Source organism: Sinocyclocheilus grahami, unplaced genomic scaffold (genome assembly GCF_001515645.1).
Source record: "Sinocyclocheilus grahami isolate Dianchi unplaced genomic scaffold, SAMN03320097.WGS_v1.1 scaffold824.1, whole genome shotgun sequence".
Classification (NCBI taxonomy): domain Eukaryota; kingdom Metazoa; phylum Chordata; class Actinopteri; order Cypriniformes; family Cyprinidae; genus Sinocyclocheilus; species Sinocyclocheilus grahami.
The window spans coordinates 136,455-199,605 of record NW_015506003.1 but is presented as its reverse complement, the minus strand read 5'-3'; the positions used below and the strand labels follow the sequence as shown (position 1 = coordinate 199,605).

The 63,151-nt window shown below is 37.9% G+C and overlaps 2 protein-coding genes across 2 annotated transcripts in view; both read right to left on the bottom strand.

Annotated features, from left to right (window-relative positions):
- Positions 1-14,394: 14,394 nt before the first annotated feature.
- LOC107562465 (brefeldin A-inhibited guanine nucleotide-exchange protein 2-like) lies at positions 14,395-46,220 on the bottom strand. The gene is given in 39 exon segments (XM_016247100.1): positions 14,395-16,028; positions 17,955-18,117; positions 18,119-18,191; positions 18,295-18,460; positions 18,612-18,751; positions 19,291-19,405; positions 19,612-19,669; positions 20,018-20,156; positions 20,394-20,529; positions 21,275-21,404; positions 21,503-21,633; positions 21,716-21,876; positions 21,973-22,145; positions 23,710-23,861; positions 24,097-24,266; positions 27,045-27,085; positions 27,175-27,271; positions 27,404-27,551; positions 27,902-28,060; positions 28,154-28,282; positions 28,538-28,689; positions 28,787-28,958; positions 29,185-29,269; positions 29,356-29,561; positions 29,650-29,761; positions 29,848-30,037; positions 30,112-30,220; positions 30,794-30,933; positions 31,052-31,151; positions 31,379-31,613; positions 32,275-32,408; positions 32,794-32,912; positions 33,217-33,372; positions 33,516-33,831; positions 33,966-34,145; positions 38,625-38,771; positions 39,881-40,004; positions 40,341-40,371; positions 45,858-46,220. Coding segments are annotated over 39 exon segments (5,520 nt in total). The 5' UTR covers positions 46,024-46,220; the 3' UTR covers positions 14,395-15,863.
- A 2,718-nt stretch (positions 46,221-48,938) lies between these two features.
- Positions 48,939-63,151, bottom strand: part of LOC107562464 (partitioning defective 6 homolog beta-like) — an 18,901-nt gene continuing 4,688 nt past the window's right edge. Inside the window, exon 3 of the mRNA XM_016247099.1 lies at positions 48,939-50,771. Within this exon, the coding sequence (XP_016102585.1) occupies positions 49,900-50,771 (872 nt within the window). The 3' untranslated portion in view covers positions 48,939-49,899. The remainder of the gene's footprint in view (positions 50,772-63,151) is intronic.

Genomic DNA, 63,151 nt, shown 5'->3' with positions numbered 1-63,151 from the left:
ACACACACACACACACACACACACACATGTATGAATGTATATTATATATATATATATTATATACACAAAATGTATTGCCACAGCCCCATTAGTAGTACAGCGAAGGTAACATTCAAGCACTGTAACAAATATTGTAACAAGCTATTCATAGAGGAGGAAAATATTACCATGCTCAACCATCCAATACCTGACAAGCTCATTTCAGCCAACCATTGAACTCCTTCAGTGCCCCTCCCCCCCAGGCCTTCCAATAATCCCGCCCTTCCTGTGACAAGTTTGTGTGCGCAATAATGTGTTCATACGATGACCACCAGGGGGCGAGATTTACCATGCCTGTATCAAAGACTTCACTAACCTCATCTCTCAGGATTCTGATATACAGATATGTATGCGTCTCATAAACATGTATGCATTCATATCACCCTGACAATTTCTGTTTCTGACTTCGGATTCAGAGTCAATACAATTTGTTTCAATGGCACTGCATTTTTGTCAGAGGTATTAGAGCAATGCAGTGATCAAGTTGAAAATATTCAGTGCAAATAGCTGATTACAAAACACACACACAGACACACACACACACACACACCAGATGCCCACCCCTGTTTTTCACTCAAAAAGACTGATGTCATCTCCAGTCTTTCCCTTTGCCCTAGTTATCTACACAAGCTTGAAAATATGGGGAGAAGAATGTGGAGATGAAACCATCCAATGCATTCAAAACATGCACTGTCACAACACTTATCAGTCATTTATCAGTCTTTCTCTTTACAATGAAACAAAACTGGAGGAGATGTCACGGCATGTAGCAGGAATAAATGTATTTGACTAACTTGGCTTTTTTTAGAATAAAGAGGGGCAGGTGGCTGATGACTGGTATAATACTGATATATTTTTAGTCTATGTGATACTGCTATACAAATTAAAATGTGAAAATATATATAAACAATATGTTATAACACTTAAAAACAGCTTTCAGAACAAACTTTGGTGTATGGGCAAGCAGACTAAATATATTAACCAATTATCAGCTATTGCTAATTAAAAGCCATCATGAGTGCAATATAAATGATGGTGAGAAGAGGAAAAGGGATTGGGGTATAACTCAGGCTTTACTCAAACTATGCATATAAGTTTCATATGCATAGTTCAGTAAATCTGAGAATATTTGTTAACCACTAGACCACAGCTCTATTGCTTTGTGACCATATTTCTGCATATTAATGCTCATCATAATCTATGATAGCAACTCAACTCAACTAACTGTTTCATAGGATTGTGCGTGCTGAAATATTACAAATATATTTACATCATCAATGCACTAAAAATATTATGTGCAATAATACAAATTGGGAGCAGCTAGGAGATGGAAGAACAATGGACAATTTAAATACAACTGACCTATGGAAAATGGCTGCATCCCACAAGCCTTGGTTATATAATCTGGGGCGGAGCTGTCGAATGTAATGACAGGCACTTTGTTTTAACTGACAAAGAGGCTGAAAGAGTTGGATGGGGAGAAGGAAGTAAGAGACAGTCAAACAGGTGGAGTGTGTGCTGTGATATGTGACAGGTGTAGTCAAGGAGATGTCCGTCGCATAGATGTGTGCAATGAAGTAAAAAAGCAGAGTGATTTACATAGGAACAAGATGAAATTCATAGGAATTGATTTCGTAAGTGTGAGGGAGGGGTAATGGGAGTGGCGGAGGCTGATAACAGACCTGCAGTTCCAGAGCAGAGGGGTTATCACAAACAGTGACGCGGCACATGACATCACAAGTCAAGACCTCAACTCACTTTCACTTGCAGCTGACACAGACACCCAAAAACCACTCACAAAAACACCTTATATATGCACAAATCTATGATAAACAGCAGCAACAACAACAACATTGATAATAATAATTACAATTACTACAATAATAATGATTATATTGCTTGATTATTATTAATACTATAACAACTAGATATTTACAATTCTGTTTCAAAAAAAAAAAAAAAAAGCAAAGGTGATAGGCTGTTCAGTATGGTTGCTAGGCCTTTGCTTAGTGGTTGCTTACTGACCTAAGTCAAAAGATCCCACATTGTCTAGATTCTGGGGCCAGCTGCATAAAATGTTTAGACTGGTCTTACAAGTTAGTCATCTATTTTTTTCTTTAAGACTATTCATAATTTTTTTTAAAAATTCGGTTACATAAAAGCATAGATTAGTCTAAGTTCATTCCAAAAATAAGACTGATTACTTATTGGCCAACTACTAGTTGGTCAAACTCGTACTTAAGGCACGGTCTTAACAAAGGCTGTTCATGCAGCTGGTCCTTGGGTCTCACTCCTCTGTCAATACAAGTATTTTTTTTAATTCTGGTCTGATTGCTTAGAAAAATAACAGAATACAAACCACACAATTTGATGTTTGATTCATATCTGTAATATAAACGGATAGTCAAACCCCTAATCAAAGTATGAGCAACAGCAATATGACAAAGAGAGCAAAATTCCACTTAAAAAAAAAAAAAACTAATCCAACACGCTATACTGTACATCCTACAGAACCTTTACAATCCTATAAGAACAATCATGAATACAAGTAAACTACCGTGAGTCAATGTACAGTGACCTGAAGAGTAAATATAATTTCTCTCATACACTTCCTCAAGCACGCCTTTGTCAACCTTAGGTAGTTTAAACATGAACCACGGTGACCTCATCATGAATGGCGAACAGAGAGGGCGTGCTTTAGTCAAAGCAGGTAGACAGCAGTGAAATTTGCATCATGCATTAAGGTACATGAGTAACCCCTGCAGGAATGCTAACAGTATGATCTGACAGCAGAACCAAGCCTAATGCACACACGCATTAGTGAGTATCAGTATGTGCAACTGTGAGAACAATGTACACTGGTATGACAGGAATGTGACTCTTTGATTACGGGCCAAGCCATATATCTAAGACATGTTATGGCATGCTTGTTGGCAGTAAGATTATGGTGCAAAAAACAGCACACATCCTACAGTGCTTTATGTGCTATAGGCTAGGATATGTGCAATAAAGTACAGGCACAGGCAGAACATGTGATAGGTGGATCCAGGAGGGTCAGATATGGAGGTGTGGCTTAACCTTTTGAGCTGACACCTTGTATGCTGGAGTGAGTATGCAAAATATCTCTGTGTCATGCATAATATGCTTTAATGAACTAATCATCAGCTGAAACATCACAGAGCATTGTCTAAATCTCCAAGAATAAGTAATAGTGATGCTTGCCTTGAGCCCAAAATATACTTCGGCCATCCGTGTTCAGCAACAGTCTGCACACTGTCCTCGTGATGCAATTTTCATCATCAGAAGTGTCCGCGCACAACAGCGCACGTGCAAGGTGAATATTGAGACACTATAATAGCGAATCAAGTAGACGGTATGGTACTGTGCAAGTGTCAAGCTCGTCCATCCGTGCACATCCGTGGTGGAGTATACTTTGAAAGATGTGTGGATGCGGCTGTGTGCGAGATGGAACGGAACGCGGAAAGTGAAGTATACCCAGGCCTTTAGAAAACACCACTAATAAACTAGATGTGGCATGATAAAGCATCAAGCAATTAAAAGTATCTCTTTCATGTTCAATCTAAGTCCATAATCACATTCATTTTGTGGTAACTGGCAAACAGGCAACTATGATTGGTCAGTTTCTATTTCACCAGGAAGCAGGGATATTTCTTACGCTTACTATCAAAAGTGAACACTGCATATGTGTTCAGCTCTTCCCGATGCTTAATTTAATTGAAAGTCCATTAATCCAAAACTTTGACACTTTAAAAAGTTCATAAGATCATAAAAGAAATTCATATTAACTGAGTGGTTTAATCCAAGATTTCTTAAGAGATACGATGGCTTTATATGATGAACATTTAATAACAGCTTTTATATATAAACATCGATCAGTGTGTTTTGAGTTGATTAGCTGATTGGCATGTCACCATATTCTAATTTGTTGAGATAGTGAATTGGTGGGTTTTTGTTAAATGTGAGCCAAAATCATCACAATTAAAAGAACCAAAGACTTAAACTACTTCAGTCTGTGTGCATTGAATTTATTTAATACACGAGTTTCACAATTGGAGTTGAATTACTGAAATAAATTAACTTTTCCACGACATTCTAATTTATGGAGATGCACCTGTACATGGAGCATACTGAATATGGTAAACAGAGGCCCAAACATTCTTTCTTGATGTGTGATTCATACAGATATGTATTCGATTCATGTGGATTTCTTTTACAATCTTTTTATGAACTTTTTGAAGCAAGAAGGTTTCAGATCTTTAGACATTCAATGGAGTGACAATCTCTCAGGTTGTGGAATGACATGAGGATGAGTAACTGATGACAAAATTATAATTTTCGGGTGAACTAACCCTTTAACACAATGTAGGGGCTTAATAATCCCAAGCCCACCAAGCCAGGTACAGCACATGCCCTGACATGTCTCTAACAACACAGTGTAATAAGCCTGACCATCATGACAGCATTTATGACTCGTTTTTTAAACAGTTAATTAACCAGTGTGACTCTTTGTATATCTTGCAACAATACCTTAAATGATCCACTCCCAAACTCACAATGATCCACTGTAGGTGTGATGGAGTAAGAAAGCATTTGTACACAAACACAATCTGTCAAGAGAACCTGATTTTTACTGGCTCCAAACAGCGCTGAGGTTGTGTGAACGCTCCCAAGAGATACTGGCTGCTAGGCAGCGGTGACTTCCAGGAGTGTTCCATAGCCCTACCTGAACAAAGAGCACATACAAACCAGGCCCTACAGGCCCCCTGTCATCCTCATCACTATGTTGCTACAGTTACAATACAGCTACTGAGCTAATCTGTTGACATCAGTGTATTACATCAAGTCCAACCTCATCCTGTTAGAAGAGGAGAAATTTGTTCATGAAAGAGTGTGTATGTGTGTTTGGGAGATTATGAGAGTGTTGTACAGAGAGTTCAGTTGAGTCAGAGAACTGGGTTTCTCCACTGTTACACCATCCTGACCTCTTAACCATTGCCATGGCGTTTGTGAAGCCAGTCACTTGTTTTCTGGAACAGCTTGTTCTGTTTTCAGCCAGATGATTGATGATGCACACACTTAACACATTTCATTTAAAACACAGCATGGCCACTTCTGTACTGATTAGAGAACACTGGTGTGTCTGTACAGAAGTTAGTGAGGGATGGGTGGCCTTTTTTATCAATGCTTCTGTTTCAGCCTTTTCTAATAAATTCGATAAATTAATAAAAAAAACACAAACTTTTTTTAATTGAAAGCCTCTATATTGAGCATGACAATTTCTATATATCCCACTCCTGGGCTGCACATGAAATCGCATACTCTGATTAGGTATTCCTTTTGAATAAGTAGTATGTTCTGTATAGCATGAATGTAATCCGGACATAATACATTTGTATGCACACACTTAACACATTTCATTTAAAACACAGCATGGCCACTTCTGTACTGATTAGAGAACACTGGTGTGTCTGTACAGAAGTTAGTGGAGGGATGGGTGGCCTTTTTTATCAATGCTTCTGTTTCAGCCTTTTCTAATAAATTCGATAAATTAATAAAAAAACACAAACTTTTTTTAATTGAAAGCCTCTATATTGAGCATGACAATTTCTATATATCCCACTCCTGGGCTGCACATGAAATCGCATACTCTGATTAGGTATTCCTTTTGAATAAGAAGTATGTTCTATATAGCATGAATGTAATCCGGACATAATACATTTGTGATGTTATCATTGTAATGTGACCTACAGATGTCAGTTATGTTGCTTCACTGCCAATTAGGGTTGGGTATCGTTTGAATTTTATCGATTCCGATTCTTATCGATTCCTAGTTTAGATTCCAATTAGATAAAAAAAATCCAATATAAAAAGAATTAAGTAAAACATTTATTCTCTCTTTTTACAAAACATTTTGTTGCAGTTGAATAACACAAGCAAAAACAGCAGCCAACAGAACACTGCAAGAGGAATTTTGCCTATGCTTTTAAAAAAAAATACCACAGCAAAAACAACTAGATTAATATAAATTTAAAATATTAAAGTGTTAAAGACAAGTAAACAGTCAGTAATAAGATGGGAACAAACAAATCAATTAGCAATATCATAAATGAATACAACTGAACAAAATTTCAGGTACAGAAACTGTAATTAAAAGTTTAAAAACACTGCATAGCTTTCTTTTCATAAATAAAATATAGATTAATCAATTTAAGTTATTAAATATATTCAGTCAAGATCAGTGAATGATTTTCTTTTGTTCTTTGATTAACATTAATGACAGGCAGCGCGTTTCTTAGACTGCTCTCTCTTTAATACCGAACGCACGCAGATCTAAAAATACTGTACATGTGTTTTCTTTCTCATCGGTTTACATTCACGTAAGACAAAAATGGCTGTGCTTATGATGATATACTGACGTAGTTTTCTGCATTTTGGTCGACAAATCAAGTCAGTTTCGGCCCGGAACAACCTTTTCTACAGTGGAAATACACGGAACGGTTCGAGAACGGACACAAACCGGGAACCCGTACTGCGACCTCTGTGCTCGCGCTTGAGCTTCATGTGCGCTGCGCACAAACAGGGCGCAAGTTCTTTCCATTCCTGCACTTAAATCGTTTTTAATCACATTAAAATGTGAACGCAGGAATCGTTAAGCAGAATCGAAATGCACGCGTCTTATCGAATACCCGGTTCTTAGAAATTTGGAACCGGTTCTAAAATGGAACCGGTTTTCGATACCCAACCCTACTGCCATTCACATCTCCTCTCCCATGGCCTCATCGGATTTGATAAAATTTAAACGATACCCAACCCTACTGATGTCCAAAGCATAAACAATGCAGGTTGAGTTACACAGTTTAATCCTTAGGTTTATGGGTTTTTTCCAAATCCCTAACCATAAGCAATCGTAATAATGATTAAAGCACCACCACTGAAAGAGCTCATCCTGGATATCTACAGCCCGAGGCTGGCAATCAAACAAAGCAGCCAAGTTCAAATGAGGCAACAACCTGGAATGTTAAAGAGGTTTCCTAGCACAAAGCTCCGAGATACCGTTTGGCCTCTTTAAAATGCATTGAGCCTGAGTGGTGAGACAAGAGGAAACCAGTGGGATTCTTTTCTGCCATGAAGCCCACACACCAGCACTGAGCAGAACAATTACAGAGAGACCGGAAGGGCAGGATTTCCTCACGATCGCTGAGGATTACTAGACACCCTCATTCCTGTCTGGAAATCAGCTGATATGAAACATGCTTTGAGGGAGGAAAAAAATTCAATTCCAACTGTGTGGCATCAGGAAAAGGCCTTGCTGTTTCTCCCTCAATCTCTGCGGAGTCATTCAGACTTCAAGCTGAAACCAGAAATTTCCAGTCCACGATTGAAGGGATGGTGGAGAGAGTGAGAAAGTGAGAAAAAAAGAGGACTGAAGTAAAACAAACCCAGTTAAACCATCACAAGGCAGGATATGTGACAGCCATGGCCATTTGAGAATTACACAAAAGTTGCAAAACAAACAGGATGTCAATTTTTTCTGAAGGTGAAATTGCATTGTAACATTTTTAGGGTCAAAATAAACAACAACAACGTCAAAGACGTTTTCCACAGTTACTTGATCTCGGATCAAACTGATGGTCATCATCTCTTCAGTTCAGGTCAACAATGTGATCTCACTTACTCTAAAGCCCTATTCGCACGGGATTAGTACTATCTGGGGACCTTGTGTGATTTTGAAATTACCCCCCCACATCTGAATTTCATGTGGTGCAGTCGCACGGGATAAGTGAAGCCTGTGATTTTACTTGAATTCACTGACTTATCTCCTGGATACGATGTCAAGGCTTTTAGAGTCCCGTTCTATGGTCCGGTTAGATGGATTTAAAAAAAAAAAAGAAGATAACACTTTACTTGAAGGGGTGTGCATAAGACTGACATGACACCTTCATAATCATGACATGACACATGTCATGAATATGAAGGAGGTTTTATGCATTTTTATGACAACTGTCATTAAGTGTCATTCGCTCAGTTATGCCATTTTTAATGCAAATATGACATTATTTGACCTAACCCTACCCTTACCCCTAACCATAGCCCATAACAAAGACATCTCAAACAATGTCATCTTTGCATTAAAAATTACATAAGAGCGAATGACAGTTGCCATAAACATGCATAAAAAAACCTTCATATTCATGACATTTGTCATGTCATGATTATGTAGGTGTCATGTCATGATTATGAAGGTGTCATGTCAGTCTTATGCACACCCCTTCAAGTAAAGTGTAACCAAAAAGGAACTAATATAGTTTCGTGTCCTGTGTCATTTACATTTCACCAGGTTAAAATAATATCTCAAGCTTTATGCTTGATTTATTTGTAACACATTAACCTCAAAACCTTTTCAGCTTTCTTTTCTGCAAATTGTATGGTGTAGCGATATGACAGCAACCAAAATACTATCAAACACTCCAACGCAGCTCCATTCTTCACGAAAGATGGATAAAAAGGTGCGAAGGAAACAAAAACCTCGAAAAATGATATACGACCCGCTAAATGCTGGCCAAATAACAGAGATGCCGATTCGCACGGGACTAATATTATCAGAGGACCTCGGTGTTCGGCGAATTATGGTAGGTCATTTGCGTGGGAATTTTTACTTTACAAATTACAGACATGGCCGATAGGGCTTAAGAGGGTGATGATTTTTTTTGCAAAAAAAAAAAAAGGGATTTCTGATATCAGCTTGGTATTTACCATTTTAGTACATCATTCAGCATGCACCTACAGGCTCTCACTTTTTATAGAGTGCAAGTAACTCTGTCTGGTTTAGCGGTTCACAGAGTAGCGTTCTGAGTCACCTCCTTAAAGGTACAGACTAGGGGTCGACCGATTATCGGCCTGGCCGATATTAATCATTTTTATGATTATCGGTATCGGTCATTTTCAAAACCGATTCGTCGATAAAATAACTTAATTTTGAAACGCGCTATTTGGCTCTGATGCAGCCTGTCAGAACTCACCACTCTGTGGCCTAATGCAATCTCCGCCCACCGCTCATCTGATTTGTTGGGAGTCACGAGTCCGACCAATCAATGCGGAATTCACTCTCACTCCAAAAGCGCTTGCTAACTAGAGCTGCTTCAGTGATCACGCATCAGTTGTCTCTCAAAGGTAAGGCAGCAGCAGACGTTGCTTAAGTTGTAATAGATCCCAATCCACTAACGTTACACTGAAGTTGCAAAAAACCTCAATATTATCTATGATTTCCGCGATGCGGAATCCAGTCATAAAATTGAATTTACTGTATGACACGGTATGTCACGGAATTTGTCAAAGTTTGGATGAATTAATCAAAAGTAGGTCAGTACTCATTTACATAGACCTACAGAAACAAGTTCCTCATGGCAACCCGTCAAAATATAAGTTCTGGTTAGCTTAAAGAAATGATCAGAAATATATTACTGTGGTGCAGTATGATGTACATAATACTACTCAGGGATGAAAGTTTTCCGTCGCTACGACGGATTTCCGTCAAGGGAAAAAAAATGAGGGGAAAAGAAACATTTAGCACATTGTTGTAGTTCTGACGATTTGTTGGTAGCATAATCTGATAGGTAGCATTATTTGTCAGAACACCAGCACACCAAAAATCCTCCCGGCCACGGCTGCAGCTTCTCACTGACAACATAACGCCGCTAGCATCATTCACAGTCGGGTTATTAGCAGAGAACACAGAGCAGGTCTTGAATTTCAGGCGCAGGATTGCGGCTATTAATAATAATTATACTCATTCCCGCAGGTTCCGCGCTTATAACGTGATGACAGATGACGGAACTTATCTTTTGCACGTACTTTTGAGTCTTGAGAACTCTCATTTTCTGTGCGCCCACAGATCGCGATAAGGAGAGTGACAGATTTTAATAATTATTCAAGGAGTTTGCAAATGTGATATTGATTTAATATAACAGTTCTATAAACACGTACTGCCTGATTTTGCTCTATTTCATCAATGAAAATAATTCCAAATATAGTAACAGCTTAGCCGCTGTGCATCTCTAAAAGCAAACACAGCGGTGTTTCATTCATGAATGAAAGTAAAAATAAAATATATAATATTGACCATGAATCATTTAAAAAAAAAAACTTTAATTAATCAGATTTTATAATATCAAACACTTATCAAAACAGACACCAACGAAAAGGTTCTCTAACTGTTCAACATTTGTTCAGTAATCCAAATACAGGAAGCAGCGCCCTTGATGAAAACCAAACAACAGTTTCCCAAACACAGAAAGTACAGTCACCTTGAAACCACGGCAACACTGGCTTGGACAGATGATATTTCCAGCAACTCTGTTGCCTCAATCACACTAACAGCACTGTTCTCAGTTTATTAACTATTCTCCTACATCCAAATTTCCCAATTGCATCAGTCTTTGCCCTGAAACATCATAAGTGTTTAATTATGTAATTGTTTAGTGAGAGGAGAGGACACCTGAAACAAAACACGGGTCTGAAGCCCCACACCTCAAATTTAGCTGACAATTAGAGCAACAAAACAGACTCCACTAAACCCTCAGCCCAAATTAAATTTAGACCACAGAACATCCAATCAGATCACAGCAGGTAAAGTAATCTGAGCAGCACACCTCTCCGTTTTATTTTAGGTCATATATCTGGAGGATCTGTCTGTGGGAGGTGTCCTTTGCGCTTGCCTGGCAATGTGGCCATGTTTGTGCGTACCGTAAATGAATTAAAGAGAAGATTAATGAGTCAGGAGAGTGGGGCTCAGACTCCAATCTGTTATGCATCTCACCGGGGAGACATCACCATCAGCTCCCATTCTGTCAGTCAAATCCCAATGAGCTGGGACACACACACACAGACTGCATACATCCATATACATACAGACCAAAACATTCATGCATGTGCTTGGATACACATGCAGCCAGATTTACCAGCCTCTGACCTAAACCTGCTCTTACAGGCAGACATAGCCTCTGGGGATATTTGTCAAGAAACAGACTGTAAGACTTATGCATGTTGGATGGTGCTGAAGCAGAGCATGCATGTAAAAGAATGGTGTGGTGCTAAGAAACAGTCATGCTTTTCATATCACAAACGCTGCACAATTTCCTTAAAAATGCAATGACCTATGTGTTGGTCAATCCCATTTATAGGAAGATTTCCCTAAAAAAAGTAGACACTGGGGTAGCCTAACCAACTCAAAACAATTAATGTTTAACCAATTTGTCAACCACTGGCAGTCGAAGGAGAGTCCTGTTTGAAATTCCAGTTAGTTAGTGGAGCAGAAAAGACATTTCTGAGGAGGAGAACAAGGTGGAACCTAGAAAGAGACTCCTAACCATATATGACTGATCAATCAGATAGGATATCAACAATCAGAGAGGAAATCAACACACTTTATCAGTCACTTCAAATCCATGTGACTCCATCGTCATGGCCTTTATTCACGGCTGATTCTAATCCTTTCTTCTTTCAGACGAATTCAGTCGGAGTTATATTAAAAATGGTCTTTGATCTTCCAAGCTGTTAAAATGGCAGTCAGCGGGTGTTGCAGTTCATCAGTCCAAAAGAAGTGAAATAAAGCGCATCCATCCATCCATAATAAAAAGTGCCTCACAAGGCTCCTGTAACGAATCGATATGTTTTTGTAAGAAAAATAACCATATTTAAAACTTAATAATCAATTTAATCTAGCTTGCGCTTACTGTTGTACACAGAAGCAGCTCTGCCGAGCAAAGAGATTTTTAAATAACTTTATTATTAAATAAATGGATTAAGTGAGAGATTTTTGCTGATTTCGTTTTTTTGACCCCATCGCGCGTGTTGACGCGGTGCATTATCTGATCGCTCCTGGGAAAAGCGCGAGAGTTCTCAGGAAACACTGGATCAGCCAAACACGTGCTGACAACGAGGCTCACAGCACATTCCAGAAGCTGCTCTTTTTAGTCGCGGGGGAAAATTATATAAAAAATTAAATACATAATAATTCGCATATTATGCTACTTAAATGACTAATGACTCTGTCCGAATATGACGCATATTCTCTAAAATACGAGCCACATCCTTTATTTCACAGGTACTGTATGAGTAATGTTATGTCTATTACATGATGTGGTCGCACTTACTGATGTCGCTGGATTGATCAGCAGACACTTCCAAGAGCGAATTCTGTGCGGTTCTAATAAGGAGACACGCGGTGTGAATGCACTGCGCACATTCCCACAGAGTCCCCGCGTGTATGAATAACGTTATCTCCCAGACGAACACAAAGCTATTCACGGTTTTGTTAGGATTCTCAAGAAACAACATGTTTTTGTCTTAAAGGAAAGTCTACATAGAGTAGTGGCTAATATACAGATATGCAATGTAAAGATTAGAAAGCCTAATCTTTTATCGACCAACTAGTTAGCAACTAAGTTACTTAAAGTCTAACGTCAACATTTTTCTACTTTATCGCACGTTAACGTGCTTATTGACAACGTTTAAGATAATGACAACACGGAGAGTAAAAGAGCATTCAGCTTACCAAAACACAGTCTGCTTACTCCTCTCGTAGATTAAGACAACCAAGCAAACAACTCCAGTGAGTTTATGTGAATGTTAGTTATAGATTAAGCGACAATATCAAATGGAAACAGCGACAGGTCAAAAGTAATACTGTATGAGGAAAAAACGAGCCAGTGCTGGATATGTGTCTTTAAAGCAGACCTCCCCTCTCTGTGATAGGATATGATCACCAAATGACGCTCTCGCGCAGTGGCTGCCTACACAACCATTACGTAATAAAGGCTCCGTTCTCGGGCCCACAGCAGAGGCCGAGCGGAGACCACCGGTCAGATCTGTAGTGCAAGACCTATCAAACCTTCAGAGAAGCGACCACACAGAATCACTGCAGTCCGAGAAAACGGACATATAAGGACCAAACTCGTAATGATCAGCCAAACATTGCTGCTGATCACAAGCAGAGCCTGAGAGCTCTCCAAATGCCGCACTGTCTAAGCTGAGGAGAAACGCTGGATGTAGATGATTGTTGTAATCTTGTTGTAATGTTGTAATCTTTTCTCGGTCAGCATACATGATTTGCGCACGTAAGTAAAATTAAACACACCCCGTTATGTTTTATTTTCGAATGAATGCAATGCATTTCTGCACGCATATAAGTCATGAGAAAGACCATATACTAGCAAGAGAGCAAATTAATAACAAGCCCTGTATAACTGATGGTTCTCGCTGGCCAAGAATGCAATTCCTGTCAAATTCAAGCCAACGACGTCAATCTTTCCCCCTTCGGCTAGTTAGCCGTGTAGCTAAGTTACCGTCATGGAAGATGGACTGGCTGTACAGGGAAACACAAAATCATTTGGAAGCGAGTATAAAGATAAAGCTCACATTTCAGACCGAGCCGCAGACCTTTGGTACTTACTCGGATATTTGTAAAGGCAAATTCTCCCGCATGATCGATGTCGGCGTGTTTCTCCTCGACCAGAGCGCATTCGGTGTAGAGCCGCTGTCAGCCGCGCATTCAGCAGCGCTGGCTCAGTCCCGCCCCTTCAGCCCTTCAGAGCTGCTCTTTAAACTAAGGGCCTATTCATACATTACAGCAGACACATCAGATGTGGACTGAGTATGCTGGCTCACTCCAGAGTCGTTAATTAAAGCTTATTATCATTTGAAAAGCAACATTCGATTATGTTTTCAAATGTTGAGACGCGCCATTCAGTGTAACTGCTAACGTTACTAATACTAAAGACGAAATCTGAACAAACTCGCAACTTTTACACATTATGGGGTCTGATATAAATTCCTCTCAATGATTTTCTTCATATAACTACAAATATTAGGATATGCTTACTTAACTGACGTTATGAATGTACATTTTCGATAGCCGTAAACGACTCGAGCTCACTAAACAAAGAGTGGCAGAATTACTATGGTAACCTTTGTTACCCCAAAGCGCGCGTGAGGCGTCTGTTACAGCGACACCCTGAGGCGCATTTAAAGGAGTACGAATCTTCGCTTTATTCAAATGTAATTCTTCGTTTGATATGCTGGTTTTGTCATGATATAAAGCAGAGGTTTTCTATCTTTAAACACCAGGGACCCTCCACCCAGACTCTCGTTCAAACAGGAGACCCCTAGTGTAAAAGAACAAACATTACTACACTATATATGCAGTTTAGATCGTTAGACAGACAGAAATTCGGTAAGGGAAATGCCATAAAAATATAAGGAAACTCAGTTTTAGACCCCTCTTTGAAAACCTTAATATAAAAGAAACATCTACAGGAGAAAATTCAATGGTTCAGAATTTCAAACTTTATTGATTACTTCACCAAATGCTTGTAAGATTACATCACAATATGTATACAGTTTAACATTATTCTGTATATTTTACATGAAAACTTTACACATTGTATTTCTTCATATACTATATATATTTATATTTCCCAGTCTCAAGGGAAGCAAAGTAGACATCCATAGTTGCAAGGGAAGGAATGCTTTTCAGAAAATATTTAAATGCACTTCAAGAATGAAATGCATCCTTAATGAAAATGAATTGGGAGTTGAATCTACACTGGTAATACACTAATAAGTCATATGTTGCTGGGGTTTAATGAAGATATACCTGGATTATACAGTACATTTGTATTCCTGTATTTCTCCCACTTCACTAGTTTTATGGTAATGAACACTGATGCCAGTCATCATCAGTGACTGGCATCCATCCCATAAACTGATTCAGTCTGACTCCAAATCAAGAGTGAACAACACTTGAAAAATGAATTGTTTTAAAAAAAATCTATTAAGCAAACATTAGTGCACTAAAATTAAATATTCATTTGGTGTCTTAAGATTTCAATGATACATATGAACCAAAAAAAGAATAAAAAAAGAATGAATAAACCCTTAAAAAAAAAAAAAAGCAATAAATCTGAATATGATGGAAACCAAATGAGCATGATGTGTGGCATAGAAGAAATGGTAGTGTCTGTCTGGTCTGGATTAGCAAGCGTAAGCATCGACATGTAAAATAAACACTAAATGCTTTGAAAGCAACCGTTACTTAGGGCAATTTGGGGTTTAGTGTGAACACACCGAAACCAAATTTAAGTCTTTTACCCCAAACTATAAGCATTTTAAATGCAAACACCTCTGTAGGTTGCTTGAGTGAATTTAAATCAGAGATAATTGTTTAATTGTATGATGAATCAATAAAGAACATTGATAACGGGCATTTTTGGACCTTAACAAATCGTTAACAAATATGCCATTATTCAATGGCACAAGCTCATTGGGTGTCATTTACATGCTCTTAATAACGGGATGATCTCATTTCTGTATGTCTATCTTTCTTCAGCCTTTAAAACAGACAAAAATTTACAGATAGGACAAAAGCCAAAACAATGAAATCAACAGACGATCAGAAACCAGATATACAGCAGTACTGGTAATAAATTATTTTCGTAGCCATCCAGAAGAAAGTCCAAATAAAAATAAACAAATATGACTCATGACTCTTAACAACACAGACAGATGACACAGCAGAAGAGTCACCCTGCTGGGTCACAGTGCTGTTCTCTCATAGGGGAGCGACTGGCAGCAATGAGTCAGGACTGGCAGAGGAAAGTATGGGACAGTCACACGCAATCATTCTGCGTTCCTGTACGGTCCTTCAAATCACAGCAGAGGCTTATACACGCAGACCATCCATCCACTTTACAGCCCCGCTTTCTTCCCAGTTCATCTCTGATCTGTGTTCCCAGTTTTGATCCACATTATGATGATGAACGCTGAGCTTTGCCCAATTCAGGAGCGGCGATGTGGAAGACGGAGCCGATGCGAAGGAAAAATCGCCGCAAAGCAGCACGAAGCTCTGGAATGAGGTCAAACTGCATCATCTCACACAGATGGTGGTAGTAGCAGGAGGCATGAGGCTTGAACTGAAAGAGAGATGACAATGTTAGACATTCATGGGCTGATGCCATTTTATTTCATATTACTTTATTTGAAATTTAATAACATTTAATTTAAAGTGTTATAGGGGTAGTTCACCCAAAAATGAAAATTACCCCATGGTTTAGTTACCCTCAAGCCATCCTAGGTGTATATGACATTCTTCTTTCATATGAATGCAATCAGAGTTATATTAAAAAGTGTCCTGGCTCTTCAAAGCTTTATAATGGCAGTGAATGGTGGTTGAGATTTTTAAGCCCATAAAAATTGCTCCACATGGCTCAGGGGGTTAATAAAGGCCTTCTGAAGTAAAGTGATGCATTTGTGTAAGAAAAATATCCATATTTACAGCTTTACAATCCGTAATCTCTAGCTTCTGCTAACTGTGGTACGCATGTTTATGAGAGAGTGGCGTTTCAGTGGATGACGTAGGTGTAGCATAAGCTTCCGGTTTTGAATATAGATATTTTTCTTACATAAATGCATTGCTTCACTTCAGAAGGCCTTTATTAACCCCTCTGAGCCATGTGGAGCACTTTTTATGATGGATGAAAGCACATTTTTCTGGACCACCATTAATGGCAATAAATTAGACGAATTAGACATACAAATTAGAAGTACAAAACGATAAAGCTTGGAACAGCCAGGACTTGCTCCACATGGCTCAGGGGGTTAATAAAGGCCTTCTGAAGTAAAGTGATGCATTTGTGTAAGAAAAATATCCATATTTACAGCTTTACAATCCGTAATCTCTAGCTTCTGCTAACTGTGGTACGCATGTTTATGAGAGAGTGGCGTTTCAGTGGATGACGTAGGTGTAGCATAAGCTTCCGGTTTTGAATATAGATATTTTTCTTACATAAATGCATTGCTTCACTTCAGAAGGCCTTTATTAACCCCTCTGAGCCATGTGGAGCACTTTTTATGATGGATGAAAGCACATTTTTCTGGACCACCATTAATGGCAATAAATTAGACGATTTAGACATACAAATTAGAAGTACAAAACGATAAAGCTTGGAACAGCCAGGACACTCCGAGTGCATTTGTCTGAAAGAAGAAAGTCATATACACCTAGGATGGCTTGAGTAAATCAAGGGGTAATTTACATTTTTGGGTAAACTATCCTTTAAATCTTTTCAGTTAGGGGTTTCCCTTAAAGACCTTTTAGCAGAGTGTCAATCTAGAGTGGAACGCCACAGGGAAAACCTGATATTATCAGAACAGTGATGAATGGGAAAGTGTATTTTAGTTATGGACAGGGAAGATCCCCAGGGCTGCTAGTAGTTTGTCTGCGTAATAGCGCAGGTCTCTTTTACATATAAAGGTCATCACACTGACAAGCTGGCATTTCAGCAGCGTGCTTCCTGTAATAAAAGCCTTAACTCAGACCCATGAAGGATAAGAGAGATATCCAAAACAAGACTTTTCCTACAGGAAATAACACCCATTGGCTAATTATCAGACTCACCTGTATGGTTAATAAGGACACTATTTTTGCTCTTACATGGAACATGTCAATATTTTACAATATAAAACCAAGATCTAGTGGCTAACTGGATGTCTGACTCAACATGAAGGACAAAAAGTGCACCACTATCTTTAACCATCTAATCAGGAACCTTGAGTTGAATTGTAAAAAAGACATACAACCTGTTGTTATGACTCTTTTAGCTCAGTGAAAAATGTAATATCATAAACTCCATGTGGTGCCAAATATGCTGAATATTTCAAATGTAAATAGAAAAAAAATTATTATTATTATTATTCAAATAAAACAATACCCCCCTCCCCCCCCAAAAAAACCTGTTTCATAGCTGGTATGAAATATTTATTGGCTGGTGAGACAAAAAGTTAATTTTGGGCCCTGCATCTAATGTTCTGGTTCAGTGTTTGTTTATGTATGTTATTACTTTGTCATCAGGCATTCTGAGTGTCCGGGTGAGTAGCAGCAGCAGGAGGCTCGTCCAGGCTTCCCGGTGGCTCTCTGAGGTAAGACTGATGAAGTAAGCCAGGGCTTCACTACACACTCTAAATCAAACACACACACACATATCATTACTGTCCCGATACCTTCCCATACAGCATATGTACAGTGGTGTTGCTGGTCTCCTGCTTCAGAAGATTCGGTTTTGACTTCCCCTTAAAGCCTTACATGCAAGATTAATAAAAGACACGCACAATAAGAAAAGACAGTCTCCTATAAATGTCAGCATTACCACAACCCAGACGAGGAAATACAAGAGTGCGGACCTGCTCTCCAGAGCGCTGTCCTCTGCTCATTGTTGGAGTTGAAGTCCTTGGCAAACCTGTGGGACTCAAGGAGGCAGTCAAGTAGTTTGAAGAGGTGCTGTGATGACAGGTGTCTGTACATGCCCTGATCGGCCTCTGTCTCTTCTGCTTGCTCAAGTGCATCTCGCTATTGGAAAACACACAGAGACAGAACAGAAGACACTTAAGTTTAGCATGCTATAACTAAGCCATGGTATCAACACCATAAAGGACTGTTCACACGTAAAAAAAGATTTGTTTATGGAGTTTACTTTCAAACAGAGGTTATGTGAACACACCTGAGCAGCGGCCATGTTCTCAGCATCCTCCCTCTTGCTGGTAGCCGGGTAGAATACAATGTTGTCTATGGTCTGAATCAACTCCAGCTGTACGACACACTTTATAAGAAGCCCTGCAAACAGCCTGTGGTCCGAGACCCCTAGATTGGAGTAAGAGAGTAACATGTTAAAAGTCAGAGGACAGAGAACTGATGTGTAAAATGGCACGAGGGATTGGCAACAAGGTTGTCAAGTGTTGTTTTATTCACATTCAGATCAGCCTCCACTTATTTCTCAATGACCAAAATCAATTCCTGCAATATAACTTTATTCTTGTTCAATAAGCAGTTTCACTTGGATATACATCACAGTAGAGAACAGAAGTCGATTGTGATTTCAGTTTCATGCCGACTTTAAAAGAGGAAGAGGTCATATTGTTCAAAGAGAATGTGGCTGTTGGTGTGTGGCGTCGGCAGCTTATCAGACTTCTTTATATTTTGGACAAAATAGGCGAGCTGTGTGGCATAAGGTTACGTTTGAAACTCAGTACAAGAGTGAATCCTATTGAAACTTCAAAGGTGTGGAATTGAGGATTCTTTAATGTATATAAAGTTCAAAATAACAGCATTTATTTGAAGTAGACATCTTTTATGACATTATAAATTCTTCACTGTTACTTTTGCATTGCAGCTGTACGTACTGGTTTGGGATTTTCCTTTCCAGGTTTCATCACTGGCGGTGGACATCTGACTGTGTCCTCTCTCTGAAAGAGTCCTCTCAAAGCTGCTCTGCGACTGAGAATCAACCTCAACATCCTAAAAAACACACACATGCATATTAAAACCAGAGCCTTATATGTAAATGTCTACTATAAATAGCAAGCAAAGCCTGGTGGGTGTGTCTTACTGTTAGCAGAACGTAGTACACAATGTATGACAGAATAAGGGCTTATAAGTGCTTGATTGTGGTTAATTATTTGTGTGTGTATTCACAATATTTATTTATGTTACTGTGATCTCACCATGTGTTTCCCTTCTCCCACCTCCTCTTCCTGTCCAGCTGGTCGCCATGTCAGCAAGCTGTTAAGAGCAAAGTCAGAACCAAACTGAGAGAACATTTCATAAGCAGAGCTACAGGAGCCTGAACAGCCTGTTCAAACACTCTCCGATTTCAATATCAGTGGTCATGTCAAGAGTTGGAATATGTTGGTGTGTCTTGACAGAATAAAAAAATCCTTTCAGATTTAGCTAGAAAATACAAAATATTCTGAAACTTATTGAGATTAATTAGCATATCATGTAATTTATTTGATTGTTTTGGTGTATTTAATTTTTTTGAGATCGATCGACAACTCTAATCAAAACACATCCAGACGGAAGGTCGTTAAGTGTCATTGAAACAGATGGTGGTGTGCAAGAGTGTCATACGCATGAGGGCTGGTGGTCTGGAAGATATCCAGCATGCAGGCGCAGGTGACGTCCCACACCTCTGAACTGAACTTCTCCCCGTTCAGGATCACCAGGTTCTCCAGACAGTTTGTGCCTGACCGCGCCAGCTGCTCATTATCTGAGAACAGAGGCGGAGTTGCGAGTATAACACACTAACACTTTCCCTGTATTACCACACCCTGCTGATTTAAAACACTACCACCCACTGGGCCAATATGTTTCTTCAAGTGTGACATGTGTAGGCGTCACATTTGAAATGTCCATCTGGAATGAAGTACAGCAAGTAGCAGGGCAATGTCTTAAAACTCCTAAACTCTCCCTCATGATTAGCGCAACAGATTAGAGAAATCCTCACCTTGTTTCACACACCACTGCAGCTGTGCAAAAATATCCGCCAGCAGCACCTCGCTGAGAGGCTCATAGAATTGTGTGAACACATCGCAGATAGCGTAGAGGGCGTGGTTACATGTTGTTGTCATCCATTCTGTTTTCTGTAAAAGAAAAAACATCTTATTTTACCATGTGGAAGATATTTCCTATCAATATGCAAGACTTTCGATTTATCAGCCACTATAGCTAGAAGAATAACAAAGTGCCTAGCACATTCAATTTACAAATGACCGCGTCTGCTCTTAAGTTAACAATGAGGTGGATACAACTAATGGAAAAGCTAATAAAAGTTATATAAGGGGGAATATTTTTTTAATTAGATCAGATTAAATGAATCCGTTGAAAATATCAATATTTATCAAGTATATCAACTAGGAAGAATGCATTCAAATGTAATATTAACACTCAAATTAGATAATTACGCACAAAAAAAAAATTTAAAATCTACATTTATATAACCAAACTGAAAACCAAATTAATGATTAAATTGAATCGGTGAACCGTTTTTGTTCATTAAAATGAACACACTGAACCAACGGACATGAAATGAGCACTTCCCAGTGCTACTGCTCTAATAGGCATGTTAGTGAAGCATGTTTGATTATTACTTCAGCTCACTCAGTTCGAAGGCTGCATGTACAAGATAATGTGACAAAAATTGGTGATGTAACATTTTGTCTTGCTATACTGCTACTTAATGGAAAAACGTGGCCTGTTATTGGAAAAGCTGAAGTATTTTTAATACGGTTGAGCTACTATCACTTTATCAAAAATGTAGATAGGTTAGCAGCGTTGCTAAAGTTACTTTGCAACGCTGGTAGTATAAAAGTTGTGATTGATACTCACTTCAGTTTGCTGCTCTGGGAGCTTCATGTTGTCAAATATTCGGAAGATGATCCGAAAGAGGTCATGCCACCAGTGCTTCTCAAAGGTGTGTCCGTAACTCTTCATGATCTCAAACATGACAGTCAGACCCCTGCATCACACAAACACTCTCAGAATAAGCTCCAAACATCCACATCATTTCTTTGTATCAAAGTGAAGACCATAGCAGGGTTAAAGATGGGGACCCACCTGGTCCTGACATCTAGTTTGCAGCGGTTGATGATGCAGGAAAGCTCAAACAGGATGGGGAACCAGCCTCGCACCCAAACGCGGTCACCAGGGGCCACATTCATGTCATCACTAGTGTATTCCCTCAGTGCCTGGAAAAGGGAAAAGTGACTATAATGTCATTTTTGAAGCTCAGTCGTCATGGGTAACAAAAGCTGAGGTGACAGCACTCACCTGCGGCCTGTCAGACACATATTTCGCACAGTGGCGGATGAGCCGTATGGCTTCCATACTGGTGTCAGGAAATGCAGCATTACATACAAACTCTGACAAACATTTGACTGCATCCTGGAAAGAGTCGATGGCTGCAGCAAAGTGCTGCTGAAATGTATTCACTGTGAGGAAACAAAGGATAGACATGAGAATTTTGTTTTGTTTTTAAATGTTCAATATGGAAGTTTATAAAATAATGTACATTTTCCGGTACTTACTAACAATGTGTCCTGTGGTTTGAAACGCGAGGTCCACAATGTTCTCATCATGATCTGATGCTGCTTGATGGAACACAGAGAAGATGTTCTTCCAGCCAGAGCGAATATTAGCAGCCTGGGAGTTCACCATCTGGGCCACACAACGTATCACCATGTCCCGGATAGTAGGCGACCTTTAAAATGGATGAAGTTACTGCAAAAGAAACTGAAATGCATGGCTTAAAATGGAAAAATATGACTTCAGATAGGTTTCCTTGAATATTTCACCAATCAGACAAACTGATAGTTCTGCCCCAAACTTGCTATTGAATCATCTAATGTTGCTGTGTCAGACTGATTGTGTCTCTCAAACTGAGTTTTGATGGCACCACAGAGCCAGTGTTAGGGCTGCATAATTAATCAAAATAAAACTGAAATCATAAATTTATTTAAAAGGCAAAGGTTGCAATTTATTTAAAGAAACATATGTGCCGTGTAAGGTCTGCATGTGGTTTTTCCATCAAAACAAAAGTTTGATGGTTTAACGTTTGAAAATTAATTAAATATTAAATAATGGTAATTAAATATTAGTTTATGTAAATGTATTGTTGTAACTTTTTTTAAATAGTTTTTTTTCCAGTAAAATATTACAATAATCTATATAAAGTTTTTATTTAGTAATTTTTCTATTTTTTTTAGTAATAATATTATTTTAGAACCGTATTGATATATAATGACAACATTTTCACCAAATTGTCACAAACTATCACAGCATTTTAAATCACAATCTCAATTTTTTTCAGGAGGGGGAAAAAATCATGCAGTCCTAAGCCCTATGGCCTACTTACAGTTGCTTCTGCATAATCAGCTGGGATAACAAAATATTTTACCTTTGAAAACTAAGGATGCACCGAAATGAAAATTCTGGCCCGAAACCGAAAATTCTGGATGCAACTGGCCAAAACCCGAAACTGCTTTGTAATAATTATTTATTTTATTAAATAATACAAAGTAATTTTGTGAGAATTTTAATTTAACTCAATTTTAATGATACTGAATTTAAACAAAACAAGCCAATAAAATAACCACACTTTTATTGAAAGTAACACAATAAAATTGGACAGAAAGTATATTAATATTAAATATCAATATATTATTTTTATTCAGAATCAAGATACAACTTTTTTTTTGACTAATTATCCAAATAATGTATAGTCCTACAAAGCTATTATCATCAGAGTCATGTGAGCAGAGCATAGCTGGGAGCAGATCAGTGAACGAGATGGTAGCGTCATTTTACCAGCGTTGCCATGTAACAGCACAGTAGTAGTAGTAGCAAACAGGAGCAAGTATACTACATAGAAATCTCCTGTCGGCACGTTAAGTGGACTTTGCGGTTCCGGTGAGCATGAGTGGTACATGAGTGGAGAGTTTGCATAGGCTGTGAGCAACTCAACAGAATGCACATTCATAGAGCGGAGCATCATGACACAGCTAGAGGGAGAGTGAAACCTGCGTGCTGAACACTGCAGGGCGGTGTGGCGCACCGTTTATTTACAGCTCATATTTTCGGCCTTTTTTTCCTCTTTTGGCCAAAAACCGAAATGCCATTTTCGGTGGCGGAAATTTCTGTGCATCCCTACTGAAAATTACACACTCCACCAGTGTTTAAAGTTAACATGTTTCAGCATGCTACAGCAATTTGCCTCATTTCTTTATCTTTTCAATCATTCACATTTATAACTCTCCTTTCCTCACCTGTTCTTCTTCATGATGTGTTCAAATGGCCTTAAAAAGTCCTTCTGGAAGCGGAAATTGGCCAGTTCTCCTTTCTCCAGAAACTTCATAGAAAGTTGTCTCAGGGAGTCCACAGCAAAGATGGCCACATCCTCATTAGGATTACAACCCACCTGCCAAACCAGACATAAAACACAATCAGACAGCCATTTTACTGATTATCTTATCTAGAAAAAAACATTTCACTGGCACCTTGAAGGTGCGGTCACATTAGCAAAATTTTGCATGCAAAAAAAGGTCAACACAGCGAATCAGAGTGGCCAAACTGAACAACCTGATGCAAAATTCACAACAAATATTCACAGAACAGCAGTAAATATGACTGCACCTTTAGGTAAGGCTACAGACCTTGTTGAAGTGATCTCCAATGACCTGCCAAATGCGTGACCACTGCAAACGGATGCGGTTCATGTTGTAGTAGGAGATCTCCACTATCTTCTGCAGACTGAACATGCGCGGCTGGTGAGCAGAGGCCAGCTCATCCATGGACACCGCACAGAGCCAACGCACAAAGTCCACTGGAGATAGAGCAGAGTTTACAATTAACACAAATCTCACTGACATTTTGTCCCCAGATACAATATCTACAAAAACCCATAATCTAGCACAGCTTTATTATTGGCTGAATGTAAAATAAATACAACTATTTCAGTCCAAAAAAAACAACAACTGTGAACTTGGCAACCCTGTTTAACAGAGATCCAGAAGCAATTCTGACTGAACAACCCCATCACTTGTAAGTCACTTCCTTATGATATAATGGACCAAATGAATGAATAGACTATGAGAAAAAACCCAAGCTATGGTGAAAAGGATAATAGCATGGACACCCACTTACACACTAAAAACATAAAACTGATTTTCCGTTGCTCATGGAGCTAACGATATGTTAAGAATGCAGCTGTTCCTGTTAATTTCTTAGTAAATACAACCAAAACTGACTCAAGTTTACGTGAGTAGAATTAAAAGTATATTTTTCCACATAATCAACCCACACATATGCTCTCAAAATAGTGTTGGGTTATTAACTTACTACATGTAGTGACGCAAATAACCTAGCTACACTTCTCAGTTGCGTGACAGCAGCTCAATTGTTTTCAAAATAGTGTTGCTTTCCAGTAACAAGCTATTTTTTCCCAATGAGTAATGCTGTAGCGTGACGCAAACTTTTATTTCACATTGTATAGTGCATATATAAGGACTACCAACAGTTTGATTTGTGAAACATGTAAACTTTCATCCTTGTAGTAGCAGTAGTCCTTATTTAGCAACACAACTGCTTCAAAAGTCACATTAAGGGTTTGACTATGTAACTACTGTGGTAGAACAAAACGTTATCATATAATATTACATATAGACCTTATTTTGTACATAAACTCAAAACTGCTACTTTAAAAACCATTTAATTCCTGAGGGAATCAATGCTAATTATTTTCCATGTTTTACAACTACAAACTGAACCGCTTTATAAATCAAACCCCTAGCATTTTCTCGCTCTCATTTGCAGCACTGGGGAACATTGATCACCATGTTTTCTAATGAAATTAGAGCATTTTAAATAAATGTCAATTTATTTGTTCAAGTTTGTGCTCTCACAATTTTATCACAAAATAGCTAATTGAGACCCTCATTGATTTTTGTGCTAATAATAAATAAATTATATCATCTGATAGTTACACTATCGTTCAAAGGTTTGGTGTCAGTAAGATTTTTTTTAAAATAAACCAATACTTATTCAGCAAGAATGCATGAAATTGATCAAAAGTGACAGTAAAAACATCAAACATTTCTTTTTAAAATAAATGCTGTTCTTTTGAACTTGCTATTCATCAAAAAATCCTAAACAAATGCATCAGTTTACAGCATAACTGTTAATAATAAATGTTTCTTGAGCAGCAAATCATCATATTAGAATGACTTCTGAAGGATTATGTGACACTGAAGACTGGAGTATTGATGCTGAAAATTCAGCTTGGCCATCAGAGGAATAAATTACATTTCAAATTATACTAATAGAAAAGTTACTTTAAATTGTAACAATATTTCATAATATTACTTTAGTGAGTATAAGAGACTTTCAACAATATAAAAATAAGTAAATAAACAACTCACCAACCACATACCTTTGAACGGTAGTGTATATATTTAAAGGGGTGGTTGATTGCGATTTCACTTTTTTAACGTTAGTGTGTAATGTTGCTGTTTGAGCATAAACAATATCTGCAAAGTTACGAAGCTGAAAGTTCAATGCAAACGGAGATATAGTCTTAAAATTCTGGCAGTTTAATGCCTACACAAATGGCTTGTAGGGACTACGATAAGTTACTTCCCGGGTTCGTGACATCACAAACACAGATAACCAGATATAGATATAAATATAGATATATAATAAATATAAAACCAGATATAAAAGGCAGCAAAGGGGGCAAGCCATGCTGCGCTGCTTTAGAGAAGAGGAAGAGAAAACTAGAGGTGCACGTAAATATCTATATATATGAATCGCGATTCAGTCTTCTAACGATTCTAATGGATTCACAAGTTTCAAAATCAATGTTCTAAAGCAGCTGTTTGTAATACTGTTCCTCACGTCCCCCTGCTCTGCATCTCTCTCTCTCTCTCATTCAGCTCAGCTCCAACAATGAACGGTTCCATTTATACACTTATTTTCACATAGCTATGAGAAGCGTTAAACAGGTGCCATACTGTATTAAAGCTTTAATCAGGATAAAACCGTATATTAAAAGCTAACATAAGCAGTAGCATTTACAAATAACAGCGTATCTAAAAGTATGAGATAACAAACAAAAAACTTAGGCCTACCATTAAAAGCCGTGCTTGCACAGGTTCTACACAATCCTCTTCAATAATATCCTCTTGCTTCTCAATCGGGCTCAAACTGATAAGCAATATTAACGACGCCGTTGTTTACAATACAACCGCCGCCGAGGTGAGGGGCAGGACATTTAGACACCCACTAGATGCGGTTTAGACAATCACAACACACTGGGCTAGCTAACCAATCAGAGCCCATCGCCTATTTCTGAGCGAGGGGCTTCATGTAAGCAGGAAATGATCAGCACGTTTCTCAGAGAAGGGACAGAGCGGTGTGGAATAAAGGTAAATTATGTGAAAAATAATGCGGGTTTTTTTTTTTTTAAACAAAGCATTAACACATTAGACTGCACCCCATAAACACAATCAAGCCTAGAAAAAAAACAGTGAACCATCCCTTTAAAATATATTACCCCCTTAAAAAATGTAATGCCAATGTTGTTACATTAAAACAAAAACCCTACCAATTGCATTTCCATCAAGCTTGGTGGATCCAGTGAAGATTCTGGCACACAAAACAGAGACGGAAGGTCAGACAAGGAAACATAAACAGCGATGTTTGTATGTTTGTATTGTCGTGTGATTTCAATGCACCTGTCTACAGCCACCACAACACTCTGAGAGCTGGTCTCCCCCACTGACTCCTGGATATGAGCCATCTGACGCTTGTCTGGACCTCCAACCAGAGTACCTGCAGGAGACCAATAATATTGTTTTGCTCCATAAGAACATCGTCCACACACACCAATAAACAAACAATAAACAGGCTGAAAACTTCGGCCCCATCCATGAGCTATTAACTGCAGTCGGTACAATGGCTTACCTAAGCCGAGGGGCATGAATTCCTCTCCCCCTGATGGGAAGCCCTTTATGCTGCCTCCCTGGTCCCGGACCACACCGGAGATATAACGCGTCTTCACCCCTGTCCCAATCAACTGGGCCAACTCCAGCTGACTGATACACCTCAGAATCTAAACAAAGAGCAGGCAGATATGTTGAGGCTGGAAACAAACTTTAGCAGATCAATAGTTTGAGGAGAGCAGGGGTTTATGCCCCTGCATAGAGTAAAGTTGCATGACTTTGCAGGGCTCAACAAAATGACCTGCTGGTCTGGGGTGAGTCTGAAAGTGTTTTAGACCAGTTTTCTATTAAAAATTATTCATTTCTGTTGCAAATTCTGCTGATTTGTCACTAAAGATTATACTGTCTAGCTAGATAAAATATTTTTGGAAAACCAGGAGTGGATTTGGAGTAATTACAGCACACTTTGAAGAGATTGCTGACATTATGCTCAACTCCATTTACATGCTCTGATGCCCACCTCATGCCAGGAGTTGCCCAAGTAGTTTCCATCGGTGTGGGCGACCATGATGAGAGTCTTTATGGTGTCAATGTTCTTCTGCTTCATCTCTGTGATACTTGAGCTGGCTGTTAGCAGCGTAAACCGGGCCAAGGCCTGGATGTAGGCATCTCTCTCCAACTGAAAAAAGAGTGATATAGAGAAGAAAATAAGACCAGAAAGAACTAAATTAAATGGTATGATTTACCATATGAAATGTGTATAAACACAAACCTGCATGTTGAAGATGCAGGCGATCCTGATAGCACATCGGATCCCCTCCAGACAAAGAGATGCCACATCCTGATCGTCACAATCCTGGAGTCCTACACTGAACGCCGCCAACAGAGGAGTCCAGGCCAGCTGTTTTACATAGATCAAAACACATAAACATACATACTGAGAAATGAACACACACACAAAACATACTTTCAGAGTTTAATTTCCTTTTGACCTTTTTGTAGACTGATGTGTGAAACCACATCCTGGAACAGTATCAGATCATATCATCTCCTCCATGACCTGCTCATGATCCTTTTGACCTAACAATGACTTTCTGTTCCAATACTCAATAGCATGGAGCTGTTAAGACGTGGTTTATTGGACATCTGGCATTACCTTGAACATTGGCCGGACGTGCTCTAGGTGAGTGGCACTGAAGAAGGGAGCCTGAGCGTGACTTACAGCCTCCATCAGAGCTTTAGCCGTTTTGGCCATCTGCTCCATCTCCATGTTATACAGCAGCCTTCTCTGCTTCTCATTGGCTACATCTAACAGGAGGACAAATAGCTCATGTCAGCATTCAACAGGGTTTTATTCAATTCCATCAAAGGAAATTACACAGGTATTTTGTTGAGAGGCTCTTACTCGGTTTACTAGATTTGGGAGTGATGGAGTATTCTTTGCTCTCTTTCATGGCAATCTTCTTGCCTGCAATTTCATCGTAGATGGAGGAGAGATACTCCATGGGCAGGTCTTTACTGTCATTAATACCACGGTTCATTTTTATGTACTGCTCCTTCGTCATCTTGTTCTTCACCTGAAGAGAAGAGAAAACAAAACTAGATTTTTACATTTTACCGAAGGAAAAACAAGCATGCTTTTTTTTAGCAGTTGCAAAAAGTTGCTAGGGTGTTCTGGATGGTTGCGGGAGTGTGGTTTTGCAGTTGCCAAGGTTCTGGTTAGTTGCCAAGGTGTCTTAGTAAGTACAAAGCAAAGCAAAGGAAGAGAAGGGAGACAGTGAGTAAACAATAAGTAGTCTTTACCTGTGGACTGTGTAGGTCGGTGGTTAACATGATGATGGAGTAGGCCAGAACGTAAGCAGTGTCTGCGCTGGCAAACAGAGTCTGCCTACAGAACAACAGACAGGTCAGCACAAACACAAACCCCAGCAAGCTTAACAAATATAAAACTCTTTCACAGACTGCAAAACTCACCCCTGATTGCACTCCAGGTAGCGGGCGGCAAACTTCTCCATGAGCCTATCGATTTTCTGGGCTTCACCCGGAAGCCTGAAGCCTTCCAGGAAGGCACGGAGAGCTGACACAAAGTCTTTGCCACAAAAGTCCAGCCGGTCCACGTAGCAGTACATCGCCTCTTTATTAAACTTCACATTCTCTCCCAGGAACTCACCAACTTGAGTCTGATGACATGACACAACAGAGCCTACAGTAGTACAAAATGTCTTGGTTTACTAATTTATCCATGTCTGAAAACAAGCATGAACTTACCGTGTCCAGTCGCTCCTCCTGTTGCAGGAACTGTGCGATATCCTCTGGTGAGGTGCCCAGCATGCCTTGCTCCTGCAGGTATTGCAGCCCCCTTTTTGGTTTCTTGTTAAATCTTTAAGAAACACAGAAATGGTCAAAGCAACACATGGAAAAGAAAACAAAGAAACTTAAAAAAAAAAAAAAGAAAAGAAAACTTACAGCTCAATGCCATGCTCAATGATCTCTTTCTGCTGCTTGATGACCTCATACTGCTCAGGGTGATCTGGCTGAGACTGCTGAACTCCAGATGACACAGTGGAGTCCATAGAGCTCACACTATCTCTGCGAGAGGAAAGATGCTCCTGGAGCTTCCCATCCGCACTGTCACCCTCTGCTGGACGTTCCTGACCTACAACGCAACACAGTCTAGACTTAGAAAATTCTGATGATGCAGATGTTTAAAACACCTCAGTGCTGTCTTACCAAGGTTGGCCTGCAGATTGGGGTTGATGTACATGTCTCTGCTCCATTCCACCATGCACTTCAAAATGGACACCAGACACTCCAGCCCTTTCTTTCTCAAACTCAGCTCCTGCAAATGAATCATTAACCAATCAACACAGTGCAGTTTGAGAAGATTTTCACTGCAGTGAATCATGCACTAGTTTTTACTGGAGAGGTTTGTGCTGTTCTGGAATTATTTTTAAAATGTAGTATTGTGGCATTGCTAATATTGTCGGCTCCTTATGATTAATCACTTCATCTTTTTATATTTTAATAAAAAGATGAAAAAATAAAAAAATACTTATTTTAATATATTTTTTACCGCATTTGAATTAATTTTAAAATAAATTATCGGTTTTAAAAAAAAATCTAAATTATATGACATACTGAGATATCGATAACATGCAACCAGTTAAAAAGAGATGTTTGTACTCTTCTGGTTCATTTCTGAAATGTTTTTTTGGCATTGCTAATATTGTTGTCTTTTTTAATGATTAATTACTTGTGTTGATATTTTTACCTTATTTAAGTTGTTTCAGATCAAAGAATCCTTTAAATGAAATCTAAATTTTATGGCATATGCTGTATTATGTACATTTAAACTTAATAACATGCCATGTAAAGTATCCTAATGTTGTAGTTCAAACATGACGATAGCCACCTGTAATGGAGTCATGCCCAGCTCCTGTCCACTCCTTCCCTGGGCGATTTTAGACAGGTCATTTACCAGCCGCTCATAAATGTTGGCAGCGTTGAGATCACAGTCATAGTTCACATAAATGTCCACCACACATTGTGCATCTGTGAGAAGAGCAGCAGACTGATTCACAAATGGGTTTGACATTTGAACCAATAATGTGCGAGACATTTGTGTGTATGTGTCCATGTTGTGTGCAAGTGTACACTGAGGTGCACCAACCCGCACATATTCGCGTTAGAGTCTGAATGACCATCCACTTATGCTCAAAGGAGCTGGATGTCGTCTCCAGGATTGTTAGAAAGATCTCCCTGAAGAACACCTAAAGGAAAAGAGACAAAAATAAATAAATAAATAAAAGAGGAAACGAAAATTAAGAAATAACATTTTAGTTTGTTTTTTTTTTCACGTAGAAACAATTTGTTTGTAAAACTAATTTCATACATTTAAGCACATCTACATTTTGAGATCAAAGGTTTTAAAGATCATGCGAAACAATTTTATTAAAGTGTGTACAAACAGCCTGACAGCGTATCTGATATTTTTTACCTCAATCTGCATCTTAAGGTGCACTTTGAAGTGGGAGAGCAGGGTAAGGAAGATGGCAAGAGACAGCTCAAATACTTCAGGCACAGAGGAGACCCCGTTTTTGGAGAGCGCCACACACAGGTACTGTTTGATGGCATTCACAAACATCTCATGGGTTCGGAACACAGGTCCAGCACCCTGCAGCACTGATAGCAACAGCTGCAAGGAAACCACCTTAGAGCGCAACTCATGGGACCTGAAAGAGAGGGGATGGAAAAATGACAGCAGCATGAAACTGAATACTTTTCCAAATAATGGCAAATTAATTCAAAATTGTTCTACAGGGAGTGTAGACAGAAACAGAGCACTCAGATCTCCACCAGCAACATCTCAGTTTTTATGATCACACTATAGACACAATTTATCTAATATGTGACCCTGGACCACAAAACCAGTCTTAAGTCGCTGGGGTATATTTGTAGCAATAGCCAAAATTACATTGTATGGGTCAAAATTATAGATTTTTCTTTTATGCCATAAAATCACTAGGATATTAAGTAAAGACCGTGTTCCATGAAGATATTTTGTAAATTTCCTACTGTAAATATATTAAAACTTAATTTTTGATTAGTAATATGCATTGCTAAGAACTTCATTTGGACAACTTTAAAGGCAATTTTCTCAATATTTTGATTTTTTTGCACCCTCAGATTCCAGATATTCGAATAGTTGTATCTCGACCAAATATTGTCCTATCATAACAAACCATACATCAATGGAAAGATTATTTATTCAGCTTTCATGTACATTGAGATGTACAAATCTCAATTTTAAAAAATTTACCCTTATGACTGGTTTTGTGGTCCAGGGTCACATATTTCATCTACTGTAAATAAATGTCCTCTCCAGGTTCTTACTTTGGGTCGGGTGGTCCATCAGCCAGGGGCTTCATGGAAAGCTTGCAGAGGGAGCGGAATACAAGGAAGGCATCTTTCTGTAGGATGTGCGAAAAGCGTGCAGCTGTCTGATTGCCCTGAATGGTTTCTGCATCCTGTTCAGTAAACAAACAAAATAACAGTTAGACCACAATAAAAAAAGGCTTTATGGACAATGTCTTTACACACTTATGTTTAAAAGTTTGGGATCTATAAGATTTGTTAATGTTTTTGAAGTCTTTTTCTTTTTGTTGTTATTTTTAATAACAACATTGAAAACAGTTGTACTGCTTATTAATAATTTTCTGAAAACCGTGATACTTTTTTCAGTATTTTTTGATCAATAGAAAGTTTAAAAGAACAGCATTTAATGTCTTTACTGTCTCTTTTGCTCAATTTAATCACTTTACTTAGCTGAATAAGAGTATTAGAAGAAAAAAAAGACTGACCCCACACTTTTGAACGGTCCTGTATGTCTTATTAAACAAATGAAAAACACACCAGAATGTCTATGGAGGACTCTGAGCCACGGTCATCCACCATTCCGTTCATCTGCTGTGTGTCGACTCGAACAACAGGGGGCGGCACTTTGGTTTCGGAGTCAGAATGTTGCTCTAAGCCTGTTGTAGAAACAGAGGCAGGAGTGACTACTACTTCATAGGTCCCCATAAAGCTACAGTCAACTATTTCCAGTGTGACGCACCTCCTTCCACAGAGCTATCTCCCAATCCACTGTCCGGCTCAGTCTCTTCCTGAAACTCAGTGCCTGCTTCTGTCTCAGGCTGTGCTCGAACAACAGGGGGCGGCACTTTGGTTTCGGAGTCAGAATGTTGATCTAAGCCTGTTGTAGAAACAGAGGCAGGAGTGACTACTACTTCATAGGTCCCCATAAAGCTACAGTCAACTATTTCCAGTGTGACGCACCTCCTTCCACAGAGCTATCTCCCAATCCACTGTCCGGCTCAGTCTCTTCCTGAAACTCAGTGCCTGCTTCTGTCTCAGGCTGTAGATGGACCTCCTCTCCCTCAACATCTCTTGCCACTGATGAAGTCGTCTGGTTTGACTCCTGAATCTCTTCTTCTTTAAGAACAGTCAAATTAAAAACAGAATCAACTACCCAAATAAAGTGCATCAAAACAGCTTTCTAAAACAACTGGAAATTGCCAGAACCTTACAATTTGGAGTCATTTCTCATATATCACGACAGCAGTGATTCCCTGTACCTGGCTGTTCAATTTCCTTTGTGCTCCGTTTATCAGTAGCAAACTCCTCCTCTGACTTGGACTCTTCTGGCTGGCCATTGATGGAGGATGAGTCTTGGGGGGTGGAAGGAGTGGAGGGGACCCCAGGGGGGCTGAGTGAGGGGGATGGGGGTCCGTTCTGTTCGGAGCGGGCTTGTCCGAGCCATGGTGACCCAGACCCCCGACCAGGAGTTGGGGAAGGATTCTGGGCTACAGGAGAAGGGTTACTGGATACTGGAGAAGGATTGTGCAGCTGCAGACATTGTCTGTCCTTCTCTGCTTCCTGAGCTTCCAGAGCCTACAAGAGAGCCATAAAATCAAACCTAGTTTCCCAGTTTTAGTCTAATTTTCTAAACCATAATGTCGCCCCAAGTTCTACTAGGGTGACACATCACATCCAAATAGAGGCAGTTGGAGATGCTATATACTAACCGCCTGGTTCTCCATACGGGTGAAGATGACATTGAGCATCTGTGTGAGAGTGGCCTTGGCTGTGGTCTGGTTGATCAGGTTGCGGCTGGCCAGGTAGATGTTGTAGCAGGTGCGGACAGTGAGGAGAATCGTTCCCTCGTGAATCTCTATGTGTGGTGATGTCACAGCAGTCAGCAGAGCCTGTAGAGCAACACAATGCATTATTAAATCACAGATAATGCCAATTTATTCGAATACAGTGAGGTCCAAAAATCGGACCACAAAAAAAAACAAAAAACTTTTTTTAGGATTTCAAAAAATAAAATTCTACACTATTTTTGTATAATTCTACAATATTTCTAGGTCAGCTTATTAAATGAGTAAATTTGTGACACTGATCATGTGACTGTGCAGACAGTCAGATTTTCTTCTTCCCTTGAAGCTCAAGATGCTCTTTGGATTAATCTCAAATCATTGGTTTTACACAAACTTTTTAAGTTCAGGCATTTTGAGTTCTGCTGCCATTAAAGTTACAAAGGGACAACCCAATTACTAAGACATTTTCACTTAAATTATAATTTTAAGAAAATGCATTTTAAAAACCCACTGAGACAAAAGTGTTTCAGATACAATGATAAGTTTGAAGAAGGATTGAAGAATTATGCAGGTAATTAATGACATTGATGAAAACAAGACCTTTAATAGGTGGCTTTCTCAGATAATCATGTAGCAACACAATGCATTATTAAATCACAGATAATGCCAATTTATTCGAATACAGTGAGGTCCAAAAATCGGACCACAAAAAAAACAAAAAACTTTTTTTAGGATTTCAAAAAATAAAATATTCTACACTATTTTTGTATAATTCTACAATATTTCTAGGTCAGCTTATTAAATGAGTAAATTTGTGACACTGAACATGTGACTGTGCAGACAGTTAGATTTTCTTCTTCCCTTGAAGCTCAAGATGCTCTTTGGATTCATCTCAAATCATTGGTTTTACACAAACTTTTTAAGTCCAGGCATTTTGAGTTCTGCTGCCATTAAAGTTACAAAGGGACAACCCAATTACTAAGACATTTTCACTTAAATTATAATTTTAAGAAAATGCATTTTAAAAACCCACTGAGACAAAAGTGTTTCAGATACAATGATAAGTTTAAGGCTTGAAGAATTATGCAGGTAATTAATGACATTGATGAAAACAAGACCTTTAATAGGTGGCTTTCTCAGATAATCATGCGATCTTATGTACACATCTTGGTGGTAAAACTGCCCTTATGCAAACCACTACTCTCTATGTACTGCTGCATTTTCTCTCCATTTATAGACAACCGAATACTAGTAAATCTTTCACACATCATGCTCATCTAAAATGATAAGTGTTAGGCTTGGATCAAAGAAAAGACTTTGTACTTTAATGCTCAGCTTATCAAATGGTGTAAGGTAATCATGGTGTTGTCAACTTATATGATCGTTTAGTTAACTAAATTTCCTCAGTGTGTTGACGATTGGTGCTCTATACAGAAGCAGCTTTGATTACTTTGGCATGAGCTCCAATGCAGTGACCAGGTGAACTTACTGCAAGGTCAAAAAGAGATGTTTTATGAATGATGAAACTATGAATTCATACTATATTGCAACTTTTCTTCCCCCAAAAAATTTGATTAAAATAATTAAAACCAATGTAAATTTTCTTTAAGTAAATTTAGTGAATGCTTTTCTTCCCCCAAAAAATTTGATTAAAATAATTAAAACCAATGTAAATTTTCTTTAAGTAAATTTAGTGAATGTTAAAAAAAAAAAAAATTATTCATTTAATATATAATATATTGTAATGTTTTTGAAAGAAGTCTGTGATGCTCACCAAGGCTGCATTTATTTGATCAAAGATACAGTAAAAACAGTAACATTGTGAAATATTATTACAATTTAATTAAGAGATTTAGATTTTAATATATTTTATTCTATAAATAATTATTGTAATGGCAAAACTGAATTAAAGATAAAATTAAATGAATTGCTAATTACTACATTGAAATAAAAATGTAAAGCCTGTACAAATATAGAAATCGTGAATATAAATAATTGGGAATCATGTAAAATATTAAAATAAAATAAAAACAGTGCACATTTAATTGATGTGTTATAACATTTATGTAGTTTTGTTCGCTTGGCTGTTTCCTTATTAAGTTTTTCCAGCAGGTGTCTTTTTTAATTATATGATCTCATTACGTTGCTGTCTTGCCGCCAGCCAATCGCTGCACTGCTGATCGTGGTTTCGAGTATCGATACATAGCCCCTTTTAAACCAACCCATGAACGCGCAATTATCTCCAATAACTCAATCCAGCCATACTAATCATCAACAACAGCTGCGTTCGAAGAACCGAATTAGCCAGATCCTGATTAGCGCGATGATATCATCTGGGATGTTACATTTCATCTCGGATGTAATAAGCGACGTACGAAGAACGGGCCCCTGGTGCTCAAGAAACATTTATTATTATTAATGTTGAAAACCGTTGTGCTGCTTAATATTTTTGTGGATTCTTTGATGAACAGAAAAACAGCATTTATTTAAAACAGACATTTTTGTATCATTATAAATGTCTTTATAATATAACATTGTGTATATTGTATAATATATATATATATATTGCATAACCGTATATAATGTAACATTATTTGTTACACTATAATGTAACGTTATAAATGTCTTTGTCACAGATTTAAAGCATCATGTGCTAATATCCTTGCTGAATAAACTAAAAAAAAAAAAATAAATAAAAACTTACCCCAAACTTCTGTACAGTGGTGTATGTATGTAATTTATTGTATTACATATATTTGCATTACATCAACCATCAAATATGAATTTCAATATCAAGAAATGCCTGTCTCAAAAATGAACTGGTATGATGGAGAGTTGTTTACCTTAATGATCTGTAGCTGTACCCCCTCATCAGTCTGGGGTCCCTGAAAGCAGTTACAGTGGGTCTCCACCAGCCGGTCAATTAGCCGTTTTCCTGGAGCTCCGCTGTCAGGGGCGTTCCCTGTGACGTGCCCATACGCAATGAGTTTCTGTGATGAATAAAAGAGAGGTCAGTGAGAAAATGTATGAGCGGAATGATTAAATGAATTTAAATATTAAAACTAGTGAACTGCAATTTACATAACGGGAATGAACTAGACCGACTGTAATTGTTCAAGTAATGAAATCCAGCATCCGGGATCAATGTCTGAAACTAAAATAGATCCATTTGTTCAGACAGTGTACTATCTGAAATATCTACATTATTTGCAGTAGTAATGATGGGACGTTTGCAACGTACGCAATGGAGGTATTACAGTGTAATACACGTTCATTAATGCAGTGCTACCACCGCTACTTTATTACAAGAGTACCCTACTAATCCAGGGACAATAATTTAAAATAATAATCATTTAAAAATTAATTTAAAGATAATATAATAATGTTGTGTAGTCTTTAATACTACAGACACAGACAGTTTTACTCAATCAAGAGATTTATTCGTCATAAAATTATTACTTCATAATTACTTCAATTATTACTTGTATTCGAGTCTTACACACATGCTATACAGATAATGTAGTCGTGCATTAATTTGAGTGGTGACAGATATTATGGGAGTGGCTTGATGGAGCGCAGGAGATGCAGATAACATGATCTTGACCCTTAAGAAACTTTAATTACTTCTTTCAAATAACAAATCTGCTTCAAAGATAAAATTAAATGAATTGCTAATTACTACATTGAAATAAAAATGTAAAGCCTGTACAAATATAGAAATCGTGAATATAAATAATTGGGAATCATGTAAAATATTAAAATAAAATAAAAACAGTGCACATTTAATTGATGTGTTATAACATTTATGTAGTTTTGTTCGCTTGGCTGTTTCCTTATTAAGTTTTTCCAGCAGGTGTCTTTTTTAATTATATGATCTCATTACGTTGCTGTCTTGCCGCCAGCCAATCGCTGCACTGCTGATCGTGGTTTCGAGTATCGATACATAGCCCCTTTTAAACCAACCCATGAACGCGCAATTATCTCCAATAACTCAATCCAGCCATACTAATCATCAACAACAGCTGCGTTCGAAGAACCGAATTAGCCAGATCCTGATTAGCGCGATGATATCATCTGGGATGTTACATTTCATCTCGGATGTAATAAGCGACGTACGAAGAACGGGCCCCTGGTGCTCAAGAAACATTTATTATTATTAATGTTGAAAACCGTTGTGCTGCTTAATATTTTTGTGGATTCTTTGATGAACAGAAAAACAGCATTTATTTAAAACAGACATTTTTGTATCATTATAAATGTCTTTATAATATAACATTGTGTATATTGTATAATATATATATATATATTGCATAACCGTATATAATGTAACATTATTTGTTACACTATAATGTAACGTTATAAATGTCTTTGTCACAGATTTAAAGCATCATGTGCTAATATCCTTGCTGAATAAACTAAAAAAAAATAAATAAATAAAAACTTACCCCAAACTTCTGTACAGTGGTGTATGTATGTAATTTATTGTATTACATATATTTGCATTACATCAACCATCAAATATGAATTTCAATATCAAGAAATGCCTGTCTCAAAAATGAACTGGTATGATGGAGAGTTGTTTACCTTAATGATCTGTAGCTGTACCCCCTCATCAGTCTGGGGTCCCTGAAAGCAGTTACAGATGGTCTCCACCAGCCGGTCAATTAGCCGTTTTCCTGGAGCTCCGCTGTCAGGGGCGTTCCCTGTGACGTGCCCATACGCAATGAGTTTCTGTGATGAATAAAAGAGAGGTCAGTGAGAAAATGTATGAGCGGAATGATTAAATGAATTTAAATATTAAAACTAGTGAACTGCAATTTACATAACGGGAATGAACTAGACCGACTGTAATTGTTCAAGTAATGAAATCCAGCATCCGGGATCAATGTCTGAAACTAAAATAGATCCATTTGTTCAGACAGTGTACTATCTGAAATATCTACATTATTTGCAGTAGTAATGATGGGACGTTTGCAACGTACGCAATGGAGGTATTACAGTGTAATACACGTTCATTAATGCAGTGTGTTTGAATTAATTCAATATTCATAACTATCAGGTTTGTATAAGCTTCATGATCTTAGTGATTTCACAAACGGTTTTCCTTGCAGACTACAAACAAATAAATTAGTCACACGTGCAAAAAAACCTCCTATTTACAAGGATTAAAAAATAAAGACAAGTTTTAAAACAAGTGTTTTAAATGTATTAAAGGTGCCATAGAATGGAAAACTGTATTTACCTTGGCATAGTTGAATAATAACAGTTCTGTACTAGGAAATGACATACCGTGAGCCTCAAACACCATTGTTTTCCTCCTCCTTATGTAAACCTTGTGCATGCAAAAGACCACTGAAAAATAGGTGAATCAGAACATAACACCAACTGTGACGTTACAGTCGGGATCACTAATAGTTACGCCCCCAACATTTGCATATACCCGCCCATGTTCTATGCTAGCCAGCCGCCAGCCGAACCTGCACAGCCGAATCATCAGAAGTTCTGCAGGTATTGTGAAGAAACAAGCGAGGATAATAGCGAAAATGGCAGATCATGGAAATAAATGTTATGTTACAGGCTGTTGAAGGGATGTGATGTACAGGGATGGGTCGGTGTCTGTATTCAGAAAGGCACGGAGAACAAATAACGCGCGTTCTACTAAAATAACGCGAGCCACTAAAGGGACATGTTAGCTGCTTGCTAGCGGTAGCCTGTTACATTACAGTACATAGATATCAGAGAACAATTTAAAATATTGTATCAATGCATTCTATGGCACCTTTAATGTTGAGTAAGATGAAACACTGCAGTAGAGTGAGGAGAATGAGAACGCTGCGTACCTGTAAGCAGTCGAGAGACGTACTGACAATACGAGGAGACTTGGACTGACATGCCAGCTCGAAAGGCAGGACGTACTTGTCAGCCTCAATGTAGTTAGCTCTGGGAGGAACAATAGTGCCATCCCTGGCACATACAAGATTCACAGCACAGGTCAGTCAGCGGGAATAACCATGCAGCACTGAAACATACTTCATTCACTGAATGTTACACCATATTAAACAAGAACAAACATTTATTTTTTAACATCTTCATGTCAGTAGCCCTTTAACATTACTGGGGGCCTTTTGTTCAGCATGGACATCAATGAGACCAGGACCCTAAATTATTACATAACCATGATGGTTCAGAATGAAGATGATTTAGCCTTTTCATAACACAATAAGCATTCTCTTAATGTTACATCAATGTAGATCACAGGAGACTTTTGCATGGTTGGTGCATGTTGGTATGAAAACTTACTTCTGCTTTTCCAGTTCATGCTTGATTTCATCTAAAAAAAATAAATAAAAAAAAAGAGCGAGAGAGAGAGAGAAAGAGAGAGACAAATTAACACATGAATCAACTCATGTCTATTTGTCACACCTCTCTCAAAGCGGAGAGAGCGCTAATTCAGAAAACTACTAAATGTCTTAGTATTTACATTTACATTAGGGTATTCGAGTATTAGGCTGTCTATTTTAATTCTACTTTATCTGTATTTATCTTCAACAAAAAACAAACAAACACTAGCTTTCTATTTTTTCTATTCTATCTACTTGTTTTTCTTTATGCACATTATGTGTATATGTGTGTGTGTGTATATATACAGTGGGTACGGAAAGTATTCAGACCTGAATACTTTCCGTACCCACTGTATATATATATATATATATACACCTTGCTACGAGTACTGCGTTAGGCTAACCGAGACTTGTCATTTGCACTTATATATTGTTGCTCTTTTGTTAGTTTTGACTGCTTTTATTGTCCTCATTTGTAAGTCGCTTTGGATAAAAGCGTCTGCTAAATGACTAAATGTAAATGTATTCAGCAATGTCTATTTCAATGACAAGCTGCACAAAGCCACATTCACATATGATCGTGGTTTTGTGCAGCTTGTCAGTTAACAACGGCTCTGTGTAGTAAATGCTGCTCCATGTGAAAGCACGCACGTGATGGAGATTTACCGCTGATTACAGAACCGCCTTTACTGACAAGATGCACATAAATATGCGATTTATCAAGCAGCCCTAGTCAGAAAGCTCTCGAATTTCATAAAAAATATCTTAATTTGTGTTCCGAAGATGAACAAAGGTCTTACGGGTTTGGAACAACATGAGGGTGAGTAATTAATGACCGAATTTTCATTTTTTGGTGAAATATCCCTTTAAATGGGATGAAGAGTCAAAACCTCTCGGTGAAGATTCCTTTAAACACCACCACTACAAATCTTAAACTCACTTGCCAACATCACTAATCACCTAGTTGGTTGTTAAATGGTTAGTCAATTATCCAAGCCCATCCAAAGTCCAATTTGTAAATAAATTGTTCTTTTGTGCTGCGTCTTTTCAATGAATCCGTCGATATGGTTTACAAGACAGGTCTGAATGATTCATTCATGATTTGGACAGATCTAGTTGTTGATTCAGTGATCCCAGCGGTTAACAGCTCACTGAGGAGGAAAATTATCAGCGAATAACAGCTTAGATTTCTCACACAAAACGATCACTTTCGAATACCAGGAAAACCACAACCAATTACATTCTTCAAAAATTTCAACCCGTTCTGTCTTCCACAGAAGAAAGTAAGCCATACAGAAAAAAACATGAGAGTGAATAAATCACAATTTTCAGTTCTGGGAGAACTATTTCTTTAAAATAAACAAGGTTACTGGGATGAGTGACATATTTGTACAGTTTTTGGTGCCTCTGAAGAACAATCAAAAATGGATCCTCCTTATTCATTATCAGACAGTTATCTGGTACAGGAAACTGAGCTTAAGCAACAACACATTTCATAAAATTGCCAACATTTCATGAACTATATATTTAGAAATATGTATCTGGCTACCTGTGATACTCAAAAGTGTTACATGTATCCAGGCAGCACAACATAAGAACACTAACTGAATAGTTCAACTCTACCTAAGCCATTGCCTAGCAGTGAATCCGGGTGGCCAGTGGACTGTGTAAATAGGTCTGTATGTTAATCAGCCTCATTCACTCACATGGCAGGTAAATGAGGGAGTGTCTGTTTGAATGACGTGCTTCAGAGAGCATTCAAACAAACGCACTAGGAAGTAGCATTACATTAACAGCCAAATGGTTGAGCACTACAACTCTTCACCGACTTTCAAGATCAAACCTCAAACCAAAAGACAAAACAACAGAAGTTTTCAAATAAAATACATGGAGATTTTTTGTTCAGATTAAAGTATTTTTAGATTGACACTTCAGAACAAAGGTTAGAGTTTGGAAAAGCACACTAAGAAACTAGATCCTCCAGTCTCAACATGTGCTCATTAACTTTGTAAATTAGTAATGCAGCACAGGCGGGACGAGTCAAATGAGTCTAACCTGCATATCCAGCTTATACACAAAAAGAGGGATGGATATTTCGGGAAGTTATTGAACAAAAATGGGAATTCAAAGTAAGCAGCTAATGCCCATCACATGTCACTAGATAAACATAAAAAAATTAAAAGGTTAGTTCTTGAAAACTGTCATAATTTGCTCACCCCCCTTTTTTGTCAATGGTGACCAAAACTATTTGGTTACCAATACGGATGTTCATTTCGGTTATTTTTCCTAACCAACAACCAACGCTTGTTAACCGATTATTAACTGTTAACCGACAAGTTTATTTTAAATTAGAATTTAATTAAATTAGAAAGGATAAGTGTCTGTGACCAGTTAAAAATACTAACATTTGTTTCCCGGGGATTAATTTTACATGCGCAAAAAGCAGCAAACAACAGAACATGAGGATTCACATAGTCTTCATATCCATCGCAGCGCTCTGCGAGCGGAGATAAACATAATAAAGCTAGGCTATATTTATATAAAGAATAATAATATAATAATAACAATAAATAGGCCTAAATGAGAAATATATTTTTACTTAATAAATTAAGAAAACAAAATAAAAACTGTGTAACAAGTAGCCTAGTATGCAGAGTTTCGGTTCATTTTTGTGCTGCGCGAAAGGAAACAGACGGCAGAAAAAATACATCCTATTTTTCTTTTTGGCTTATTTTACAAAAGCACAAAGATTTGTTTTTATTGTGAATATACACAAATAAAGGCAAACCTTTTACAATTCCGATTATCTTTAGGACTAAAAGGAGTAGTTGCTTCCACTGTTAGAAGGAAAAAACTCAAGTGATTGCGCCGGCGCCACATACGCACACAGTTAAGCTTTGCTACCTTGACAATGCATCCTGTTCATTATCATAATAAAATACAGTCAGTCAAAAATATGGAAAAAACACACTGCTCAGTTTAAATATGTAGTAAAATCTGTGCCGTTAAGCGTTATCACCGTACCGCCATGATGTTATGAAAAACATTTAGTCTTACGTGGATATTGGAATGCCAGTGAAGCAGACTACATGATAAATAATAATTTGGCATTCAAATACATCGTGAATACGGAAACATTTGATTTTGTATCGAATGAGAGACCCAACGTTGATTTCAGTTTCGTTATAGCCTAAATGAATTCGTTTTGGCTTGTCGTTTATATTGCTATAGCTTCTTATATTTTTAATTCTTGTTCTTTTCTAAATACTGTTAATTGAAAGATTTTGTTGTGGAGTGAGGGGAACTAAAATAGCCTAGCTATTAGGGCTGTGCAATATATCAAAATTATCGAAATATCTCAAATGTACATATCGCAATATGCATATCGCTACAGCTTGCAATATTTGGGGCCAATTACAATTAAACTTTTTGGTAACACTTTACAATAAGGTTCATTAGTTAACTACATTAGTTAACATGAACTGCACTTATACAGCGTTTATTAATCTTTGTTAATGTTAATTTCAACATTTACTAACATTATTAAAATCTTGTTAACATTAGTTAATGCACTGTGAACTAACATGAACTAACAATGAACATCTGTATTTTTATTAACTAACGTTAGTGAAGATTAGTAAATACAGTAACAAATGTATTGCTCATGGTTAGTTCATACATTAACTAATGTTTAACTAATGAACCTTATTGTAAAGTGTTACCTACATTTTTATGTAATGCTCGAGTAAAACACTACCGTGCACTTTCAGAAGTTGTTGTAGGGGTGCTTTCTTATTAGAATCAGAATGAGATTTATTCACCACCGTTTAATTTGAGCATGTGGCACTTTAAGCATTATCGGTTCGCATATCAAATTATTTAATGAATGAATTGCATATCGCATTTTTCTTCAATATCGCACAGCCCTACTAGCTATGTTTACAATGTTTATTATAATGTTTGTAAACATTTCGCGTCAGCATTAGGCCTATTTCTGAATGAAATAATAAAATGCGACTTATACAAATTTCTTTATATACGTGTAGCGTATTTTAACCATGCAGCAAACTTTTTTAAATATTTTGATAAATTACAGAAAAAAAAAATAAATGACTTTTTAAACCATTTAACTGATTGCATTAATCGGTCAAATTCTTACGGTCGGTTAACGGTTAACCGGTTAAAATGAACATCCCTAGTTACCAACATTCATCTTTTTTATTCAACATAACAAAATGCCATGTTTGGAAATACATGAGAGAGAAAATTATGACCGCATGTTTCTTCAATATCGCACAGCCCTACTAGCTATGTTTACAATGTTTATTATAATGTTTGTAAACATTTCGCGTCAGCATTAGGCCTATTTCTGAATGAAATAATAAAATGCGACTTATACAAATTTCTTTATATACGTGTAGCGTATTTTAACCATGCAGCAAACTTTTTTAAATATTTTGATAAATTACCGAAAAAAATAAATAAATGACTTTTTAAACCATTTAACTGATTGCATTAATCGGTCAAATTCTTATGGTCGGTTAACGGTTAACCGGTTAAAATGAACATCCCTAGTTACCAACATTCATCTTTTTTATTCAACATAACAAAATGCCATGTTTGGAAATACATGAGAGAGAAAATTATGACAGAATTCTAATTTCGGGATCAACGATTAATAAGAGCAGTTAAAAATCGGCCAAAAATAAATGACTTTTTAAACCATTTAACTGATTGCATTAATCGGTCAAATTCTTACGGTCGGTTAACGGTTAACCGGTTAAAATGAACATCCCTAGTTACCAACATTCATCTTTTTTATTCAACATAACAAAATGCCATGTTTGGAAATACATGAGAGAGAAAATTATGACAGTATTCTAATTTCGGGATCAATGCCAACGATGTCAGACTGAAAGCCTCAGAGTCACCATTTAATGCCACTGGACGGCAAATTATGCAATGAAATTGAATGGTGACTGACCAAGCCAGGCTTAAGACAACTCTTTGAGTGTGAATAAATGATTTTTTTTATTTTAGAGTGAACTGTTCCTTTAAGATGTTACTCATCCTACAGATCGATTCTTTAAATCAATGAGTGATCTTTAATCAATAAGGGAGCAGTACATCACCAATCTGTCAAAGTCGATAAAACAACAACAAAATCGGTAGCTTGTTGGATAGCAGCTGATTCCAGCTAACACATGCTAACAGCTCGTTATAACCAAAACACGAGGTGCTGGACACAGACAAGTCGTTTACTCTGCTGCCAACATCTCATTCATATGACTGTAACAATATATAGCCGACGGGATTCAACTTGAGGCAAAATGAAACAAACGGAGTCCTGACACTGACTCGCGCTGGAATGACAATAGCTCGCTAACCAGACTTTAACCTTAATTTAGGATATCAGGGGGCAGTGGAGGATCTCAGTGGTGTGTTTGAGGCCTGAGAGGTAACAAAAGCAGCTCACCCAGCGCCACTTGACAGGCCTTGCGCAGCTGGCTGTGTTGGCTCCGCTTCACCTCCTTATCCGCGAGGATTTTCTCCAGCGCTCGAGACAGAAACATGCTCTTGGTGCTCAGGCTTTCTGTCTGCGTATGCCGTCGATGGGTTTCCAGCTCTTCCTGCTCTTTCATCTCTCGGTTGACGTGTTAAAGTAGTCCGTCAGGCCGTCATCGCTGGCCCGTTCCCTGCGGTTTGGCAGGGGTGTGAGGTTACCAGGAGCGGGCCGATGTTGTCGCTGGTTCAAGCGGGGCCAGTTGGACGCTGCTATCTCAGCACTGCGTCGCCATGTTGGCCGCACGTCACGTCACGTGACCCGCAGGCTCTTACACTGATGTGTACATTCAGAGCACGGCTCGGCTGAGGTGGAAATGAATGGGCCATGTTTCAGGTAGTTAGTGTAGGAGTCCTCCAAAAAAAAAAAAGGGATAAAATATTTGGAGGCATGCAGTGGACATTTTAGGTCTTAAGTATTTAACAGTGTGATCGCCAGTATATATAGTTTATTATAGTCATAGTGAAAAAACTCTAAAAAGTCTCTAGAAGGAAGCGCCAATAAATTAAAAATTATTAATACATTTTTTCAATAATTAATTATTATTAAAAATAGGTAAATACACTTGGCTCAAAGTTGTAGGTGTGTCTATAAATTAAGTTAGTCATTTGGAATCATGCACACTCACACACACACACACACACACACACATACACACACACACACATACACACACACACACATACACACACACACACATACACACACACACACATACACACACACACACATACACACACACACACATACACACACACACACATACACACACACACACATACACACACACACACATACACACACACACACATACACACACACACACATACACACACACACACATACACACATATATATATATATATATATATATATATATATATATATATATATATATATAGTTACTAATGTGCACTTTGGACATATATATTTGTAAATGTATAATATTAACTAACACATTAAAATGACATAAAAGAATACATTATATATATACTGACCAGACATGCTGGAAAGGAAAATCTAGAATAACATTTATGTCATGATGTGACCTTCCTTGTACCATCTGTGTTTTTAATAAACAAATATGAATAGGTCGGTATATTTTGTTTTGCAGTATTATCGTACAAAACCTTTTTTTTTTTATGTCACTAACCAGCTTTGTAAAGACGTGCTTTTTTAAACAAAAATGACCAAAAAATTATTAATAAACCATGAGTACTTTAACTTGTGCAAAGGCAGATATTAAAAATGAGAAAATCGAACTTATTTGTTAGATCAGTTGGACAAAGCTACACTGTTGAAGCAGAAGACTGCTGTTCCAGGCTTTAACCACAGGGTGGCCTCCTGACATCAGAGTTTTGCTGCCCTACACCTCTCAGCACTATGGTGTGGCAGAAAACTAACGACATATAATGTTCAATTTATGATAAGGCTAAAGTAAAAGTAAAAAGAAACAAAGTTTCCAGTTGTTTGGAGTTTTTAAAGTAGCACTGAAACAGCCTTTAATGTCAAGTCATCGTTTTTTTCACTGGCTGCAATAATGATGTTTTAACATGAGGCTAAATAGTTGTTCTTTTGGACAACAGTCCTTGGTCAGTTCCTCCAAACAAACAAACAAACAAAACATCTAATTGTCTCTCTAATTCTAATAACTTAGCAAAGGTAGATGTTGCATAACACATTCAGTGCCTCTTGTTTAAACCTATGCTACTTCATTCTTTTTATGTTATTTTAAAGCATGTTTTCTTTAAAGCAGTTCATTTGGGCCTAACGACAATAAGCTGCTTTGTATGTATTTTAAAAAGCTCTTTACAAATAAACTTGACTGATCGAGTTAACGCTGATCCTCCAGCGTATATTTCAAACTGACACACATCACTGATCAAATGAATTCATGACCAACACACCAAGCAAGGAACATAATCAGTGATTTTCTACATATTAGTTTATTTCATTCAAGATTTGACTATAATACATGTGCAGCTATGTCTTAATATAGTTTTTATCCTTTTAAAAGTTTCATTATGTGAAACAAATTTACATCATATACAAATAATCAATTTTTACAGCTTTTATTAATCCAGGTTAATGTTGAATTTATACACATACTATCATTCACTGTTCATGATACATTATCTAATGTTTATTTAAACAACTTTAAATGATAAAAAAGGTAAATATTAGTATATGCAGAACTGAACTTTAACATGGATAATGTAAAAATATTATTAATTGTTAGTTACTGGTAAAAAAAAAAAATTTTATTGCCTGAATGCACTGCAAGTCGCTTTGGATAAAAGCTAAATGCATAAATGATACATTATTAAATTATAAATTAGTTATGATACCTAATGAATTAAATGTATAGTTCAACCCAAAAAAATTTTAAAATAAGGTTCAATTTGTTAACATTAAATAATGCATTATGTATCATGAACCCAAAATAATCAATTTTTACAGCTTTTATTAATCCAGGTTAATGTTGAATTTATACACATACTATCATTCACTGTTCATGATACATTATCTAATGTTTATTTAAACAACTTTAAATGATAAAAAAGGTCAATATTAGTATATGCAGAACTGAACTTTAACATGGATAATGTAAAAATATTATTAATTGTTAGTTACTGGTAAAAAAAAAAAAAATTATTGCCTGAATGCACTGCAAGTCGCTTTGGATAAAAGCTAAATGCATAAATGATACATTAAATTATAAATTAGTTATGATACCTAATGAATTAAATGTATAGTTCAACCCAAAAAAAATTAATTCTGTCATCACCACCACATTGTTCCAAACCTGTATGACTCACTGCATATCTTTAAATATATTTCATTATATACCCATACAATGAAAATCACTGGGGTCTAAACAAACACTGGACCCCATTGACTTTCCATGTATGGACATTTCTTCTTTTATACTCCATAGAAGAGAGAAAGTCATACAGGTCTAGAATGACATAAGTATGAGTAAATGATATTTGATTATTTTGAACTTTTGGCTAAACTATCCTTTTAACTAATGTTAACTAAATGAACCTTATTGAAAAGTATCACAGTAGAAACACTCTTCATAAATGAAACAACCAAGTGTCCACATCAGAGCACTCCTTCGAAACATTACCGATAATGATTATGTATTCCAAATCCCCAGAAAGGGTTATCAAGTCAAGATCAACAGGTAAAATAAACCACAGGTTAGAAAAAGAGCAGGATGATAGCCCTTGTCATAAGGAAATATAAGTGATGCAAATAAAACATATCAGTATGAAAAATATGACATTAATCATCTGTCTTTTTGGCTATGATTAAAAACATTTGAGATAATAATAGACATCTTAACCAAGGCAGCAGTCTATAACCGTACTGAAATGTCCGATCACATGAAAATATCTCCTAAACATTCACTCGAGCCCCACAAAAGGTTCACAATTCCCCTGAAAACCACAAAAAAATCGGTAAGCTGAGAGTGTTAATGTTGCAGACGGGAATGGATGAAGAGCATATTTCAGTTCCTTCTGAAGTTCTGTAGCTCAGACTCAGTTACCATGGTAACGCAGAGGATGGGTAAAATCCATTGTACTTTGTTCTCTGATAACCCTAGAGCCTTGTGGCTCGAAAGGGAGTGGTTGTCAAAGTATAAAAAGATTGTCATGACTCATACGGTGCTGAGTATCTGATGGCCGTCTGCATTCATTCAATCACACTGACTCAGGAAGTTCATTATAACGCAAGAAGCAGCTGTTTTTGGTGCTGTGCTGCTCTCCATGGGGTTGATGATAGGAACTACCTGGTCCTGCGGTTTTAGAGAAGTGCTATAAGGTGCTGTGGTGACTGGCCTTCTCTTTTGGTCCTGGACCAAATATAAAGACATGCATTTTCAGTCCTATGGCACACAATAGCGTGTATTGGCATATGTGTGTGATTATATGCTGCGTGTGCATCTTTACAGTGTAATGACTGTGCCGTCCTCCTCTAGATTTCGCCCTTCCAAACCCCTGTCATGGACATTCAGAGACCCCACGCTTGCACTGCTTGCCATGGTACCATTTGAGGGGCGGAGGTCGAGGTGGGGCTCGTACCTGGGCAGGGCGGGCATGCTGGTGCTGGCTCTCGCCCGCGCCCCTGCCTGCAGAATAAGTTTAGCCTCTCCGTCTGCCTCGATGACCAGATCCTCCTCCTCCTCGCTCTCCTCATCTGGTTCATAGTTCTGGATAATATGGGATGGGGTCATCGCCATCGAACCAGGAGTTGAGTAACCGTAGAAACTGGTGCTGCTGTCAGATGATCGTCCTGAGCTGCCGGATGTGGCTCCGCCTCCACTGTTGCGTACCACGTTATTGCGCTGATTGGCTGGTTTGACGGTTATAATGAGGTTGTGGCTGTTTGCGATCATCATGTCCGTTACTTGGTCCAAAGACTTCCCGCTCACCTCAATGCCGTTGACTTCGAGCACCTCGTCGTTGACGGCCAGCAGTCCCGTGCTCTCAGCCAGGCCTCCAGGGACCATGCGAGAGATGAAGATGCCCGGGACCTTTTCCAGGCCTTGGGGTGTAACGCGTACGCTGGACCCGTCGCGAATGTAGAAGCCCAGTGGTTTCTCCTGACCATGTTTGTAGAGACGGACACGGCGGTGTGTCTCTGGTAGGATGTCCACATCAATGATGGAGGACACTGGCCGGAAATCTTTGGGCAGGCTGATGATAATAGGAGGCTTCTTCTTGTTGGCATCCGGGCGAAGGAGGACCGCTGCGATTGCCGCCGGGGTCTTCTTACGGGTCACGGAGTCCGTGCCGAATGCTGAATAATCTGCCTCCTCTGCACAAAAGGAAGAAGAATGAGAAAGAGAATGTAAATATGTAACGCTTGTGTTAGACATTGCAACTTAAAGGAATATTGTGGGTTAGAAACCAAGTTTAGTTTATTTAGTGATGGGTAACAATGGTCAAGTCATTCAACCATAAAATAAATTTTTTTGTATATATTTGATTTTTGCTTGTTTTTAAACAAAAATAAAATGGTAATATAGTAAAACAACTAAAAGTGTCTAGGCATCAACACTTTTCAGTGGCTTTGTAAATGCAGTACAATATCTGCATATTGTTGTGAATGTAAACAACCACTCTGATCAACAGTCATGTTTAATTTAAATAATAAATGAAAATAATTTAAAACACTTAAAATTTTTTGTTAGCTTTTACTTTATTTAAAAATAAAATAAAATTAAATAAAATTAAAATGGGCAATATAGTGCAATAACTAAAAGTGTCTGGACAACGCATGCATATCATTGGGAATGTAAACGTACATTATTTGTGCATGTTCATCATTTTTAATTATCACATCAATTTCTCATGTGTGTTTTTTTTGGTCTTGACTCTTGATGGACTATTCCCACAGCTTTGTAAGGAGAGACCTGCAGGGGATACCATAGTAGAGAATGCCTGCTTGTTAGTTTCCCTCCGCCCCTCAGCTAATGTGTAATCTACTGTAAACCCAAGCCTCCTTTCAACCTCTCTCTCTTTTTCTCTCAGCTGCCATTTATGAATTCCTCAGAGGCTTAATCACAGCCTGGACTTTCACCTGCAAGATATTCATACTCAAGATCAAAAGGAGAATAAAGTAGGAAGGGAGAGAGGATATAAATGTATGTGCGTGAAGGCTGGAAATGTCTGAGAGAGTTTAAAGCAGTACCATGCGTTTTTCTGAACTCCCATTAATCCGAATGAACAATGGTTAACCTGAGAGATGTAATTATTAACAAAAACCACCATATTATAAGATTATAACTAACATCTGTATGTTATTTACTGATCTTTTGTATCTATGTCAGACAAGGGTTGTGATGTTTTTGTGGATTTTTTTATGCCATAAACCTGAATTGTAACTCAAAAACAAAAAGTATTTTCCTCCACTGTGTTTGTTTAACCAGGACCATGTAAGCAGGGACGAATCTGTGTGATCTAGCATGAGAATAGATTTCACTTCAGCCCAAATATAGTCAAAGCACACTCGCACACACAAGATTGATTGTTCGGTAAGAGCAAAGGTCCCCCCGCCAGTTCCCACCAGAAAACTACCTGGATTGTCCTTGTGTTTTGTTTCAACATGAATATGCAGCCCTGTGTTGAAATTTTAACAATCATTTGGCAACTTGCCTTAAATACCTGCAGACATCATAAAAATGTCTTTATGACCTAATAGAGCTGAGGTTTATTCACAAACACGCAGCATGCACACACAAGTCTCAACTATGCAAGTTTGGCTGGAGGTCTTTTTTCATCGTTCTTCTCCTCTCTTCCTTCCTTATCTGCTCCACTCTTCCATATTGAAGTGTAACAATGGCTTCATAGTCAGAGTTGAAGGGCAGCATGGGAAGTCCCTGAGGACCACTCAAACAGGCACAAACTAGCTCTTCTGTTAGCTCAGAGATCGAGAAGAGAAAAAGTGAAAGGATGCATAAAAGCAGCTTATGATATATGGAAACCGCATCATGTTAACGGACACACAAACCTCTATCATCTCACTTCCTGAATGCAGGACAGCTGGCTCTTTGTGAAACCTGACGCTACAGAAACCAGTCCGGTCGTAATGGCTCATTACAAACATGTTGGAGACAGTCCACACACAAGCATACAGGCCCTTTTTACACCCCTATCATGCATTGGGCTCCTTACAATCATTAGAGGCAGGCCCGGGGATACGATCAGCTATTTCTGAATTATGGCCTGGAGCAATACAATGCAAATTTTAAAAATCATGTATTTGTTGACTTAAGATCGATGATTAGTCAGTCATACAATGATTTATGACTTTTGATTTATGTCATTCATAATTACTATTATTTAAAATAATACACACACACACACACATATATATATATATATATATATAGTTTTTTTTTAAAGAAATTAATACTTTTATTAACTTTTAAAAGAATGCTGCTCTTTTAAACTTTGATCATCAAAGAATCTTGACACTGATAATAATAAATGTTTTTTAAACAGCATATCAGAATGATTTCTGAAGGATTATGTGACACTGAAGACTGGAGTAATGATGCTGAAAACACTACTTCAGCTTTGGCATCACAGGAATAAATTACATTTTAAAATATATTCAAATAGAAAACAGTTATTTTAAATTGTAATAATATTTCACAATATTACTGTTTTTACTGTATTTCTGATACAGCCTTGTTCTATAAATATAGCCTTGGTGAGCATAAGATACTGTGTGTGAGCTTATTGAAATGCAGTCCCACCTTTGCTTAGATGATCAGTATCCCATTACGCAGGGTCTTCACAGTCTGCTCAAGGTCAGGTGACCGTTTGTGTATTCTTAACTCTTCTGCGTTTTCAAGTAACTGAGAAATGTAGACACTAAAAATAATATTTTGTCTGAATAAATAAAAAATAAAACACTGAAAACTAAAATCAGTCATTCTAAATGCTACAAGTGAATTTAGGCATCATTATAATGTACAGTATGAAAAATGGATATTAATTTTGAGATTTGCTACATTGTGCATCCCTGATATTGATTAAAATAGCTTTTTCTAGGCCACTGATATTATATGAGTCAGGATATCATAATTTTAAACAAATTGTGTCTCTAGGTATAAAACAAAGTGTAAAAATAAATTGCACCTTGGGTCATTACAAAAACATGTTCCACACAAAAAATAAAGAAAATAATATCTTTCAACAACTTGTTTGATTATTGAATATTCATAATCATAATTAAGTATGCATGGTCAGTTCAGAGGCGGACAGTAGGGTTGGGCGATGTTTACAAAATTGGCATCGGACGATGTCTACAGTGAAACATCGCAATGGGTGATGACAAATCGGCGGGGGCGGGGGTGTGCCCAAAGAGTGAATCCTTATAAGGCACGGAAAACAAATAACCATTCCTAACACCATGTCTACACCGGACGCGAGTGGCGCGGCACAACAACATACTATAGAACCACTGATCTATAATAGAGATTCATTATATATAGATCAGTGTATAGAACTTATTATCAGCGATGCTGTCTACACTGGATGTGGCGCGGTGCGACACGACAAATCCCCCACAGTAAACTGCTGCCGCGCTCTATTTATGACGTGTTGACACAAATTTCAAATGATTTTCAATGATCGCTTTGTCACGTCCAGTGTAGACATACTTAAGCTGATGCGGTGCGGTGCGCCGCGACACGACAACTGTCGCGTCTGGTGTAGACACGGTGTAACGGTTGCCTGTTACATTACAGTACATAAAATTTCACTTACCACATAAACAGAGTAAGGAGAGATGACTGAGGATGATAGCGAATGATTTGCAGATCCTGAGCACCACTGACAAACATCTAATCTTGTAAAATGTGTGGTAAGTACTGCCACTCCATAGTATAAACAGAGTATGTGCGATCGTGAATCTCGAAAGTGAAAGTGAAACTAAAAAGCGATCGTGCATTCAAAAGCAGTTTCAATGCCAGTTATATAATAGCGGCTCCCTGATGCCCGAAATATATGTAACGTTAGTATAATTACCCAATGATATACTGCGAGGGAAAATATTGAAATATATATTCCTCACAGCTTGTATTTATTCCCTTTAGAGGTTCCGTATACATGTCATTTTCTTTCCGAACACGGTATTGGGATACGGCAGATTGCGAGGGGTATGGGGAGGGCATCACGATGCCGGCTCAATATCGTGATGTCTATCAGCCATCGGCGATGGACGATGGCATCGTCTATCGGCCCAACCCTAGCGGGCAGGCGCGTTGGTCAGAAGCATCCCACAAAGAGTGTGAAAACAATAGAGATGTCACACTGTGTCTCTGCTCACCGCAAACTGAGAGTGACAGACTCATCTAATCCAATATTCAGCAGGCCTTATGAAGGCCGTGATGGCTCATGTTTCACTTTTGTGAATGTTTCATTCAGGGTTTTTTGCATGTGGCCACTCTACTACTTGCCGTTTACGGTCTTGCTCCACAAAGCTGCTTGCAAAGAATCGAGCACGCAGATTATTCAGACGAGAAGCCACTGATGGCACAACAGCATCTGTGGAAACATTTCTGCTTCTTTAAGGTTAAGTCCGGACGTCTCCCACATGGGGAGTGTGTGCCATCCCGTTCCAGTCACAGCAAGATAGAGAAGAGTGGAAAAGTGAGGGTGGAGAGAGGGCTATAATGAGCACTTATTAGGCCAGGGAGAGAGAACGAGAATGAAAGAGTGAGGGTTGACGTGTAAAAAAAACTTTTCAATACAGAAACTTTATAAGGTGCTGCTGTTCTGGGCTCGCTGAGTACATACTTCTGTGTCACAGCTAAGATAAAGTGAGACCTCTTCTGATAACGGAGGGAGAACGAAAAGTCTGAGAGCAACAAAACATGGGAAAAACCCTTGAGAATAAAATACTTGGAGAAAATGTGCGAAAATAAGGTGCACTGTGTATGAAACTCACTGTGTATGGGAATCATTACAGCAGTTTCTAATTTAAGCAAAAATGGCAAGTCAATCAAATTGGCTATTATGTGTAAACAACCTTGAGCTGCCAACACATCATCATGATGCATTTCCTGTGAACTGTGAAACAGCAAAATAAATCACATACTCTCTAAATAGGTACTTTTGCGACCTTTGCGAAGTTCTATATAGTATGAATGTGTGTAGTATGAATTTAATCTTGATGTACTACATTTGCCATGTCGTCACAGTCATGTGATCTACAAGCGCCAGTGGCGTCAATTTACTGCCATTCACAAATTCTCTCCTGGGGCCTCATGGGACAGTATAATATCCATTGGATGAGCACTTCAAGTCTTGCTGCAAGTACTAGATCATCTGGGTATTTACCTACTGTTATATACTATTGTAATATACTACTCTTTTCACATACTGTTTTTCACTTACTATATTGTAGGGAAATATGTGATTTCAGGATGGGGACTGGTGTCAGGCATTAGCCTAGCTCTTAGAGCTAAGATCTTTAAGTGTTACATGCAGAGAGCCAGACTGTTGACTATCAACATTATCAAATTTGATTAACTTATTTTGGCCAGGAACCACCCACTTAGACAGGAAGAGCACATCTCACTGATATGTACAGCGACCAAAAACAAATCATTTTGTTTTATGTGCTGTTGAGGGGCAGGTAAAAGAGAAACAAACTGACTGTTGAGTGCAAAACACAAAAATCAAATTATGGTACGTCTCTCAAAAAGAAACGGTATGGAAAAAGGATAAATTCTTTTCAAGTGGTTCAATGGAGGTTGCTTGACCATTTTTAATTTTCCTAATTTTCCCATTTTTACAATAATGGGACCATTTGAGATGGAATAACCCAAAAAGTTGTGAAATTTGGTATTTTATTTTACATTTATGCTGTCAAAAAACAAACAAACAAAAAAAACAAAAACTCAACTGAACGCTTGTATTTAATTTAGTACTTATAATGCTGCATAGCCCCTTTATAATGCTTGAGCTCTGTGAAGGATATTGTTAAGGACAGATTTGTAACAATTTTAAGGATGTGCAATGTGTATGTTAATAAGAGCGTGTGTGGGTAGAATGACTCCTTCATGTCATGTACTGCTGCCTTCAGTTTAATTCATGCTGACACTGCTCATTCTTCTCCCTCCCACTCTCTTCCTTCAATGTATCATCATCTTTATCTCTCTCTTTCTGTCTTTCACAGTCTCTCAGGGAGTGACTGTGACTGCTGTGCTACTTCAGTTGGGCTAGGCTTGTTTCTGTGGGCTAGCCCTGCAGGTTCCACAGTTAAATAACTGGTACTTTCACTTTTGGATATAATAATAGAAATATAATATATAGAAATTCTGGTCAGTCTACAAACATTTTCACACTTTTTCCATGTTATAGAAGATGGAATCATGTAGCGGAGACTTCCTGCACTCAGTCGTAGCTGGGACACCCTATCACTCAGTTTCCACAGTGAGGACCTTCCTGATAACCTGCACCTTCTCTTGCCTTTGACTCTGTGAGGAATGTGAAGTGCACTGGTAAAGGGCACATGGTCAGAGTTCAGTTTGGAAGGTGTTTTACTGCTCTGAGGTTAATCATACACAGAAGCATCATAAAATACTAAAGTTATCAGCATTCAAAACTCAAAACTGATGCAATAAAAAACTGAGTGTCTTAAAACGCTGCATTTGGTTGTACTTCAGTCATTTTTGAACACAGGAACATGTGTCTTAGAAGCACCTCTGACCAGGGTCAAACCCAAACCTAGTCTAATTATACAGTCTTTCCAGTTAAGACTGATTAGTTGACAGGTCATTGAGGCAGCCCACTAACTAGTCGATTTTGATAAATGTAGTTTTGCACATCCTTAGTATGGCATCGTACTAACTCAAAAAGCTGGTTTCTGAGTATTACTGCTATTTAGACAACCTGCTACTTCTATAATTTAACTAAAAGAAGTTACATGAATGAACACATAAACATACACTAACGTTCAAAAGTTTGGGGGCAGTACGATTTTTTTAAACTAAATTAATATTTTTTTAATCAGCGAGGATGTATTAAATTGATCAAAAGTGACAATTAAGACAATTTAATGTGTGACAAAAGATATCTATTTCAAACAAACTACAACATTGTTGCAACATTCATAATAAGAAGAAATGTTTTGAGCACTAAATCAGCACATTAGAATTATTTCTCAAGGATTATATTACACTGAAGACTGGAGTAATGGCTGTTGAAAATCCAGCTTTGACATCACAGGAAAAAATGACATTTTAAAACATATTAAAATACAAAACAGTAATTTTATGCTGTACTCTCACTACACGATCTGAACCGGGCACAGTACAAAGCAACCATGCCTAGTGTGAGTACGCCCTTAAATTGTAATAATATTTCACAATATTATTCTTCTTTTTTTTCATTAAATAAATGCATCCTTGGTGAGCATAAGAGACTTCTTTCAAAACATTACAAAAATATTACTGACCTCAAACTTTTTGTAGTGTATATTTATACAAGGATGTAAAGTAGGCTATTAATACAATATTGTGAGAAAAACTTGATATATGATGATATCGACACCTCTTCAACAAATCACCATAAAGCACAAGAACAACTCAATTTGAACATGGGTTGACAACAAACAGTATGTATGTGAATGACGTGTTTGTGAAAAAGAACTAACCAGTGACCAGGGTTTTTTTTCAACAATAATGTAATAGCAGAGTGTTTTCCCACTAATAATACCTCCTTTCCCTCCCGCAGTTTTTCCATCACATCTTCCCTGTTCTGGTCCCTGCCTACACTTCTATATGTTCACGGGCTGCTTCATTCCTCGCACACCCATGTGCAGCACTCCTGTCCTGTCTAATCTAATCAGCAGAGGTGATCAGAGTCTGACCACATTCCACACAGTATGTTGCCTCCCCACAATCCTGCAGCTAACTGCCCCTTCCCCCCCACAAGTAACTAACTGCCCCTTCCCCCCCACTGACCCTCTCTACCCAGGCATGATGACATAACAGTGTTCCAGTGCTTCTGTGCATCGGCGTGACATTCCATGACCCTGGAATTCCTCCCACTTATTAAAGCGGCTCCTCCTAAAACTGAAACGGCAATAAAAGCTGTAGACGTCATAGGTGTCAATAAAACACAAACCCACCCCTGTGCCCTGAATCAGCTGATGACATGAATGGAAAAGTAAACAAATTTGCAGTTTCAGGAAAGAAAGGGGAGAGAAAAAGCAAAAGAGACAAGAAAAGAGTGGGTAGATTCCTAAAACATAAGTCACAGTGCTCTCAAGAAACTATTTCAGCTGCTTTCCTGAACCACACCTCTCAGACAGGTGAGGCCGGTAGGGAGGATTCCATATACGCTGAGAAAACTATGAAAGGAATGGAAATTATGTGTAATGAATGACACAATAAAATGAATCATGGGGCTATTAATAGAAACAGACACAGGTGGAAGGATTAATTAGAGTGAACAAAAGACAGATTAATGCTAATACTATCAGCTGACTCGTCAATTAATCTCAGTGGAATTACTCAACTACAACCTCATTCAAAAGATTTTGTAGTTTGATTTGATATTAAAGTTAGCAAGTCAAGCACGCTAACTGAAACTTTGTTCAAAAGCTAGCAGGCTGTCAGCTTACAGGCAGCTTTCTTCTAAGGCAGCATCCTAACCAAAATGGAACCTCATAAGTGACACATTTGGAACGCTGTACAGAGGCAGCAAGTCCACGCGCCACACAAATAATAATCCTTGTGTGAAGTGCATAGGAGACTCAACTCATTTAATGTTAGCATGTTGCTAAGAGGGGAGCAACAACCCAATTTTTAAGGTGAATGCAAAACAAAATTTGGCATCCCCTGCCAAAGCAGATAAGTAGGAGAAGATCACACCGTTGGATGGCTTTTGGATATGATTATGACACGTATGCAACGCATATGTTGCATACCCCATTTTTGTGCCGCTGGCTGCTAAGCTGCACTGTAAAAAAAATTATGTTTACAGAAAAAAAGACTAAAAATGCTATGGTAAAACCTTTTGATTGGTTAACTGCAAGTTACCTTATACACAGTAATAACTGTAAATGGCCAAATAATTTACAGTGAAAAACAATAAAAGGGCATTCCCAGAAGTACCTGTATACAACATTTGATTATATTTTAAATTGTTTTTTTCCTCTTATTATTGTTATCAGTAATGTTCATTATGGTGTTTTGTGTTCAATTTTATTTAGTTTAGGCCTATGTTTATTGCATTATTTTAGTGTCATGCAAGTTACCCTGATGGTGATGGCCTGGATGTGTATAATCATGTGCACGTCTATATTCTTACTGCCTGTATTATTATGGTGGTTATCAGTACATTTTAGGTAGGTATAGTTCAAGCAGATGTATACCAATCAAGCAGACCAATATGCCATCACATTAATACCTGAAACATATACATCATACAAAGAAATATTGGGAAAAAACAGTCTATTAATTTAATTTAATTGGGCAAAATGAGCATCTAAGAGGACCAGTGTAATGTTTTTTCTTACTTCCAAGAACTCTTCTCATCGGGAGTGTTCCTATGACACCTTAAAATGCTGTCTAGGGAGGCATCGCACTAGGTTTGGGAACAGAGGTTATTTCCTGGACTCATCTGTTTACAAGGAGGAGTGAATGTAGAGCACAGAGCACAGACCCAATATTATGACACAGCAGTGCCAGTGGCTGAACAGGATGTCTGATCAGGAAATCACATGATGCAAATAGACACACAGGTGCCAACACCCCTTAAGCCAGCAAACACATATCCACAACAGACAGGCAGCTCCACAACCACCATAGACAGTGAGGGTGGGGGACGTCACTCAATATTCAGATACAGCTTTCAAATTTTCAGTGGTTCATTCTTAAATTATTATATTTGGTCCCCAACAATCCTGAATATGTGGTATCTATCCCATCATGCTACAATCACCACTCAAGAATGCCTCATCATTAACCCCACACGGCTTGAGCTCTTCACCGCTGCCATGGCAGCAGGTAAACAAGCATGGGATTGGCGTATTGTGGTCATCCTGACTGTTGTCTGAAAAAGCATGTCTGCATTGGGACGGGATGCTTATTGAAACACATAAACCCTTATTTGGAGTGTTTAGATGTACATTCACACCCTACAAAACATCCTCATTAAAGATCCAGTAAGCTGAGCTCAAGTCAAGCCACTTGAATATGCAAAACAGGCTACAACAGAACAAAATCCAGAATTCCAAACACAATCCACAGACGAGGCGCACCGCTCAAGAATGCTTCAGACCCCCCCATCCCCCACATGAACTCCAACCACAGCGAAGGCTATCTTAACCCAGATCACTGAATGTGTGCCATTCAATGACTGTAAGACTCTGTACAAAAGATTTCAGTTAGTTTGATGGTCTTAGTACTGCACACCTTGATGTGATTTCATAAATCCTGACTCGCACATAGATGTTTTTTATGTGTGTGCACATGCTGGCTTCCATCAAAGTGCATCAAACACTCTGGATCTCATGTGATCCTTGGTGGAAATCTTCGAAAGAAAATACTTTAGTCTCTAGCTCTGTTCTGAGACCTGGCGGGATGCCTACTTAGACAGCATTTTAAGGCATCACAATGCTACCAATAAAAAGGATGTTCCAAAAGGTAGACTGCTTTCTAAAACACACTGTTTAGCCTATGCCAAATTCAAAGGCAACATTGCAATTATCCTTCACAGTGAAGGCAATCATGAACAACGCATTGTGAAAAAAATTATTCCATGACAATGGAAAAGTACCAATACAATCTACTTATGATACGCTATTTATTTACCTAATATTTGTTACCTAAATGTTTATGCAATTTTTATGCATATTATTGAGACTACTGTACTGTTATCTTAGCAACATGTTAATATCAAACTCTAAAGGAATCAGTTGAATTTATAAGATAGAAGACATTCCCTACTTCTTATGTGTTTGTTTAGTTAATATTTTGCCAATTTGATTAGGCCTTCCAGCCCCCAATACGAATGTAATACTCTTATGGCAGTTCACACCAAGAATGACATTTGATAACTATGAAGTTTAAAAATCATTTCTATGAGAATAGGGATGTTCACACTACAGAGGAACAATATTGTAGTCACTTTCACAATGATTGTCCAGATGATGAATGATAACAACATTGAGAGCCAATAAGAATCATTATTTTGTTGACCATATTTAGTTTATAGCATTCAACAAAATTTCCCTTAAAGGGATAGTTCACCCAAATTTTTTTATTTTGTCATCATTTACTCACCCAACCCAGGTTGTTACAAACCTTCATGAATTTCTTCCTTCTACTGAACACAAAAGAAGATATTTTGAACAATGTGGGTAATGAACAGTTGACTTCCATAGTTTTTTTTTTTCTTACCATGGAAGTCAATGGGGTCCAACAACTGCTTGGTTACAAACATTCTTCAAAACATCTTCTTTTGAGTGATCCCAGAATTTTCATTTTTGGGCGAACTATCCCTTTACAATCACCACAAAATGCCTGATTTCATCTGGACCTACTTATAGGCTTCTTTTCAGTTGAGATATTGCCTCAAAATGTCATTGCCTTTGACAGCAAGACAGCTCACTAGGTTTTCAAACTGAAGTTTAATCAGCCTAATCAAGTACGCAAATTAATGCACGTAGCATTTAGGGCATTAGGCTACTCAGATCAGTTTACAGTTTAATTTAAGGCCCCGTCCACACGGAGACGCGATTAGCATTATACGCATACATTTTGTATCGTATAGGCATTTCGTCCACACGGATACGGCGTTTTGGGAGAGTGAAACCAGGTCCCAGAGTGAATAAATCTAAAAACGCCGCCCTTTGCTTTTTCGTGTGGACAGCGAATCCGTATTTTTTCTATTTCAGCCCACGTCTCGCCCCTAGTCAGACACCGATACGTCACGTAACAGCAACAAAAACATGAAAAAACACTGAATGATTGTCTTTTTATTAACTAACATTAACACAGATTAATAAATGTATTGTTCCATGTTCGTTTTTATACCGCGCGCAAGGTTTATGCGCATAGTCCAAGTCTTCTACTCCGTTTTTAGTGTATTTCTGTGGCAGAATTACAGCGCTACATGCTGCTCTGGCATGTATACTACATCATTTTGTGTTGGTTTCGTGTGGATGCAGATATTTCTTGAGATGAGGAAAAAAAAAAAAGATCAGATAGGCAAAGCTCTGGCTTCGTGTGGACGTAGCCTAAGTTTATTGCCACATCAGCTTCACAGACTATTTCATGGCAAAGTTTATACATCAGAAAAACAATATAGTAGTACACAATAAAATATACAATAAAAATAAATTAATTAATAAAAACAATTATAAAACAAAGTATTGCACATACAATTCTATAAAAGATTCTTTAAATTTACTTTTGAAAGAAACTGTAAAAGATTTCCTGGGTCCATATTATAAAACAATTCCTCAAGACAAGAGTTTGTCCTGATAATAACCTTTGTCTCATGACATTAAATATTGGGCAGACCAAAAGCACATGTTTCACTGTCAAGTGAGTCCTGCAATATTGACATTTTGGTGCTTCTTTACCAATCAATATATGTCCATGAGTTAATCTAGTATGTCCAATACGACACCAACTTTGTACATGCCTGGATTTAAAATAATACATA